Below are 66715 nucleotides of genomic sequence, written 5' to 3'. Positions count from 1 at the left end.
GCTGAGGGCGTCGCTGCTGCTGCTCACCTTGGCGCTGCCCCAAGTCCTCTTGATGGTCACCCGAAATTCGGGTGGCTTTTTGCTCCGGCTGCTGCTGACGCTGCTGTCCTGAGCCACCGGGCTGTTTTGGGGGGGCTGCGTCTTGCCCCCGGTGCGGCGTCGGGGGGGCTCCGAGGTTTGGGCTTTGGCTTTGATGATTTTCCCCGTTTCGGGGGCGTCTTTTTGGGGTTTTTTGAGGACGCCGGCGTAGGGCAGGACGGAGCCTTCGTCGTCGTCGTCGTCGCTCTCCGCGTTCTTGCCGCCGGCCGGAGTTTCGCCCAGCCTGCTGAACACCCCTGTGGGCTGGGGGGGGGGACAAGGGGGGCGTAAGAACAAAATTTGGGTCCCCCCGCCCTCATTTTGGGTGCTGGCTTTGCCCTCACCCCGTTTGCGCAATAACAAAGGGACCCCCTCACGCGTTTCGGGGTGAAAATCACCAAAAAACGGCCAATAAAATAAAATTCTCTATTTTTTTCCAGCTTCCAGAGCACCAAAAAACCCAACTGCGTCCCAAATTGAAGGGTGAAAATCGAGGCACGGAAAGAGAATCCTCATTTTGGTGGTCGGGCTCCGTGATCCTGAAGGTTTTTCCAACCTAAATTCTACAACGACCGAAAAATGCCCCAAATTTCCTCCAGCGCGTTTCCAGTTTGGGCTTTTTCTCAGGGTTTTTCCCCCAAAACGCGTCCCTGCTGCGCTCACCTTGCCGGCCGCCGCGTCTGATTTTGTTTCAGCTCCCAAGCGGTCGAAAACCGATGTCCTCTGCAGACCTGGTGGGGTTTTTTGAGGAAGAAAACACAGTTTTGAGAACTTTAGGGGGGAAAGTGGAAGAGGATGGGGAGGCACCGCCAGTAAAAAAAACATGTAAAAAAACGCAGAAATCCCATTAAATAAGTGCTCCGAGAGTGCTTTCTGCTCCTCCTGGTGCCTGTTTTAATTCATAAAATTTAATTTATTCCCTTTTTTTAATTTATAAATATGGTTTTTAGAGAAATAAAAGCCAATTTTACGGGTTGCAGCAACTCGTTATCTTTATAAAACCACGTAATTAAGACGAGATTTTTAACGGCTCGGGATCGCCGCGGGACGGAGGCCACGGGGCTCATCCCCCCGGGGTTTTTGGGGTCCCCAAAACGCCCCCGGGGTGGTCCCGAGGGGCTTTGGGGTCGCTACCTTTGGCCGCCTGCTGCTCCAGGATCTTTTTGGTGCGCGGCGTGGTGCCTTTGGGCATGGTGATCACGTATTTGCCCTCCATCTCCGCCGTCACGCGGCGCCGCTTGGCCGGCACCGGCGCGGGGCTCCCGCTTTCCGCCTCACGCAGACCTCAGGAGGGGGGAAAAAAACAAGGAGAAGCTAAAACAGCAAGAATTAGCCCCAAAAGAGCACCTAGGGGGGAAAACCACCTCTTAAACCCCCACGGATTTGGGGAGAGGCGCGATTTGGGGCAAAAAGTCGCCCAGGGTGGCCGTGCGAGCGCTCCCTCTGTACTCAACGCTCTTCCTCCCCACCCAAACTCTTCCTCCTCGCCCGTGCTCTTCCTCCCTGCCCACCCTCTTCTTCCTCGCCCCTGCTCTTCCTCCCTACCCGCGCTCTTCGCCGCCAGCTTGTTGGAGACGGTGACGGAAATTTTGGAGGTGTCGGGCCGGCGGGTGGGGGTGGCGGGCGGCGAGTCCCGGCTCAAGCTGTTGGCGATCATGCGGGAGGCGGCTGGAAGCAGAGTTGGGGGCCCCACCGTGAATTAAAGCCCCCCCAAAGGATTTTTTTTGTAAAAAACGAGGATTTTGGGGGTTGTTGAGCCCGCACTCACCGCTGCTGGCGTTGCGGCGCAGCTCCGCCGGCGCGCTCGGGGGGCTCAGCGCCTCGGTGGCCGCCTTGCACATCTCCTGCGGGGGGTGCGAGCTCCATCAGCACCCCTAAAACCCCCCCCAAATACCCTTCCCAGTCCAAAAACCGGTTAATCCCAGTCCCAAACTGGTCGGGGAGGCTCCTACCTGCCTGTAAACCACTTTGGCGTGCTTGAGGATGGCGATGATGTCCCCCACGATGGTGATGCCCAGCTCGTTCATGATCTCCTTGTTGAGGTCCAGCAGCATGTTCTTCTGGATCCTGCGGGGACATCGGGAAGGAATCCTAATTACAAGCTTAATTAAAGCCCAGCGAGCCTAATTAAGCCCAGGATTAACCCAGCAGGAGCTGCGACGCGACGCAGCGGTGCCAATAACGAAGCTCAACCCAGGTTAATTTAAAAAAAATAATGAAACGAGAGGAAAATTGGAGATATTGTTGAGATATTGTTGGGTTCTGCTCTTCCTTGCACAGTTTTGGGTCAAAAAGAGGAGTTTAGAGGCACAGAAGGTAAGAAAAACGAAGTTTGGCGCAGATTAATTAGCAAAATGAGCAGAAAATGGGGCAGGCTGCTGGGTTTTGCTCTTCCTCGCCCAGTTTTGGGTCAAAAAGAGGAGTGTGGAGGCCGGTGTTGATAATGAAAACGGAGCTCGGCCCCGGTTAATTAAAAAAATTAATGAAACGAGAGAAAAAATGGAAGGGCGCAGAGAATAAATTGTGAATTTTTATTAATTTGGCTCTTCCTCCCAAAGTTTTGGGTCAAAAAAAGGAGTTTAGAGGCGTGGGAGAGAACAAAACCAAAGCTCGGCCCAGATTAATTAACAAAATGAGCAGAAAATGGGGCAGGCTGCTGGGTTTTGCTCTTCCTTGGGCATTTTCAGGTGAAAAACGACGGATTTGGGGGCTCTCCCCACCTGTTATCCACGAACATCACGGCGTAGTTGACGGCGGGGCCGGGGGGGATCCCGGCTTCCTTGAAGAACTGGATCCACTCCGACGTCGCTGCCGAAAGAGCATGCCAAAAAGGACCAAAAATGAGTCAAATTAATAAAAATTCGCAATTTATTCCCCGCGCCCACCCCCCGCGGATCCCGTGGGGTTTGGGTTTTTTTTTTGGGGTGGTTTTGCAGGGTTTTGGAGCTCCCCAGCCCTTGTTTTTATTTTTTTTTAGGGTTTTAGGACACTCACCCATCGTCACCGACACCATCACCGGGCCCCCCCTCCCCCTGCCCGGGGGGGGGCTCCGCGCGTGGGGCTCAGCCCTCGCCGCCTGCCTGGAATGGGGCAAAGGGGGGGGGTGAAACACCCCCCAACACACCCCCAGACCCCAAATCCCCCCCCAAACCCCCTCATTCCCCCCCCCAGGCCCCCAAATACCCCCTCCAAACCCCCCTTCTGTCCCCCCCGGCCCCCAAATACCCCCCTCAGCCCCCTTCTGCCCCCCCCCAGGCCCTCTTCTGCCCCCCAAAGCTCCACCCAGCCCCCAAATACCCCCCCCCAAACCTTCTTCTGCCCCCCCCAGCCCCCCTTCTGCCCCCCCCAAGGCCCCTTCTGCCCCTCCCAGGGCCCCAAATACCCCCCTCAGCCCCCTTCTGCACCCCCAAAACCCCCCCAGGCCCCCAAAGCCCCCCTTCTGCCCCTCCCAGGCCCCCTTCTGCCCCACCCAAGGCCCCCCCAGGCCCCCAATGCCCCCCTGTGACCCCCCCCAGCCCCCCTTCTGCCCCTCCCAGGCCCCCAAATACCCCCAAATACCCCCCTCAGCCCCTTTCTGCCCCCCCCGGCCCTCTTCTGCCCCCCCAAGTCCCCCTCAGGCCCCAATGCCCCCCTCCTACCCCCCCCCAGGCCCCCAAATATGCCCCTCAGCCCCCTTCTGCCCCCCCCCAGGCCCCCAATACCCCCCTCCGCCCCCCCCCAGGCCCCCAAATAACCCCCTCAGCTCCCTTCTGCCCCCCCGAACCTCCCCCAGGCCCCCAAATAATCCCCAAATACCCCCTCCGACCCTCTTCTGCCCCTCCCAGGCCCCCAAATGCCCCCCTCAGCCCCTTTCTGCCCCCCCCCAGGCCCCCAATGCCCCCCTTCTGCCCCCCCCAAGGCCCCCCCAGGCCCCCAGTGCCCCCCCCAGCCCCCCTTCTGCCCCTCCCAGACCCCAAATACCCCCAAATACCCCCCCTCAGCCTCCTTCTGCCCCCCCCAACCCTTTTCTGCCCCCCCCAACCCTCTTCTGCCTCACCCAAAGCCCCCCCAGGACCCCAAATCCCCCCCTCAGCCCCTTTCTGCCCCCCCCCAGGCCCCCTCAGGCCCCCAATGCCCCCCCCCCAACCCCCCTTCTACCCACCCCCGGACCCCAAATCCCCCCCTCACCCCCTCCTTCCCCACCCTTCCACCCCCCCCAGCCCCTTTTTTGCCCCCCAGACCCCCCCCGGCCCCCCCCTCACCTCCCGGCCCCCGCCGCGCCCCATCCCTGCCGGCTCCAGGCCTCACCGGAAGTAGCCACCACCGAGATGCCGGAAGCGGCCCCGGGCGCCGCTCTAACCCCACGCACGCGCCGTGGCCGCTCTAGGCAGCGGCGGCCCCGTTGGGAGCAAAGGGCGCGGCGACCATAGAGACGAGCGCTGGAGGACCCGGGGCCTCCCGCCCCCCCCCCCGGGACCTCCGGTATGGGGTGGGGGGGGGGGGGAACCAGGCCCCGGCCCTAAAATAAGGCCCTAAAAAGGGTCCTGGCCCTAAAACAGTGCCTGATCCTAAAGCTGCACCCCCAGGCGTGCCCTAAATCACGTCCCGGCCCCAAATCTGCCCAAATTTTGTCCTGGATTTTGGGTTTTTTTAGTCCTGGCCCCAAATGTGGCCCCGGTCCCAAATAACGGCCTGGTCCTGGCCCTAAACCCAGTTCTGGACCTAAATCCACTTCTGAGCCTAAATCCAATTCCTAAACCCCTAAACCCAGATCCCAAACCCCTAAAACCAGTTCCTAAATCCGTAAACCCAGTTCCTAAACCCAGATCCTAAACCCTAAACCCAAATCCTAAACCCCTAAACCCTGATCCTAAACCCAGTTCTGACCCTAAGCCCAGTTCCTAAACCCCTAAACCCAATTCCTAAACCCTAAACCCAAATCCTAAACCCTAAACCCAAATCCTAAACCCCTAAACCCTGATCCTAAACCCAGTTCTGACCTTAAGCCCAGTTCCTAAACCCCTAAACCCAGATCCTAAACCCCTAAACCCAAATCCTAAAACCCTAAACCCTGATCCTAAACCCCTAAACCCAATTCCTAAACCCAGTTCTGACCCTAAGCCCAATTCCTAACCCCCTAAACCCGCCCCTAATCGTGGCTCTGGCCCTAAATGTGCCCCAAACGCTGTCCTAACCCTAGCCCTAAACGTGTCCTCGATGTCATCCCGGTCTTGGCCCTAAACTGGGCTCTGACCCCAAAAAGGGCCCTGCAGCTGTTCCCGATCCTAAACATGTCCCAAATGTTGTAGGAAGCCTGGTCCTGGCTTTAATGCCTGCCCTAAACACGTTCCTGGCCCTAAACATCCTCCAAATACTGTCCTAATCCTGTCCCTAAACATGTTCCTGATCCCAAACCCCTCTCCGACCCTAAATTACGGCTGGGAGAGGGCCAAACCCCAAATAAACCCAAATCACCCCCACCCACGGCCCCATCCCAACCCCTCTACTGCCCCCGGGCAGGGTTTTGGGGCACCCTAAAATCCCCCGGAGAGGGTTTTTGGGAACCCTAAAAGCCCTTTTTTGGGGCGGGAGGGAAATAGGGGCAGGGCCGAGTTCCCCTCCCCGTCCCCAGGGCACGTGAGCGCGTCGGCCCCGTGAGTCAGCGCGGGGCCCCAAAAACCACCGAAATCCCGATTTGGGTTTTTTTTCCCACAGCCTCGGCCCCCGGAGACCCGCGACGATGAAGCCTTGTGGGGTCTACGAGCAGGTAGGGCGCTGGCGGCACCCCAAAAATCCCAAATTTGGGGGGTCCCGGAGCTCCCTGCCCCTTGCTAGCACCCAAAAAATCCCAAATCGGGGCATCCTGAAGCTCCCTGCTGCCTCCTACCATCCCAAAATCCCAAATTGGGGTGTCCCTGAGCTCCCAGCCCCCTCCTAGCACCCCAAAAATCCCAAATTGGGGCGTCCCAAATCTCCCTGCACCCTGCTAGCACCCCAAAACCCCAAATTGGGGTGTCCCAAATCTCCCTGCCTCCTTCTAGCACCCAAAATCCCACATAGGGGTGTCCCTGAGCTCCCTGCACCCTGCTAGCACCCCAAAAATCCCAAATTGGGGCATCCCGAAGCTCCCTTCCCCCTCCTACTACCCCAAAAATCCCAAATTGGGGAGTCCCAAACCTCCCTGCTCCCTCCTAGCACCCCAAAAATCCCAAATTAGGGTGTCCCAAAGCTCCCAGCCTCTTCCTAGCACCCCAAAAATCCCAAATCGGGGCGTCCCGAAGCTCTCAGCCCCCTCCTAGCACCCCAAAAATCCCAAATTGGGGTGTCCCAAAGCTCCCAGCCCCCTCCTAGCACCCCAAAACCCCAAACTGGGGTGTCCCAAATCTCCCTGCCTCCTCCTAGCACCCCAAAAATCCCAAATTGGGGAGTCCCAAACCTCCCTGCTCCCTCCTAGCACCCCAAAAATCCCAAATTGGGGCATCCCAAAGCTCTCAGCCCCATGCTAGCACCCCAAAAATCCCAAATTGGGGCATCCCGAAGCTCTTAGCCCCATGCTAGCACCCCAAAAATCCCAAATTGGGGCATCCCGAAGCTCCCTTCCCCCTCCTACCATCCCAAAACCCCAAATTGGGGTGTCCTGAAGCTCCCAACCCCATGCCAGCACCCCAAAATCAGCTTCATGACCATTTTTGGGGGGATTCACCCCAAAAAAACCCTGCAGCTGGAGCCTCCCGAGGAGCCCCCGGCGCATCCCGGCCGATTCGCACCCAAGGTAAACCCCCCCCCGAAAAAAAAAAAAAAAAAAAAAAAAACAAAAAACGGGCCGAAAACCCCAATTTTTGGGGCTGGCTTCCCCTTTTTCGTCCTCCCCGCAGCCCGCCCTGCTGGCCGCCGTCCTGCTCGCCCTCCTCTTCCTCTTCTTCCTCCACTTCTTCCAAATCTGCTCCAGCTCCGCGCTTCGACGCCGCGACGAACCCTGCTCCGACCCGTGCCGGTGCGTGTTTTTTTTCCCCAAATCTCCTTTTTTTCACCTTTTTTTTCCCAAAATCTCCTTTTTTCACCTTTTTTTTCCCCAAATCTCCTTTTTTTCACCTTTTTTTTTTCCCCAAATCACCTTTTTTTCCCCAAATCTCCTTTTTTTCACCTTTTTTTTCCCCCAAATCTCCTTTTTTTCACCTTTTTTTTCCCAAATCTCCTTTTTTTCACATTTTTGTTTTTTTCCCCAAATCTCCTTTTTTTCACCTTTTTTTTTTCCCAAATCTCCTTTTTTTACCTTTTTTTTCCCCAAATCTCCTTTTTTCCCCCTTTTTTTTTCACCTTTTTTTTTCCCCAAATCTCATTTATTTCACCTTTTTTTTTTCACCTTTATTTTTTTCACTTTTTTTTTTCACCTTTTTTTTCCCCAAATCTCCTTTTTTTCACCTTTTTTTCCCCCAAATCTCCTTTTTTTCACCTTTTTTTCCCCCAAATCTCCCTTTTTTCACTTTTTTTTTTCCCAAATCTCCTTTTTTTCACTTTTTTTCCCAAATCTCCTTTTTTTCACCTTTTTTTTCCCAAATCTCCTTTTTTTCACATTTTTGTTTTTTTCCCCAAATCTCCTTTTCTTCACCTTTTTTTCCCCAAATCTCCTTTTTTTCACTTTTTTTTCCCAAATCTCATTTTTTTCACCTTTTTTTTTCCCCAAATCTCCTTTTCTTCACCTTTTTTTTCCCCAAATCTTCTTTTTTTCACTTTTTTTTCCCAAATCTCCTTTTTTTCACTTTTTTTCCCAAATCTCCTTTTTTTCACCTTTTTTTTTCACCTTTTTTTTCCCCAAATCTCCTTTTTTTCACCTTTTTTTTTCACCTTTTTTTTTCCCCAAATCTCCTTTTTTTCACCTTTTTTTTTCACCTTTTTTTTCCCCAAATCTCCTTTTTTTCACCTTTTTTTCCCACCTTTTTTTTTTTCCCCAAATCTCCTTTTTTTCACCTTTTTTTTTCACCTTTTTTTTTTTTCCCCAATCTCCTTTTTTTCACCTTTTTTTTTTTTCACTTTTGTTTTTTTTTCCCAAATCTCCTTTTTTCACCTTTTTTTTTTTCACCTTTTTTTTTTTTTCCAAATCTCCTTTTTTTCACCTTATTTTTTTTAGGATCGTTCTGGTCGAGAGCATCCCGGAGGGGATGAGCTACGGGGGCCCCGGGAGCCCCTCCACGTTCGACGCGTGGCTGAACCTTGTCGGCAGCGCCCGGCGCAGCCTCGACGTTGCCGCCTTCTACTGGACCATGACCAACGAGGACACGCACACCCAGGAGCCTTCGGCCTCGCAGGTCAGCGGGGCGAGGAATTATCGCGATAAACCCCACTGATGGGGAACCAGATCCCATTTTTGCCGGGAATTATCGCGATAAACCACCAGTGTGGGAGCCAGATCCCTTTTTGCCATGAATTATCGCGATAAACCAATGGTGGGGAGCCGGATCCCCTGCTGCCGGATCCCTTTTTGCCGTGAATTATCGCGATAAACCACACTGATCGGGAGCCAGATCCCCCTCTGCCATGAATTATCGTGATAAACCACCAGGGTGGGAGCCGGATCGCTTTTTGCCATGAATTATCGCGATAAACCACTGGTGTGGGAGCTGGATTCCTTTTTTGCCATGAATTATCGCGATAAACCACTGGCGGGGAGCCGGATCCCCTGCTGCCGGATCCCTTTTGCCGTGAATTATCGCGATAAACCACACTGATCGGGAGCCAGACACCCCTCTGCCATGAATTATCTCGATAAACCACTGACGGGGAGGCAGATCTCTTGTTGCCGTGAATTATCGTGATAAACCACTGGTGTGGGAGCCAGATCCCCTGGTGCCTGATCCCTGACTGCTGTGAATTATCGCGATAAACCACCGGGGTGGGAGCTGGATCCCTTTTTGCCGTGAATTATCGCAATAAACCACACTGATGGGGAACCAGATCCCCCTCTGCCATGAATTATCGCGATAAACCACCAATGGGGAGCCATATCCCTTGTTGCTGTGAATTATCGCGATAAACCACACTGAGAAACCACACCAGATCTCTTACTGCCATGAATTATCGCGATAAACCACTGGGGTGGGAGCTGGATCCCTTTTTGCCAGGAATTATCACGATAAACCACACTGATGGGGAACCAGATCCCCCTCTGCGTTAAATTATCGCGATAAACCACCAACGGGGAGACAGATCTCTTGTTGCCGTGAATTATCGCGATAAACCACACCGATGGGGAACCAGATCCCCTGCTGCTGTGAATTATCGCGATAAACCACTGGCAGGGAGCCAGATCCCATTTTTGCCATGAATTATCGCGATAAACCACACCGGTGGGGAGCCATATCCTTTGTTGCTGTGAATTATCGCGATAAACCACACTGAGAAACCACACCAGATCCCCCTCTGCCATAAATTATCGTGATAAACCACGCTGATGGGGAACCAGATCCACCTCTGCCATGAATTATCGCGATAAGCCACCAATGGGGAGACAGATCTCTTGTTGCCGTGAATTATCGCGATAAACCACTGGTGTGGGAGCTGGATCCCTTTTTGCCGTGAATTATCGCAATAAACCACACTGATGGGGAACCAGATCCCCCTCTGCGATAAATTATCGCGATAAACCACACTGATAAACCACACCAGATCCCCCTCTGCCATAAATTATCGTGATAAACCACGCTGATGGGGAACCAGATCCACCTCTGCCATGAATTATCGCGATAAGCCACCAATGGGGAGACAGATCTCTTGTTGCCGTGAATTATCGCGATAAACCACCGGTGTGGGAGCTGGATCCCTTTTTGCCGTGAATTATCGCAATAAACCACACTGATGGGGAACCAGATCCCCCTCTGCGATAAATTATCGCGATAAACCACACTGATAAACCACACCAGATCCCCTTCTGCCATGAATTATCACGATAAACCACCAATAGGGAGACAGATCTCTTGTTGCTGTGAATTATCGCGATAAACCACACTGATAAACCACACCAGATCCCCCTCTGCCATGAATTATCGCGATAAACCACCAATGGGGAGACAGATCTCTTGTTGCTGTGAATTATCGCGATAAACCACACTGAGAAACCACACCAGATCCCCCTCTGCCATAAATTATCGCGATAAACCACACTGATAAACCACACCAGATCCCCCTCTGCCATGAATTATCGCGATAAACCACCAATGGGGAGACAGATCTCTTGTTGCTGTGAATTATCGCGATAAACCACACTGAGAAACCACACCAGATCCCCCTCTGCCATAAATTATCGCAATAAACCACCGTCGAGGAGCCGGCTCGCACCCGTCGCAGCTCACTGCGCGTGTCCGCTCAAGCGTTGGGTGTTTTTTTTTTGTTTTTTTTTGTTTTTTTTTTTTTGTTCATTTTTTTTGCGTTTTCCGGTGGTTTTTGACCACTTCTCTCTTTTTTCCCCCCAAATCTCGGAGCAGGGTGAGCAGATCCTGGAGGAGCTCCTCAAGCTGCCGGCCCGCGGCGTCTCCGTCCGGGTGGCCGTCAACACCCCCACCTCCAAATTCCCCCGAAACGACCTGGAGGCGCTCGAGCGCAGCGGTGAGCGAACCCCCAAAATTGGGACGGCCTCGATGGGGGGTGGGGGTGACCCCGAGGGAGACCCCAACCCCGTTTTTTCCCCCCCCCTCCCCGTAGGCGCCGCGGTGCGGACGGTCGACATGCCCCGGCTCACCCGGGGGGTGCTGCACACCAAATTTTGGATCGTGGACGGCGCCCACCTCTACATCGGCAGCGCCAACATGGACTGGCGCTCCCTCACCCAGGTGAGCCCCAAATTTCCCAAATTTCACGCGAAATTCCGCAATTGCAACCAACGCGCCCAACCGCGCTCCTCTCCCTGCCCCAAAACACAACCCGTTGTGTATTTTGGGGGTCAAACGCCCCCCAAAATCCCCCTCGCTGGTGATGGGACGGGGTCGGTGACTTCGTTGGCGCCCCAAATTTAACGTGAAATTTCACAATTTCAACCAACGCGCCCAACCGCGCTCCTCTCCCCGCCCCAAAACACAACCCGTTGTGTATTTTGGGGGTCAAACGCCCCCCAAAATCCCCCTCGCTGGTGATGGGACGGGGTTGGTGACTTCGTTGGCGCAGGTGAAGGAATTGGGAGCTCCCTCACCCAGGTGAGCCCCAAATTTCCCAAATTTAAACACAAAATTTCGCAATTTCAACCAAGGCGCCCAACCGCGCTCCTCTCCCTGCCCCAAAACACAACCTGTTGTGTTTTTGGGGGGTCAAACGCTCCCCAAAATCCCCCTCGCTGGTGATGGGACGGGGTCGGTGAATTCGTTGGCGCCCCAAATTTAACGTGAAATTTTTCAATTTCAACCAACGCGCCCAACTGCGCTCCTCTCCCTGCCCCAAAACACAACCGGTTGTGTTTTTTGGGGGTCAAACGCCCCCCAAAATCCCCCTCGCTGGTGATGGGACGGGGTCGGTGACTTCGTTGGCGCAGGTGAAGGATTTGGGAGCTCCCTCACCCAGGCGAGCCCCAAATTTAACACGAAATTTCGCAATTTCAACGCGCCCAACCGCGCTCCTCTCCCTGCCCCAAAACACAACCGGTTGTGTTTTTTGGGGGTCAAACGCCCCCCAAAATCCCCCCCGCTGGTGATGGGACGGGGTCGGTGAATTCGTTGGCGCCCCAAATTTAACGTGAAATTTTTCAATTTCAACCAATGCGCCCAACCGCGCTCCTCTCCCCGCCCCAAAACACAACCCGTTGTGTTTTTTGGGGGGCAAACGCCCCCCAAAATCCTCCCCGCTGGTGATGGGACGAGGTCGGTGAATTCGTTGGCGCAGGTGAAGGATTTGGGAGCTCCCTCACCCAGGTGAGCCCCAAATTTCCCAAATTTCACATGAAATTTCAAAATTTCAAGCAACGCGCCCAACCGCGCTCCTCTCCCTGCCCCAAAACACAACCCGTTGTGTTTTTTGGGGGGCAAACGCCCCCCAAAATCCCCCTCGCTGGTGTTGGGACGGGGTCAGTGACTTCGTTGGCGTAGGTGAAGGAATTGGGAGCTCCCTCACGCAGGTGAGCCCCAAATTTCCCAAATTTCACGCGAAATTCCGCAATTGCAACCAACGCGCCCAACCGCGCTCCTCTCCCTGCCCCAAAACACAACCCGTTGTGTTTTTTGGGGGTCAAACGCCCCCCAAAATCCTCCCCGCTGGTGATGGGACGGGGTCGGTGACTTCGTTGGCGCAGGTGAAGGAATTGGGAGCTCCCTCACCCAGGTGAGCCCCAAATTTCCCAAATTTCACGCGAAATTTCGCAATTGCAACCAACGCGCCCAACCGCGCTCCTCTCCCTGCCCCAAAACACAACCCGTTGTGTTTTTTGGGGGCTAAACGGCCCCCAAAATCCCCCTCGCTCGTGGTGGGACGGGGTCGGTGAATTCGTTGGCGCCCCAAATTTAACGTGAAATTTTTCAATTTCAACCAACGCGCCCAACCGCGCTCCTCTCCCCACCCCAAAACACAACCCGTTGTGTTTTTTTGGGGGCAAACGCCCCCCAAAATCCCCCTCGCTGGTGATGGGACGGGGTCGGTGACTTCGTTGGTGCAGGAATTGGGAGCTCCCTCACCCAGGTGAGCCCCAAATTTCCCAAATTTAAACACGAAATTTCGCAATTGCAACCAACGCGCCCAACCGCGCTCCTCTCCCTGCCCCAAAACACAACCCGTTGTGTTTTTTTGGGGGCAAACGCCCCCAAAATCCTCCCCGCTGGTGATGGGACGGGGTCGGTGTCTCCGTTGACGCAGGTGAAGGAATTGGGCGCGGCCGTCTACAACTGCAGCTGCCTGGCGCGGGACCTGGCCAAGGTTTTCGAAGCCTACTGGATTTTGGGGTTGCCCAACGCCTCCATCCCCGCGCCGTGGCCGGCGTCGTTCTCCACCTCCTTCAACATGGAGACGCCGTTGGAGCTCAACCTCAACGACACGCCGGCCGCTGTCTACTTTTCGGTGAGTGCCGGGGCGGGTTTGGGTTTTGGATTATTTTTGATTTTTGATTTTTTTTTTTTTTGGTTTTTGATTTTTTTTTGATTTTTGATTTTTTTTATTTTTGTTTTTTTTTTTTTTATTTTTGATTTTTTTTATTTTTTATTTTTTATTTTTGATTTTTTGATTTTTTTATTTTTTATTTTTGATTTTTTTATTTTTGATTTTTTTTATTTTTGATTTTTTTGATTTTTGTTATTTTTTGATTTTTGATTTTTTTATTTTGTTTTTTTTTTGATTTTTGATTTTTTGATTTTTGATTTTTTGATTTTTGATTTTTATTTTTGATTTTTTTGATTTTTGATTTTTTGTTTTTGTTTTTTTTATTTTTGATTTTTTGATTTTTGATTTTTGATTTTTTTATTTTCGATTTTTTGATTTTTGATTTTTTTTGATTTTTGATTTTTTATTTTTGATTTTTTTGATTTTTGTTTTTTTTAATTTTTTTAATTTTTGATTTTTTTATTTTTGATTTTTTTTTTATTTTTGATTTTTTTGTTTTTGATTTTTGATTTTTTTATTTTTTATTTTTGATTTTTGATTTTTTTTATTTTTTATTTTTTATTTTTGATTTTTTTATTTTTGATTTTTTTGATTTTTTTATTTTTTGATTTTTGATTTTTTTTTATTTTATTTTTTGATTTTTGATTTTTTTATTTTTTATTTTTGATTTTTGATTTTTTTGATTTTTGATTTTTGTTTTTGTTTTTTTATTTTTGATTTTTTGATTTTTGATTTTTTATTTTTTTTATTTTTTTTATTTTTTATTTTTTTTTATTTTTGATTTTTTTTTAATTTTTGATTTTTTTTTTTATTTTTGATTTTTTTTTTGGGGGGGGTGTACTCGGTGTGCTGATGCCCCCTCCCCGCCCCGCAGAGCGCCCCGCCGTCCCTTTGCGCCCCGGGGCGCACCGAGGATCTCCGCGCCCTTCTCAGCATCATCGACGGCGCCGAGGACTTCGTGCACGTGGCGGTGATGAGCTACTTACCCACCATGGAGTTCTCCTACCCCAAAAGGTGCGTGAAACCCCAAAACACCCAAATGTGTTGGCAAGGCTCAAAAATAACGTTTTTTAACCCAAAAAAGATTTTGGCCGGCCATCGATAACCATCTCCGGAAGGCGGTCTTCGAGCGCCGGGTGAAAATTCGGCTCCTGGTGGGCTGCTGGCCGCACTCCAAGGCGGAGATGTTCCCCTTCCTCAAATCCTTGGCCGCCGTGGGTGACAACCGGACCCGTTACAGCGTGGAGGTGGTGGGTACCGGGGGGGGTGGTGACCCCCCGGGGTGTCCCCAACGCCGTCCCGGTGACGTTTTTTTTCCGTAGAGGCTCTTCATGGTGCCGTCGAGCGAGGCTCAAGCGCGGATCCCCTACGCCCGGGTCAACCACAACAAGTACATGGTGACGGAGAAGGCGGCCTACATCGGTGAGCCCCCCCCCCGGCGCCGAAAAATGGTGGTGGTGCTGGTGGGGTCGGATCGTGGGGTGCCCTGCTCCCCTTCCTCTTTTCCTGCTCCTCTTCCTCTTCCTCTGGTTCCTTCCTCTTCCCCATTTCTCCCCTTCCTCTTTTCCTAGCCCCTTTCCTCATCCCCTGCTCCTCTTCCTCTTTCTCTCGTCCCCTTCCTCATCCCCTGACCCCCTTCCTCTTCCCCTTTTTCTCTTCCCCATGTCCCCTTCCTCTTCCCCTGTCCCCTTCCTCATCCTCTGGTCCCTTCCTCTTCCCCTGCTCCTCTTCCTCTCCCCCTGCTCCCCTTCCTCATCCCCATTTCCCCTTCCTCATCCCCATTTCCCCTTCCTCTTCCCCTGCTCCTCTTCCTCTACCCTTGGTCCCCTTCTCCTGCTCCCCTTCCTCTTCCCCTGCCCCCATTCCTCTCTCCCTGGCCCCTTCCTCTCCCCCATTTCCTCTTCCTCTCCCCATTTCCCCTTCCCCATCCCCATTTCCCCTTCCTCTCCCCCATTTCCCCTTCCTCTTTTCCTGCTCCTCTTCCTCTTCCCTGCTCCCCTTCCTCATCCTCTGGCCCCATTCCTCTTCCCCTGCCCCCATTCCTCTCTCCCTGTCCCCTTCCTCATCCCCATTTCCCCTTCCTCTCCCCCATTTCCTCTCCCCCATTTCCCCTTCCTCATCCCCATTTCCCCTTCCCCATTTCCCCTTCCTCTTCCCCTGCTCCTCTTCCTCTACCCTTGGTCCCCTTCTCCTGCTCCCCTTCCTCTTCCCCTGCCCCCATTCCTCTCTCCCTGGCCCCTTCCTCTCCCCCATTTCCTCTTCCTCTCCCCATTTCCCCTTCCCCATCCCCATTTCCCCTTCCCCATCCCCATTTCCCCTTCCTCTTCCCCTGCCCCCATTCCTCTCTCCCTGGCCCCTTCCTCTCCCCCATTTCCTCTTCCTCTCCCCATTTCCCCTTCCCCATCCCCATTTCCCCTTCCTCTTTTCCTTTTCCTCTTCCTCTTCCCCTGGTCCCCTTCCTCTTCCCTGCTCCCCTTCCTCATCCTCTGGCCCCATTCCTCTTCCCCGGTCCCCTTCCTCATCCCCTGCTCCTCTTCCTCTTCCTCTGTCCCCTTCCTCCTCCCCATTTCCCCTTCCTCCCCCCCATTTCCCCTTCCTCTCCCCCATTTCCCCTTCCCCATTTCCCCTTCCTCTCCCCCATTTCCCCTTCCCCATCCCCATTTCCCCTTCCTCACCCCCATTTCCCCTTCCCCATCCCCATTTCCTCATCCCCACTTCCCCTTCCTCCCCCCCATTTCCTCTCTCCCATTTCCCCTTCCTCTCCCCCACTTCCCCTTCCTCTCCCCCATTTCCTCTCCCCCATTTCCCCTTCCTCATCCCCATTTCCCCTTCCTCCCCCCCATTTCCCCTTCCTCCCCCCCATTTCCCCTTCCCCATCCCCATTTCCCCTTCCTCTCCCCCATTTCCCCTTCTTCTCCCCCATTTCCCCTTCCTCATCCCCATTTCCCCTTCCTCTTCCCCATTTCCCCTTCCTCTTCCTCTCATCCCCTTCCTCTTCCCCTGTCCCCTTCCTCATCCCCTGCTCCTCTTCCTCTGTCCCCTTCCTCTCCCCCTGGCCCCTTCCTTCCCCCCACTTCCCCTTCCTCCTCCCCACTTCCCCTTCCTCCCCCCCATTTCCTCACCCCCATTTCCTCCCCGCAGGGACCTCCAACTGGTCCGGGGACTACTTCGTGCAGACGGCGGGCTCGGCGCTGGTGGTGCAGCAGTCGGGGGGCGGCGCGGGGGCCCCGGTGCCGGAGCAGCTGCGGGCGGTGTTCGAGCGGGACTGGAGCTCCCAGTACAGCGCCGACATCGGCGACGCCGCGCGCTGGGAGCGGCTCTGCGGGTCCCGCTAGGCGACGAGGGGCTCCGGGTGGTTTTTTTTTGGGAAAAAAGCTTTTTTTGGGGGGTTTTGTTGAAATTAAAGGTGGGTGATGGACCGTCGGGGGGTGTGTGTGTGCCAGTTCTGGGGCACCCCATAATCCCAGGACACCCCATAATCCCGGGACACCCCATGATCCAGGGATACCCCATAATCCCGGGACATCCCATAATCCTGGGACACCCCATAAACCCGGGACACCCCATAATCCCGGGACACCCCATAATTGTGGGACACCCCGTAATCCTAGGACACTCCGTGATCCCAGGACATCCCACAATCCTGGGACACCCCATAATCCTGGGACACCCCATAATTGTGGGACACCCCATAATCCTGGGACACCCCATGATCCCGGGACACCCCGCAGTGCTAGGGCACCCCATAATCCTGGGACACCCCATAATCCCGGGAAACCCCATAATCCCGGGACACCCTGCAGTCCTGGGGCACCCCATAATCCCGGGACACCCCATGATCCTGGGACACCCCATAATCCTGGGACACCCCATAATTCTGGGACACCCCATGATCCCGGGACACCCCATAATTCTGGGACATCCCACAATCCTGGGACATCCCATAATCCAGGGGCACCCCATGATCCCGGGACACCCCATAATCCCGGGACACCCCACAATCCTGGGACACCCCATAATTCTGGGACACCCCACAGTCCTGGGACACCCCATGATCCCGGGACACCCCATAATTCTGGGACACCCCATGATCCCGGGACACCCCATAATCCCAGGACACCCCATAATTCTGGGACACCCCATAAACCCGGGACATCCCACAATCCTGGGATACCCCATAATCCTGGGACACCCCATAATTCTGGGACACCCCACAATCCTGGGACACCCCATAATTCTGGGACACCCCATAATCCAGGGACACCCCGTAATTCTGGGACACTCCACAATCCTGGGACACCCCATGATCCTGGGACACCCCATAATCCTGGGACACCCCACAATCCCAGGACACCCCATGATCCCAGGACACCCCATAAACCCGGGACATCCCACAATCCTGGGACACCCCATAATTCTGGGACACCCCACAATCCTGGGACACCCCATGATCCCGGGACACCCCGCAGTCCTGGGACACCCCATAATCCCAGGACACCCCATAATCCTGGGACACCCAAAAAGCAGGGACCCCAAAAGCCGTGATGTGGGGGTGATGGGGACTTGAAGAACCCGGTTCTTCAAGTATGGGTGTATTGGGATATAGGGACAGGGATATAGGGATATGGGGTTATTGGGGACGGGGGGATATTGGGATGGGGGATATCGGGATATGGGGACAGGGGGATATGGGATAAAAAGGTAGATATAGGGACAGGGGGATATGGGGATAAAGGGATATGGGTGTATTGGGATATAGGGATATCGGGATATGGGATTATTGGGATATAGGGGTATGGGGTTATTGGGATATGGGGTTATTGGGATGGGGGATATTGGGATATGGGGACAGGGGGATGTAGGGACATGAGTGTATTGGGATATAGGGATACAGGGTTATTGGGGATGGGGATATCGGGATATGGGTGTATTGGGATATAGGGACAGGGATATCGGGATATGGGGTTATTGGGATATGGGGTTTTTGGGATATTGGGAGTTTTGGGACATTGGGGGACATGGGAATATTTAGAGACATTGGGGGCCGATATGGGTTGGTGCCTAGCCGGACGAGGCGACAGACAGCTCATCCTGTCCCCTTTTGTCCCACTTTATCCCCCTTTGTCCCCAACTAACCCCAGCAGTGGGCCCCACCTCCCCCCCGCCTCGCCCTTTTAACACCGCCCTCGCCCTTTTAACACGCGTCCACCCGCCCCTACCACGTGACCGGAAGCGGAAGCCGCTCCGAAGGCGGGACGAGGCGGAGCCGGCAGCGGACGCCCGGGGGTTGCGCTGCGGGGGGGGGGGGCCGGGCGGCCCCGCCATGGTGAGGGGGGGGCGGGGGGGTCCTGGGGGGGTCTGGGGGGGTCCGGGACAGGCCTGGGGGGGGTCTGGGGTTGGGTTTTGGGGTCTGGGGGGGGGCCCAGAGGGGGCCTGGGGGGGCTCCGGGCTGGGCCTCAGGGCCTGGGGGGGGCCTGGGGGGGGGCCTGGGGCTGGGTTTTGGGGTCTGGGGTCTTGGGGGGGGGGCAGAGGGGGCCTGGGGGGGTCCAAAGGGGCCTGGGGGGGTCTGGGAAAGGCCGGGGGGGGGGGTGGGGGTCTAGGGGGGGGTCTGGGACAGGCCTGGGGGGACTTGGGGGCTGGGGGGGTCCAGAAAGGGCCTGGGGGGGTCTGGGAAAGGCCGGGGGGGCTTTGGGGTTCGGTTTTGGGGCCTGGGGGGGTCCAGAAGGGGCGTGGGGGGGTTGGGATAGGCTTAGGGGGCTTTTGGGCCTGGGGGGGGGGCAGAAGGGGTCTGGGGGGGGCTCTGGGGTTCGGTTTTGGGGCCTGGGGGGGTCCAGAAGGGGCCTGGGAGGGTTTTTGGGGTCTGGGGGGGTCTGGGACAGGTCTGGGGGGGGGCTCTGGGGTCTGGGGGGGTCCAGAAGGGGCTTGGGGAGCTCCATTTGGGTCTGGGGGGCTCCAGGGCTCGGCTTTTGGGTCTGGGGGGGGCCCTTTTGGGTCTGGGGGGGGCCCTTTAGGCTCTGGGGGGGCTATGGGGCTCAGCTTTTGAGTCTGGGGGGCCCCTTTTGGGTCTGGGGGGGCCTCTTTTGGTCTCGGGGGGCTCTGGGGCTCAGCTTTTGGGTCTGGGGGGGTCCATTTGGGTCTGGGGGGGTCCATTTGGGTCTGGGGGGGCTCCAGCCTGTGCAGGGGGGGCTCCGTCCCCATTTATCCTTTTTTTTCTTTTTTTTCTTTTTTTTATCTTTTTTTATCTTTTTTTATCTTTTTTTTTCTTTTTTTTTCTTTTTTTTCTTTTTTTTTCTTTTTTTTTCTTTTTTTTTTTTCTTCTTTTTTTCTTTTTTTTTCTTTTTTTTTCTTTTTTTTTTTTTTTTCTTTTTTTTTCTTTTTTTTTCTTTTTTTTTTCTTTTTTTTCTTTTTTTTCTTTTTTTCCTTTTTTTTCCTTTTTTTCTTTTTTTTCTTTTTTTTTTTAAATTAATTTTGGGGATTTTTTTTTTTAATTAATTTTTTTTTTTAATTAATTTTGGGGATTTTTTTTGCCCCCCCCCAGGCGGCGGCGCTGGACCTGCGGTCGAAGGAGGAGAAGGACGCGGAGCTGGACAAGCGCATCGAGGCCCTGCGCAAGAAGAACGAGGCCCTCATCCGACGCTACCAGGTCCGGACCCCCCCAAAAAAACCCGAGACCCCCCCCCAAATCCTCCCCACCCCTCCCCAAGCCCCCCCCCGTCCTTTAATCCCACCGGATTAACGCCACGAGGCCGCTTAATCCGGGATTAAGCCCCTATAAAACCTTTTAGGGGCTTTATGGCTTGGGGGGGGGCTTTATTTTGGGGTGGGGGGGCTGCTGATGCCCCCTCCCCTTTTTTTGCCCCCCCCCAGGAGATTGAGGAGGACCGGAGGCGAGCGGAGCAGGAGGGGGTGGCGGTGACGGCGCCGCGGCACCGGCGCCCCCCCGAGCCCGAGAGGCGCAAGGAGGGGGGGCTTGGGGTGAGGGGGGGGTCCTGGGGGGTCCTGGAGGGATTTGGGGGGGTCTTGAGGGGAATATGGGGGGTTTGGGGGCTTTGGGGGGGGGTCCTGAGAGGTTTGGGGTGGTCCTGAGGGGTTTGGGGGGGAATATGGAAGATTTGGGGGGGGGTCTGAGGGGTTTGGGGGGGGGTCTGAGGGGTTTGGGGGGGGGTCCTGGGGGATTTGGGGGGGGTCTCGGGGTGAGGGGGGTCCTGGGGTGAGTGGGGGGGGGTCCTGGGGGGTTCTGAGGGGGTTGGGGGGCTGGGGGATTTTTGGGGGGGGGTCTTGGGGTGAATGGGGAGTTTGGGGGGGTTCTGAGGGGGTCCTGGAGAGATTTGGGGGGGGGTCCTATTTTTTGGGGGGGGATTTGGGGGGATTTGGGGGTTTTGGGGGGCTTTTTGGGGTCATTTCTGGGGTCAGACAGCAGGGAAGGCTCTTTTATTTTGGGGGGGGGGGACACTTTTGGGGTATGGGGGGGCATTTTGGGGCGCTGTCCCCCCTCACCCTTTTCCCCCCCCCCATAGGAGAAGCCCGGCCGGACCGAGCGGAAGCCCCCCGCCGCCCCCAGACCCCCCCACGGCGCCGCCCCCCGCCCCTCCGGCCGCCCCCCCCGGGGGGAGCCCCCCCCAGCCCCGAGGGAGCGCGGTGCCCGCGGGCGGCGCTCGGGGGGCCGGGGCGGGGGGGGGGCGGCTCTTGGGGGGTCAGGGGGCGACGCCGGCCCCGACCGCAAATCCCAGGTGGGTTCGAGGGGTTTTTTGGGGTGGGGGGGTGGGGCTTAAAGGGTTTGGGACCCCCCCCCACTAAATTTCCCCCCCCCTTTAAGGAATGGGAGGAGCGGCGGCGGCAAAACATCGAGAGAATGAACGAGGAGATGGAGAAAATCGCCGAGTACGAGCGCAACCAGCGGGTGAGGGGGGGTCCCCGTCGCGATAGGGCCCCCTTCTGTCGCGATAGGGCTCTTCTGGTCACGACGGAGCCCCCCGTGGTCATGACAAGGCCCTTGGGGTTGTGACAGGACCCCCCTCTATCACGACGTGACCCCCTCCCATCGTGATAAACCTACTCCTGTCGCGACAGGACCTCCCTTGTTCGCAATACGGCCCCCTCCCGTCGTGATATGGTCCTGTCTGTCATGACACAGACCCCTCCTGTCGCAATAAGCTCGCTCCCATCACAGACAGGACCCCCCTTGTTCGCAATACAGTCGCCTCCCATCACAATACGGCCCCCTCCCTTTGCGATATGGCATCTCCTGTCATGATATGGCCCCCTCTGTCACGACACGGCCCACTCCCATCGTGATAAACCTACTCCTGTCGCGACAGGGCCCCCCTTGTTCGTGATACGGCCCCCTCCCTTTGCAATAAGTCCGCTCCTGTCGTCATATGCCCCCCACTATCACGACACAGCTCTCTCCAATCGCGATATGCCCCCTTCTATCACGACACTCCCCCTCCTGTCACGATAATCCCACCCCCATCGCAACAGGAGCCCCCTTGTTCACAATACAACCCCCTCCCTTTACAACAACTCCCCTCCAGTCGCGATATGCCCCCTTCTATCACGACATGACCTTCTCCTGTCGCGATAGCCCCCCTATTTCCCCCCCCCAGGACGGGCTGCAGGACCGCAACCCCGTGCGGAGCTTCCTGGACGACCCCCGGCGCCGCGGCCCCGCTCAGGACGAGCGCCACGGGGGGAGCCGCCGGCACGGCCGCAACTGGGGGGGCACCGACTTCGAGGGGGTCCGGGCCGGCTTGGAACAGCGCGTGAGTCCCCCGCGAGGCTTTACGGGACAAAAAAAAGTCAGATTTGGGTTTTTTAACTTTTTTTGGGGGTCGTTTTAGGGTCGTCGCCGCGCCGCCCCCACCATGACCGGCCGCGAGCGCGCCGAGTACGCCCGCTGGAAGCAGGAGCGCGACGAGATCGACCGGCAGCGCCTCGCCCGCCACCGCCAGCCCACCGGGCAGTGGCGCCGCGAGTGGGACGCCGACAAGACCGACGGCATGTGGGTGCCCCCCCCGGACCCCAAAATCCCCCAAAATCCCCCAAAATCCCCCAAAATCCCCCCAATTTACCCCCCCCTAATTTATCCCCCCCCTCAGGTTCAACGACGCGCCCGACGCCGAGCACGGTGCGATATGACCTCAATTCACTTATATTTTTGGGGTGCCCCCCCCTTTTTTTTTTTTAAAGGGGGGGCACCCCAAAGCTCTAAGCGAGGCTCGCCCCCCCCCCAGAACCCCAAAAACGCCCCCCCAAGCCCCCCACTTTCGGCGAGTTCCTGCCCGCGCCGCGCAGGAAGCGGCAGAGCCGCGGGCGCAACCCCGGCACCAAACCCTACAGGTGAGCTTGGGGGGGGTCCCCCCCCCCTTTTTATTGCCCCCCCCTCAAATTTCTGCCCCCGAGGGGCTCTGATATCGCCCCCCACCCCCAAATTTTGCCCCCCCCCCCCAGCATGCACGACGACCGCTGGGAGGAGGAGAAGGAGCCGGCGGCGCAGCCCGGTGGCACCGATGGGAAGGGGGCGCAGGAGGTGAGCCTGAGCCCCCCCCCCCCAAAAAAAAGCCCCCCCCCCTTTTGTGGGGGTCCCCCCCCCCGTAGAAAGATGCCCCCGGTTGGTGTGCTCCCCCTCCCCCTGATAAATCTGGCTCTGGTTTTTGGGGGGGCACCCATCTACCCCCAAAAGCTCGCCCTTTTTAGGGACCCCCCCCCAAAACTGCCCACTTTTAGGGCCCCCCCCCAGAGCTCTCCACTTTTAGGGCCCCCCCCAAAAAACTCTCCCCTTTTAGGAACCCCCCCCCCCACAAAAGCTGCCCCCTTTCAGTGACCCCCCCCCAAAGCTCTCCTCTTTTAGAGACCCCCCCCCAAAGCTCTCCCCTTTTGGGGACCCCCCCAAAACCCCCCCAAAGCTGCCCGCTTTTGGGACCCCCCCCAAAAGGTGACCCCTTTCAGTGACCCCCCCACCCCAAAGCTGCCCTCCTTTTTAGGGACCCCCCCCAAAGCTCTCCCCTTCTAGGGCCCCCCCCCTCAAAAGCTGCCCCCTCTTAGGGCCCCCCCCAAAAGCTCTCCCCTTTTAAGCCCCCCCCCACCCCCCCCAAAAAAAAACTGCCCCCTTTTTGAACCCCCCCCCCCCAAAAAAAAAAGCTTCCCCCTTTTTTGAGCCCCCCTTTTTTGAGCCCCCATTTTTGACCTCCCCCCCGAAGCCTCCCCCTTTTTTTCAAACCCCAATTTTTTGGGACCCCCCCCCCTTTTTTTTTTTTTTTTTGTCCCCCCCCCAGCTTGAAGCAGCTCCCAGCGGGACCCCCCTGCAGCCCCCCCCTGACCCCGAGGAGGATGAGGATGAGGACGAGTGGGAGGACGTCAGCGAGGAAGAGGAGGAGGACGACGAGGAAGAGGAGGACGAGGAGGAAGACGACGAAGGCAGCAGCCCCCCCTCCCCCGCCAAGGCCGACCCCCCCCTCCTCAGTGCGTCCCCCCCCGATCCGCCCCCCCCAGGCTTGGCGGGGGGGGGCTGCCCCCCCCTCAGCCCCCTGTTCCCCCCCGAAGGCCCCCGACCCGTCCGCGACTGGGGCGAGGAGATGGACCTGGCCCCCCCCCCCCATGGCGGCCTGAGGGGTGCCCCCCCCGCGACCCCCCCCCCGGCAGAACCTGCAGGTAAAATTTGAGGCGGGGGGGTCACAAATTAAATGTTTACCCCCCCCCCCTTCTTCAGCACACGCTGATTTGTGGGATTTATTTTTTTTTTGGGGGGGGGGAACCCCCTGATTTGTGCCCCCCCCCTCACATTCAGGGCTGAGCCCCACGGAGCAGCTGGACCCCCCCGGGGGGCTTCCAGCCCCCCCCCAGGACACCCCCCAGCACCCGACACAAGGTGGGAACAGCAATAATATTTGGGGGGGGGGGGGTCAAACACCACAATGCCACCTCCCCCAATTTAACGGGGGGGGCTCTAACGACCCCATATTTATTTTTTTTTTTATCCCCCCCCCTTACAGAAACTCTACAGCAGGACCCCGAGGGCCCCCCCCCCGGCACGGTGGAGATCACCGACTTCCAGCGGGTGCGTTTCCGTAAGCGCTCGCCCCCCCCCGCCGCCAGCTGACCGCCCCCCCGGCCGTCCTCCTGCATGCCGCCTCGGACGGACCCTCTCTTTCTTTTTTTTTTTTTGGGGGGGGGGCTTCTGGCTTTATTTTTCGCCGGGGGGGGGGCTTGCTGTATGGCTGTCCGTCTCTCTGTCTGTCCCGCATTAAAATTTTTGCCTCCCCCCACACAGCCCTGAGGTCGCCGCCGCAGCTCCTGTTTCCCGTCGTGTGTCCCCCCCCCTAAAAAATTTTTATTTGGGGGGGGCTCCCCAAAATGTGTCCCCCCCCCCTAATTTTTTTTTTTTTTTTTGGGGGGGGGGCTCCCCAAAATCTGGTGCCTGGTTTTAGGGTCCTCGTGTTCCTTTTGAGGTCTCTGCTCCCCCCCCCCAGCTTCAAGGCCATGGAGATGGGGGGGGGGAGCAGGTGATGTTCCACCCCCCCCCCCCAAGATTGCCCAATTTTGGTGTTTTTTTTGGGGGGGGGGGGGATTTGTAAAATAAATCTCAAAAAAGCCGCTGCGCCTGGTCCCTGGTGCTGGGTCCCCCCCCCCAATGAAATTAGGGGGGTCCTGGACCCCGTGGGGGGGTCCGTGTCCATCGAGGAGGAGGAGAAATGAGAAGATTTGGGGCGAAATGAGAAGATTTGGGGCGGAATGAGAAGATTTGGGGCGGAATGAGAAGATTTTGGGGTCCTGGGGAGATTTGGGACGAAATGAGAAGATTTTGGGGTCCTGGGGAGGTTTGGGGCTGAAATGAGAAGATTTTGGGGTCCTGGGGAGATTTGGGGCTGAAATGAGAAGATTTGGAATCCTGGGAGTGGATCTGGGGTGAATTGAGAAGGTTTTGGGGCTCTGGGGGGAGGATTTGGGGGTGAACTGAGAAGATTTGGGGTCTCAGGTGGAGATTTGGGGGTGAAATCAGAAGATTTGTGTCCCCAGGGGGAGGTTTGGGGTGGGGGGTGAAATGAGATTTTTGGCGCCCTCGAGGGAATTTGGGGGTGAAACAAGGAGATTTGGGGCTTGGGATGGGGTGAGAGGAGGAGAGCTAGGATGAGATTTTGGGGTGAAAGGAGGAGAATTGGGGTCTGGGGGGGTGCTCGGGGAGGGCAGCGGCTGGGCGCAGTGCCCCCCGGCGATGGGCCGCGGCCGGGACCGGGATGCTCAGGGCACCACCTTGGAAATCCCATAAATAAATAAATAAAAAATTTTTAAAAAAAGCCCAGAATTTGGGGTTTCACCACCCCCCATTTCCTCCCATTTCGGGTCGCCACCCCACCCAGCCCCGGCGGCCCCGCCACCGCTTCCTCTTCGCCGCCGGCATAAAAGCGCGCTGCCCCGCGGCCCCCGTCCTTCGTCCTCGGCGCCGGGAGAGCGGCCGCAGCCCGCGGGGACCAGGTGAGCCCCCAAAATCCCCACCCCGACCCCGGTGGGCTCCGAGGTTTCCCCCCGGGTGGGCTCCGACCCCCTCGGTGCGCGCCGGGGGCTCCCGGTGGAGCCCCTTGGTTGCGTTGCGATGCTCGGAGGCACCAAAATTTATCTCCATGGGGTCCAAATCCCCTCCCTATGGGTCCCAAATCCCCTATGGGTCCCAAATCCCCTATGGGTCCCAAATCCCCTATAGGCACCCAATCCCCTATAGGCACCCAATCTCTCCGTGCTTGCGTTGAGCTCAACCCAACTCTTCCCCATGCTCTCCTCCTCCGCATCGCGCCCTCCTCCTCGCCCTGGGGTCCCATCCCCGGCTCCGAAAGCCCTAAATCCCCCCCCCACACCCCATTAGCCCCCCCCCCCCCCGGTGAAGGTGCCCCGGTGTTTCCTCACCCGGCCGCTTGCACAAGGCAGGAGGAAGGAGAAGGGCTCGCCAAGGAAGTGGGGAAATTGCGGGTTCCTTGGTGACGGCGAGGGCGGAGGGGATGGCGAGCGGGAGGAGGCTCTTGTGCAACGCCGGCTCCTTGGGGGGCCGCTGGCCCCGTGGAAGAGCGGCTCTGTAGGGGCGGACGGAGAAAGGTGGCTCTGTAGGGTTGGAAGGGGAAGGGTATTTCTATAGGGTTGGATTGAGGAGAACATCTCTGTAGGGTTGGGTGGGGAAGGGTATTTTTGTAGGGTTGGATGGGGGAGGACAGCTCTATAGGATTGGAAGGGGAAGGGCATCTCTGTAGGGTTGGATTGAGAAGGACATCTCTGTAGGGTTGGGTGGGGAAGGGTATTTTTGTAGGGTTGGATGGGGAAGGGCGTCTCTGTAGGGTTGGATTGAGGAGGACATTTCCATAGGGTTGGGTGGGGAAGGGCAGCTCCATAGGATTGGGTGGGGAAGGGCATCTTTGTAGGGTTGGAAGGGGTAGGGCATCTCTGTAGGGTTGGGTTGAGGAGGACATCTCTGTAGGGTTGGGTGGGGAAGGGTATTTTTGTAGGGTTGGATGGGGGAGGACAGCTCTATAGGATTGGAAGGGGAAGGGCATCTCTGTAGGGTTGGGTTGAGGAGGACATCTCTGTAGGGTTGGGTGGGGAAGGGTATTTTTGTAGGGTTGGAAGGGGAAGGGCATCTCTTTAGGGTTGGATGGGGAAGGGCTGCTCCATAGGATTGAAAGGGGAAGGGTATTTCTATAGGGTTGGATTGAGGAGAACATCTCTGTAGGGTTGGATGGGGAAGGGCATCTCCGTAGGGTTGGATGGGGGAGGACAGCTCTATAGGATTGGAAGGGGAAGGGCATCTCTGTAGGGTTGGAAGGGGAAGGGCATCTCTGTAGGGTTGGGTGGGGAAGGGTATTTTTGTAGGGTTGGATGGGGAAGGGCGTCTCTGTAGGGTTGGATTGGGGAGGACATTTCCATAGGGTTGGTTGGGGAAGGGCAGCTCCATAGGATTGGGTGGGGAAGGGTATTTTTGTAGGGTTGGAAGGGGTAGGGCATCTCCATAGGGTTGGATGGGGGAGCACAGCTCTATAGGATTGGAAGGGGAAGGGTATTTCTATAGGGTTGGATTGAGGAGAACATCTCTGTAGGGTTGGGTGGGGAAGGGCGTCTCTGTAGGGTTGGGTTGAGGAGGACATCTCTAGGGTTGGGTGGGGAAGGGTATTTCTGTAGGGTTGGAAGGGGAAGGGCATCTCCATAGGGTTGGATGGGGGAGGACATTTCCATAGGGTTGGATGAGGAAGGGCAGTTCTGTAGGATTGGAAGGGGAAGGGCATCTCTGTAGGGTTGGGTTGAGGAGGACATCTCTGTAGGGTTGGGTGGGGAAGGGTATTTTTGTAGGGTTGGATGGGGAAGGGCGTCTCTGTAGGGTTGGATTGAGGAGGACAGCTCTATAGGATTGGAAGGGGAAGGGTATTTCTGCAGGGTGGGGAAGGGCAACTCCGTAGGGTTGGAAGAGCATCTTTGTAGGGTTGGAAGGGCATCTTTATAGGGTTGGATTGGGGAGGACATCTCTGTAGGGTTGGGTGGGGAAGGCCGTCTCTGTAGGGTTGGGTTGAGGAGGATATCTCTAGAGTTGGGTGGGGAAGGGTATTTCTGTAGGATTGGAAGGGCATCTTTATAGGGTTGGGTGGGGAAGGGCATCTTTGTAGGGTTGGAAGGGGAAGGGCAGCTCCTGGGTCCTCCCCGCATGGGTGGAGAGGTCCCTTGGTTGGAGGAGGGCGTGAAGATGGGGGTTGGGGTTGGGGTTGGGGTGGGGTGAGGTGGGGGTGGGGTTGGTTTGGGGTTGGTTTGGGGTTGGGGTTGGGATGGGGTTGGTTTGGGGTGGGGTTGGTTTGGGGTTGGTTTGGGGTTGGTTTGGGGTTGGTTTGGGGTTGGGGTTGGTTTGGGGTTGGTTTGGGGTTGGGTTGGGGTTGGGGTTGGTTTGGGGTTGGGTTGGTTTGGGGTTGGGGTTGGGGTTGGGGTTGGGTTGGGTTGGGGTTGGGTTGGGGTTGGGTTGGGGTTGGGTTGGTTTGGGATTGGGTTGGGTTTGGGTTGGGGTTGGGTTGGTTTGGGGTTGGCTTGGGGTTGGTTTGGGGTTGGGTTGGGGTTGGGGTTGGTTTGGGGGTTGGGTTGGGGTTGGGTTGGGGTTGGTTTGGGGTTGGGGTGGGGTTGGGGTTGGTTTGGGGTTGGGGTGGGGTTGGGTTGGGGTTGGTTTGGGGTTGGGGTTGGTTGGGGGTTGGTTTAGGGTTGGTTTGGGGTTGGGTTGGTTTGGGATTGGGGTTGGTTTGGGGTTGGTTTGGGGTTGGGTTGGGGTTGGGTTGGGGTTGGTTTGGGGTTGGGGTGGGGTTGGGGTTGGGTTTGGGGTTGGGTTGGGGTTGGTTTGGGGTTGGGGTTGGTTGGGGGTTGGTTTAGGGTTGGTTTGGGGTTGGGTTGGTTTGGGATTGGGGTTGTTTTGGGGTTGGGTTGGGGTTGGGTTGGGGTTGGGGTTGGGTTGGTTTGGGTTTTGGGTTGGGTTGGTTTGGGTTTGGGGTTGGGTTGGGGTTGGGTGGGGTTGGTTTGGGGTTGGGTTGGTTTGGGGTTGGGTTGGGGTTGGGTTGGGGTTGGGTGGGGTTGGTTTGGGGTTGGGTTGGTTTGGGGTTGGGGTTGGGTTGGTTTGGGGTTGGGTTGGGGTTGGGGTTGGTTTGGGGTTGGGGTTGGTTTGGGGTTGGGTTTGGGGTTGGGTTGGTTTGGGTTGGGGTGGGGTTGGTTTGGGGTTGGGGTTGGGGTTGGTTTGGGGTTGGGTTGGTTTGGGGTTGGGGTGGGGTTGGGTTGGTTTGGGGTTGGGGTGGGGTTGGGTTGGTTTGGGGTTGGTTTGGGGTTGGGGTTGGGTTGGTTTGGGGTTGGTTTTGGGTTGGGGTTGTTTTTGGGTTGGTTTGGGGTTGGGTTGGGTTGGACGCGACCCTCGGAGATCGCCCCCCCCCTTCCACGATCAGATCGCGCTCCCCATCGGCCCCAAACCTCTCCTTTTTCAGCCTAAAACCTCACCTTGACCATCGCAGCCTCCTCCGAGTGGAGAATCACCTCTCCCAAACTCCCGGGACCCCATTCGATATCGGGGGGCCACCACGAGGTGTCCCCGCGCCCTGCTCGTGGTGGGGACACATCCTATGGGGGGGGGGGGGACACCCCGAGGGCGAAATCCTCGTCCCAGCGCCCCTTCCCCTATAACGGGGTTTGCTCCTAGGTGCACGATGGACTTCCAGGGCTACAACTACTCCAACTACTCCGGCGTGGAGGACTACATCTTCGACGACTTCGGCGACTACGAGGTCCCCGCCGGCCACCGCGCCATCCTGGCCCTCTACACCATCATCTTCCTCCTGGGCGTTTTGGGCAACGGCGCCGTCATCTGGGTGAGCGGCTTCGAGCTGCGGCGCACGGTCAACGGCGTCTGGTTCCTCAACCTGGCGCTGGCCGACCTCCTCTGCTGCTTGGCCTTGCCCTTCTTGGCCCTCCCGTTGACCCAAGACCACCACTGGCCCTTGGGGGGCTTCGCCTGCAAGCTCCTGCCCTCCCTCACCATCCTCAACATGTTCGCCAGCGTCTTGCTCCTGACGGCCATCAGCGCCGACCGCTGCGCCCTGGTGATGCGCCCGGTGTGGTGCCAAAACCACCGGACCCTGGCGGTGGCCCGGGGGGCTTGTGTGGCCGCGTGGCTGCTGGCCTTCCTCCTCACCCTCCCCTCCATCATCTTCCGCGGTTTACGACGGGACGCCATCTCCGAGAAGGCGACGTGCGTTTTGGAATACTCCACGGTTGGGCGGCACCAGCGCCTCACCGAGCTCCTCACCTCCGTGTCCCGGTTCATCTTCGGCTTCCTCGCGCCCTTCGTGGTCATCTCCGTGTGCTACGGGCTGCTGCTGGCCCGCGTCCACAGCAAGCGCTTCGCCCGCTCCAAGAAGGCCACCAGGCTCGTCCTGGTGGTCATCGTCAGCTTCTTCGCCTGCTGGTTGCCCTTCCACGTGGTGGGGCTCATCCTGGCCTCCAGCTCGCCCACCAGCTCCTTGTTCAAGAGCGCGGTGGCGGTGGACCCGGTGGTCACCGGGGTGGCCTACATCAACAGCTGCATCAACCCCGTCATCTACGTGGTGATGGGCCAGGACTTCAAGGACAAGTGCCGGCGCTCCTGGCGCGCCGTGCTGCGCGGCGTGATGAGCGAGGACCTCTCCGGGAGCACCTTGGGCGACAGCCGCGCCAAGACCAAGGCCACCGCCGACGACCACAGCGTCAGCACCAACGTCTGACCTCCTGCTTGAGGCCACCGCCTTCTCCTCCTCTCTTTTTTTTGGGGAGGGTTTGGATGGGACCCGAATTTACGAGGGGATGCGTTCGTTGTCCTCTATCCTTTTTTTTGCCAGAGTGGGGAAATTGGAGGGTCAAATTAACCGATGTCTTGGCCTCGTGGACCTCCTTGGAGGCTCTTTGGAGGCCACCACGCTCCAGCCTCCTGGGGCTGCCTCCTCCTCCTCCTCCGAGCCTGGACCCCGTGCCCCACTCCCAGCCCCATAAAAACCACCTGAAGCCCTCCCCGCCCCACATCCCCGTGGGGCAGCGAGCTCTGAGGTGAGGCTGAGCCTCCTCCAGTTGGGCGAAATCCACCCCAAAATCCACCCCAAAGTGCCGGGGTGTGGCATGCCCCACCAAAAAGGGGTCACCCCCCACTTCGCCCCCGCCACCTCAGCCCCGTGCCTTCGCCGTAGCCGCGTCCGACGTCGCCAATAAATCGCCGAGCCGCTGTGGGTGTTGTGTGTCCTCGAGGTGTTCCTTGGGTTGCTCTCCTTGGGGTTGCTTTTTGGGGTTCTTCTTGGGGGTCTTCTTCAAGGGGTTGTCCGTGGGTTGTTCTTTGAGCTGCTTTTTGGGGTTCCTGGGATCCTCCAGGGGTTGCCCCTTGGGGTTGCTCCTTGAGCTGGTTCTTGGGGTTCTTCTTGGGGTTCTTCTTCAAGGGGTTGTCCATGGGTTGCTCCTTGGGGTTGCTCCTTAAGCTGCTTTTTGGGGTTCTTGGGATTCTCCAGGGGTTGGTCCTTGGGGTTCTCCTTGGGGTTCACCTTGGGGTTCTCCTTGGGGTTGTTCCTTGAGCTGCTTTTTGGGGTTCTTGGGATTCTCCAGGGGTTTCCCCTTGGGGTTGCTCCTTGGGGTTGCTCCTTAAGCTGCTTTTTGGGTTTTTTGGGATTCTCCAGGGGTTGCCCCTTGGGGTTGCTCCTTGAACTGCTTTTTGGGGTTCACCTTGGGGTTCTCCTTGGGGTTGCTCCTTAAGCTGCTTTTTGGGTTTTTTGGGATTCTCCAGGGGTTGCCCCTTGGGGTTGCTCCTTGAGCTGGTTCTTGGGGTTCTTCTTGGGGTTCTTCTTCAAGGGGTTGTCCATGGGTTGCTCTTCGGGGTTGCTCCTTAAGCTGCTTTTTGGGGTTCTTGGGGTTGCTGTTTGGGGTTCTCCTTGGGGTTGCTCCTTGAACTGGTTTTTGGGGTTCTTCTTGGGGTTCTTCTTCAAGGGGTTGTCCATGGGTTGCTCCTTGGGGTTGCTCCTTAAGCTGCTTTTTGGGGTTCTTGGGATTCTCCAGGGGTTGGTCCTTGGGGTTCTCCTTGGGGTTCACCTTGGGGTTCTCCTTGGGGTTGCTCCTTAAGCTGCTTTTTGGGGTTTTTGGGATTCTCGAGGGGTTTCCCCTTGGGGTTGCTCCTTGAACTGCTTTTTGGGGTTCACCTTGGGGTTCTCCTTGGGGTTGCTCCTTAAGCTGCTTTTTGTTTTTTTTTGGGATTCTCCAGGGGTTGCCCCTTGGGGTTGCTCCTTGAACTGCTTTTTGGGGTTCACCTTGGGGTTCTCCTTGGGGTTGCTCCTTGAGCTGCTTTTTGGGGTTTTTGGGATTCTCCAGGGGTTTCCCCTTAGGGTTGCTCCTTGAACTGCTTTTTGGGGTTCACCTTGGGGTTCTCCTTGGGGTTGCTCCTTAAGCTGCTTTTTGGGGTTCTTGGGATTCTCCAGGGGTTGATCTTTGGGGTTCTCCTTGGGGTTGCTCTTTGAGCTGCTCTTTTTTGGGGTTCACCTTGGGGGTCTCCTTGGGGTTGTTCCTTGAGCTGCTTTTTGGGGTTCTTGGGATTCTCCAGGGGTTGATCTTTGGGGTTCTCCTTGGGGTTGCTCTTTGAGCTGCTCTTTTTTGGGGTTCACCTTGGGGGTCTCCTTGGGGTTGTTCCTTGAGCTGCTTTTTGGGGTTCTTGCAATTTTCCAGGGGTTGCCCCTTGGGGGTTGATCCTGGGGGTTGCCCCTCGGGGTTCTCCTTGGGGTTGCCCCTTGGGGTTTCTCCTTGAGCTGCTCGTTGGGGTTTCCCCCCCCGGGGAGGGCGATGCAGCCCTGGGGCTCCTCCACCCCATCGAGGCTCCTCCACCCCATCGAGGCTCCTCCACCCCTGGGTGACTCAGGGCACGTGTGGGTGCGGCGGGGAGGGACACAGCTTGTGGGATCCCGCCGGGAACGTTGTGAGCTCTGGGAGCGTCCTTGGGGGGTAAGTTGGCACCCAAAATCTCAAAAATTCAAATTTTTTTTTAAAAAAAAGGAAAGAAAAATAAAATCGGGGGGGACGGGGGGGGTGTTCTGGCTCCTATAAAGTGTTGAGCAAGACCTGCTCCCGAAGTTCTCCTTTTTGGGAGAATTTTTGCTGCTGGGGCAATTTTTTGGGGCCGGGTGACGCAAAGGTCCCATCCCACTGCCCGGAGGTTGCTCAAACTTCTCGTTCCGGAGGGGACGGATCCTGCCCTGTGGTCAGAAAGGTCCTCGTCGTGGTGGCAGCGGTGGAGACGTCTCCGAGCCCCCCCAAACTCCACTTGGGGTGACTCCGGCGGGGGAGGATGACGCCTTCGTGGGACCTCGGCACCGACTACGCCGACCTCGAGCTCAACTTCACCTCCCCGAATTTCGAGGAGCCCTCAGGGCTGCCCCCGGGTCTGGGGGCAGCTTTGGGGCTGGACGTTTTGGCTTTTCTCCTGGGGGTCCCGGGCAACGTCGCCGTCATCTGGGTGAGCGGCGTCACCCTCCGGCGCACGGTCAACGGCGTCTGGTTCCTCAACCTGGCGCTGGCCGACCTCTTCTCCTGCTTGGCCTTGCCCTTCTTGGCCCTCCCGTTGGCCCAAGACCACCACTGGCCCTTGGGGGGCTTCTCCTGCAAGCTCCTGCCCTCCCTCACCATCCTCACCATGTTCACCAGCGTCTTCCTCCTGACGGCCATCAGCGCCGACCGCTGCGCCGTGGCCACGCGCCGGTGGCACCGGACCCCGGCGGTGGCCCGGGGGGCTTGCGTGGCCGCGTGGCTGCTGGCCTTCCTCCTCAGCCTCCCCTCCTTCCTCCTCCGCACCCTGCGCCGCGACCCCTTCTCCGAGAAGACCACGTGCGGCCTGGACTACGCCGCGCTAGGCCGCGGCGCCGAGCTCGGCCTGGCCGCCCTCCGCCTCTTCGCCGGCTTCCTCGGCCCGGTGGTGGCCATGGTGGGCTTCTACGGGTGGCTACTGGCCCGCGGCCACCCCGCCACCCGCCCGGTGACCACCGTGGTGGTCTTGGTGGGCTGCTTCGTGGGTTGTTGGTTGCCCTACCACGCCGTCATGGTGGCCTTGGCGCTCTACGCGCCCGGCGCGGCGCCCTACAAGCGGGCCTTGGGCGCCCAACCGTTGGCCATCGCCTTCGCCCACCTCAACGGCGCCCTCAACCCCCTCCTCTACGTGCTGTTGGGCCGGGGGCGCGCCCCCTCCCTTGGGGGGCGCCTGGCGTGGGTGCTGCGGGGCGGGGACCCCCCCGGTGACCCCAGTCCTTGTACCACCGAGGATGTGGTGTAGAGGGCAATAAAAGGGTGGTTGTGAGCTGGGGGGGGTGTTCCTGATGGGTGGGGGGGTTGGGGATGGGGTGGGGGGGTTGGTTGGGGACAGTGGGGGACAATGGGGACAGTTGGGGACACTGGGGGTCAATGGGGATGGGTGGGGACAGTGGGGATGGTTGGGGACACTGGGGGTCAATGGGGATGGATGGGGACAGTGGGGGTGGATGGGGACAGTGGGGGGGACTGGGGACGGTTGGGGACACTGGGGGGCAATGGGGGTGGATGGGGATAATGGGGGACACTGGGGACTGTTGGGGACACTGGGGGTCAATGGGGATGGATGGGGGCAATGGGTATGGGGGGGACACTGAGGGATAGTGGGGGACAGTGGGGGACAATGGGGATTGATGGGGACAATGGGGATGGTTGGAGATGATTGGGGACGATGGGGGACACTGGGGGTCAATGGGGATGGATGGGGATAATGGGGGACACTGGGGACAGTTGGGACAATGGGGATGGATGGGGACAGTGGGGGTGAATGGGGACAGTGGGGGGCACTGGGGATGGTTGGGGACACTGGGGGGCAATGGGGGTGGATGGGGATAATGGGGGACACTGGGGACAGTTGGGACAATGGGGATGGATGGGGACAGTGGGGGACAATGGGGATGGATGGGGACAGTGGGGGACAATGGGGATGGGTGGGGATGCTGGGGGGCACTGGAGATGGGTGGGGACAATGGGGATGGTTGGGGACAGTGGGGGGGACTGGGGACGGTTGGGGACACTGGGGGTCAATGGGGATTGACGGGGACAATGGGGATGGGTGGAGATGATTGGGGACGATGGGGGACACTGGGGGTCAATGGGGATGGATGGGGACAATGGGGACAGTTGGGGACAATGAGGACATAGGGGGTCAAGGGGGGCAGAAGGGGGAAATTGGGGTGGCTGGGGACACTGGGGTTGATTGGGGACAACTGGGGACAATGGGGACGTTTGGGGATATTTGGGAACATTTGGGGAATGGGGGTGGTTGGGGGACGATGGGGACATTTGGGGACAATGGGGGTGGTTGGGGACAATTGAGGACAATGGGGACATTTGAGGGTATTTGGGATATTTGGGGACATTTGGGGAATGGGGGTGGTTGGGGACAATGGGGACAACTGGGGACAATGGGAACATTTGGGAACATTTGGGAACATTTGGGGAATGGGGGTGGCTGGGGGACAATGGGGACATTTGGGGATAATGGGGATATTTGGGGGCATTTGGGGACATTTGGGGACATTTGGGGATATTTGGGGACATTTGGGGACATTTTGGGAATGGGGGTGGTTTGGGGACAATTGGGGACATTTGAGGATATTTGGGGACATTTGGGGACATTTGGGGAATGGGGGTGGTTTGGGGACAATTGGGGACATTTGAGGATATTTGGGGACATTTGGGGACATTTGGGGACGTTTGGGGACATTTGGGGATATTTGGGGAATGGGGGTGGTTTGGGGACGATTGGGGACATTTGAGGACATTTGGGGACATTTGGGGACATTTGGGGATATTTGGGGACGTTTGGGGACATTTGGGGATATTTGGGGAATGGGGGTGGTTTGGGGACATTTGGGGACATTTGAGGACATTTGAGGACATTTGGGGATATTTGGGGACATTTGGGGACATTTGGGGACATTTGGGGATATTTGGGGAATGGGGGTGGTTTGGGGACAATTGGGGACATTTGAGGACATTTGAGGACATTTGGGGACGTTGGGGGACGTTTGGGGATATTAGGGGATATTTGGGGAATGGGGGTGGTTGGGGGACAATGGGGACATTTGGGGATAATGGGGATATTTGGGGACATTTGGGGACATTTGGGGACATTTGGGGATATTTGGGGACATTTGGGGACATTTGGGGAATGGGGGTGGCTGGGGGACAATGGGGACAGTTGGGGACAACTGGGGACAATGGGGACATTTGGGGATATTTGGGGATATTTGGGGACATTTGGGGAATGGGGGTGGTTTGGGGACAATGGGGACATTTGAGGATATTTGGGGACATTTGGGGACATTTGGGGACATTTGGGGACATTTGGGGACATTTGGGGACAGCGCCGCTCTCGCTGCCACCCGCGGCCGAGAAGCCCCGCCCCCTCCCTCCTCGCCCCGCCCCCTCCCTCATCGCCCCGCCCCTTTCCCACATGACCACGCCCCCTCTCCAATAACCACGCCCCCCTCCTCCAAGCCACGCCCCCCGCTCGTGGCCACGCCCCCTTCCTCCCTCCGCGGCGGGGCTCGGGCGCCCCCGTGCGGCCTGGAGGGGCCGGGACCGGAACCGGAACCGGAACCGGAACCGGAACCGGGACCGGAACCGGAACCGGGACCGGGAGCGGGGCCTGGGGGGGCCGAGACGGGGCCTGGAGGGGCTGGGAGCGGGAGCGGGGCTGGGAGCGGGGCCTGGTGGAGCCGGGACCGGGGCCTGGGGCCTGTGGGTGCCGGTACCGGGACCCAGCGGGGCAGGGACCGGGGCCTGAGGCCTTGGGGGGGGGGGGGCCGGGAGCGGGGCCTGGAGGGGAAGGGACCGGGGCCTGGGGGAGCTGGGACCGGGACTGGGACCGGGAGCGGGGCCTTGGGGTGCCGGGAGCGGGGCCTGGAGGGGCTGGGACCGGGACCGGGACCGGGACCGGGAGCGAGGCCTTGGGGGTGCCGGGACCGGGCCCTGGCCTGGCTGAGGCCTCAGAGAACCAGGCCCAGGCCCTGAGGCCCGGAGGCTTCGGTCCCGGTGATGGAACCGGAGCCAGGCCCGGCTCCCGGTGGCGGAGCCCCGCGGTCGTCCCGGTGGGACTGGGCCTGCCCGGTGGCTCGGCGCAGGCTGGAGGAGCTCTGCTTCCCCCGCCGGGCCTGCCCCGAGGACACCCGCAGCTTCTGGGCCTTCTTCGAGCGCCTGCGCCGCTTCCAGAGCCGCCGCCCGGAGCGGGAACCATCACGGGAGGATGACGATGATGATGATGATGATGATGATGATGATGACGAGGACCGGCCGCCCTCCCGCCGCCTCGGTTTACCGCCCCGTTACCACCCCCGGCACCGCCTCAACCTGACGGTGCCCACCCCGGAGCCGTCCCCGAGCCCCCCCGGGGTGCCCCGGGAAGCGCTGCGGGAATTCCTCGACGCCTTCCTGCTCTACCTGGACTTCGAGCAGAAGCGGAGCTTCGCCAAGCTGGCCAAGCTGCAGCGGGAGCGCCGGGCGCTGCCCATCGCCGGGGCTCGCCGCCAGCTCCTTGAAGCCGTGGCCGGTCACCAGGTGGTGGTGGTGGCCGGGGACACCGGCTGCGGCAAGTCCACGCAGGTGCCGCAGTTCCTGCTGGCCGCCGGCTACCGCCGCGTGGCTTGCACCCAGCCCCGCCGCATCGCCTGCGTCTCGCTGGCCAAGAGGGTGGCCTACGAGAGCCTGCAGCAGTACGGCGACCAGGTGAGCTGGGGATGGTTTGGGAAAGAAAGGAGAAAAAGGTAAAAAAAAAAGGTTAAAAGGAGTGGTTTTGACACGGCAGAGCGCTTAGAAGGCAATGTGCAGCACTGCAATGTTCATATTTACCTAAACCGCTCAGCTTGGGAGCATCATTGGAGACAATTTGTAGAAAAAGTAGGAAAAAAAAGTGATAAAAAAACGATTTGTAAAAAAAAAAAAGGAAAAAAGTTGAAAAAATAAGGTAAAATGAGCGGTTTTGGCACAGCAGAGCGCTTAGTAGGCGATGTGCGGCGCTGCTGGGTTAATATTTACCTAAAACACTCGGCCTGGGAGCATCATCGGAGACAATTTTTTTTTTTTTTAAAAAAAAGGAAAAAATGAAAAAAGGTAAAAATAGAATGTAAAAGGTTAAACAAAAAAAAAAAGAAAGAAAAAAGGTAAAATGAGTGGTTCTGGCACAGCAGAGTGCTTAGAAGGTGATGTGCAGCGCGGCTGGGTTAATATTTACCTAAACCGCTCAGCTTGGGAGCATCATCGGAGACAATTTGTAGAAAAAGTAGAAAAAAAATGTAATAAAGAAATGACTTGTAAAAAAAAAAAAGGAAAAGGTTAAAAAAAAAAAAGGTTAAAAGGAGCGGTTTTGGCACGGCAGAGCGCTTAGAAGGTGATGTGCAGTGCCGCAGCGTTAATGTTTGCCTAAACCACTCAGCCTGGCTGCATCATTTGTAGAAAAAGTAGAAAAAAAAGGTGATAAAAAAACGATTTGTAAAAAAAAAGGAAAAAAGATGAAAAAATGAGGTAAAATGAGTGGTTTTGGCACAGCAGAGCGCTTAGAAGGTGACGTGCGGTGCTGCTGGGTTAATATTTACCTAAAACACTCGGCCTGGGAGCATCATCGGAGACAATTTGCTTTTTTTTTTTAAAAAAAAGGAAAAAATGAAAAAAGAAAAAAGGTAAAAATAGAATGTAAAAGGTTAAACAAAAATAAAAGGAAGGAAAAAGGTAAAAGTGAGCGGTTCTGGCACAGCAGAGCACTTAGAAGGCAACGTGCAGCACTGCAATGTTCATATTTACCTAAACCGCTCAGCTTGGGAGCATCATTGGAGACAATTTGTAGAAAAAGTAGGAAAAAAAAGGTGATAAAAAAATGATTTCTAAAAAAAAAAAGGAAAAAAGTTGAAAAAATAAGGTAAAATCAGTGGTTTTGGCACAGCAGAGTGCTTAGTAGGCGACGTGCGGCGCTGCTGGGTTAATATTTACCTAAACCGCTTAGCTTGGGAGCATCATCGGAGACAATTTGTAGAAAAAGTAGAAAAAAAATGTAATAAAGAAATGACTTGTAAAAAAAAAAAAAGGAAAAGGTTAAAAAAAAAAAGGTTAAAAGGAGCGGTTTTGGCACGGCAGAGTGCCTAGAAGGCGATGTGCAATGCCGCAGCGTTAATGTTTGCCTAAACCACTCAGCCTGGCTGCATCATTTGTAGAAAAAGTAGGAAAAAAAGGTGATAAAAAAAACGATTTGTAAAAAAAAAAAAGGAAAAAAGTTGAAAAAATGAGGTAAAATGAGTGGTTTTGGCACAAAAGAGTGCTTAGAAGGTGATGTGCGGTGCTGCTGGGTTAATATTTACCTAAAACCCTCAGCCTGGGAGCATCATTGGAGACAATTTGTAGAAAAAGCACAAAGTAAAAGGTAAAAAAGAAACGATTTAAAAAAAGAAAAAAGAAAAAGGATAAAAAGAAAAAGGATAAAAAGAAAAATGATGAAAAATGATAAAAAGAAAAATGGTAAAAAGAAAAATGATGAAAAATGATAAAAAGAAAAATGGTAAAAAGAAAAAGGATGAAAAAGGATAAAATGAAAAATGGTAAAAAGAAAAAGGATGAAAAAGGATAAAACGAAAAATGGTAAAAAGGATGAAAAAGGATAAAACGAAAAATGGTAAAAAGAAAAAGGATGAAAAAGGATAAAACGAAAAATGGTAAAAAGAAAAAGGATGAAAAAGGATAAAACGAAAAATGGTAAAAAGAAAAAGGATGAAAAAGGATAAAAAGAAAAATGGTAAAAAGAAAAAGGATGAAATGATAAAAAGAAAAATGGTAAAAAGAAAAAGGATGAAAAAGGATAAAAAGAAAAATGGTAAAAAGAAAAAGGATGAAAAAGGATAAAAAGAAAAATGGTAAAAAGAAAAAGGATGAAAAGGGATAAAAAGAAAAATGGTAAAAAGAAAAAGGATGAAAAAGGATAAAAAGAAAAATGGTAAAAAGAAAAAGGATGAAAAGGGATAAAAAGAAAAATGATGAAAAATGATAAAAAGAAAAAGGATGAAAAATGATGAAAAAGGATAAAAAGAAAACTGATAAAAAGAAAAATGATGAAAAAGGATAAAAAGAAAAATGGTAAAAAGAAAAATGATGAAAAAGGATAAAAAGAAAAATGATGAAAAAGGATAAAAAGAAAAATGGTAAAAAGAAAAAGGATGAAAAAGGATAAAACGAAAAATGGTAAAAAGAAAAAGGATGAAAAATGGTAAAAAGAAAAATGGTAAAAAGAAAGGATGAAAAGAAAAACGATAAAAAGAAAAATGACGAAAAATGATGAAAAATTGTGAAAAATGATGAAAAATGATGAAAAATGATAAAAAGAAAAGGTAAAAGCAGAAAGTTAAAAGTAAAACAAAAGGTCAAAGTGAGCAGTTGTGGCACAGTAGAGAATTAAAATTCCTCTTGGTGTCTTAAAATTGCTTTTATTTTTTAACCCTGCTTTTTTTAGTGCCTTAAAGCTCCTTTTAGCACAAAAAATCAAGGAATAATTAAGGAAGAAATAAGGAAGAAATAAGGAAGAAATAAGGAAGAAATAAGGAATAAATAAGGAAGAAATAAGGAAGAAATAAGGAAGAAATAAGGAATAAATAAGGAATAAATAAGGAATAAATAAGGAATAAATAAGGAATAAATAAGGAATAATAATTCTTGGATGCAGGACGCTTGAGCATCAACCACCCCCATCACGCTACCCATGGACCGGGATGCTTTGCAAGCACCGTAAATCCCATTTTTTCTCTTTTTGCCCCATTTTTCCTCTCCCCCCCCCAGGTGGGCTACCAGATCCGCTTCGAGAGCAGCCGCTCGGCCGCCACCAGCGTGGTTTTCCTGACCGAGGGGCTGCTGCTGCGGCAGGCGCAGCGGGAGCCGGCGCTGCCCTCCTACGGGGTGATCGTCGCCGACGAGGTCCACGAGCGGCACCTCCACGGGGATTTCCTCCTGGGGGTCCTGCGGCGCCTGCTGCCCGCCCGGCCCGACCTGAAGCTGGTGCTGATGTCGGCCACCATCAACATCCGCCTCTTCTCCCAATATTTCGGGGGGGCCCCCGTGCTGCAGGTGCCCGGGAGGATCTTCCCCATTTCGGTGAGGGGGGTTTTGGGGCTGGAGAGTGTGGTTTTGGGGCTGGATCGGGTGCCCAGGAGGATCTTCTCCATCTTTATGGGTGCTGAGCAAGATTTTGGGGCTGGAGAGTGCAGTTTTGGGGCTGGAGAGTGTGGTTTTGGGGCTGGATCAGGTGCCCAGGAAGATCTTTCCCGTCTTTATGGGTGCTGAGCATGATTTTGGGGCTGGAGAGAGCGGTTTTGGGGCTGGATCGGGTGCCTGGGAAGATCTTCCCCATCTCAGGGAGCACCAAGTGTGATTTTGGGGCTGGAGAGTGTGGTTTTGGGGCTGGATCGGGTGCCCAGGAGGATATTTCCCGTCTTTATGGGTGCTGAGCATGATTTTGGGGCTGGAGAGTGTGGTTTTGGGGCTGGAGAGTGTGGTTTTTGGGCTGGATCAGATGCCCAGGAGGATCTTCCCTGTCTCAGGGAGCACCAAGCATGATTTTGGGGCTGGAGAGTGCAGTTTTGGGGCTGGATCGGGTGCCCAGGAGGATCTTCCCCATCTTTATGGGTGCTGAGCGTGGTTTTGGGGCTGGAGAGCACGGTTTTGGGGCTGGATCAGGTGTCCAGGAGGATCTTCCCCATCTTGGTGAGCCCTGAGCATGATTTTGGGGCTGGAAAGTGTGGTTTTGGGGCTGGATTAGATGCCCAGGAGGATCTTCCCCATTTCAATGAGAGAGGTTTTGGGGCTGGAGAGCGCGGTTTTGGGGCTGGATCAGGTGCCCAGGAGGATCCTCCCCATTTTGGTGAGCCCTGAGCATGATTTTGGGGCTGGAAAGTGTGGTTTTGGGGCTGGATCAGGTGCTGGGGAGGATCTTTCCCGTCTTTATGGGTGCTGAGCATGATTTTGGGGCTGGAGAGTGTGGTTTTGGGTCTGGAGAGTGTGGTTTTGGGACTGGATCGGGTGCCCAGGAGGATCTTCCCCATCTTTATGGGTGCTGAGCATGATTTTGGGGCTGGAGAGTGTGGTTTTGGGGCTGGATCAGGTGCCCAGGAGGATCTTCCCCATCTCACGGAGCGCTCAGCGTGATTTTGGGGCTGGAGAGCAAGATTTTGGGTCTGGATCAGGTGCCCAGGAGGATCTTCCCCATCTCGGTGGGTGCTGAGTGTGATTTTGGGGCTGGAGAGCGTGGTTTTGGGGCTGGATCGGGTGCCTGGGAAGATCTTCCCCATCTCAGGGAGCACCAAGTGTGATTTTGGGGCTGGATAGTACAGTTTTGGGGTTGGATCGGGTGCTGGGGAGGATCCTCTCAATCTCGGTGAGCCCCGAGTGTGATTTTGGGGTGGGAGAGCAAGATTTTGGGGCTGGATCAGGTGCCCAGGAGGATCTTCCCCATCTTTATGGGTGCTGAGCGTGGTTTTGGGGTTGGAGAGCGCGGTTTTGGGGCTGGATCGGGTGCCCAGGAGGATCTTCCCCATCTTTATGGGTGCTGAGCATGATTTTGGGGCTGGATCAGATACGTGGGAAGATCTTCTCCATCTTGCTGAGCCCCAAGTGTGATTTTGGGGCTGGATAGTACGGTTTTGGGGTTGGATCGGGTGCTGGGGAGGATCCTCTCAATCTCGGTGAGCCCCAAGTGTGATTTTGGGGTGGGAGAGCAAGATTTTGGGGCTGGATCCGGTGCCCAGGAGGATCTTCCCCATCTTGGTGAGCCCTGAGCATGATTTTGGGGCTGGAGAGCACGGTTTTGGGGCTGGATCAGGTGCCCAGGAGGATCTTCCTCATCTCATGGAGCACTCAGCATGATTTTGGGGCTGGAGAGTGCATTTTTGGGGCTGAAGAGCACGGTTTTGGGTCTGGATCGGGTGCCCAGGAGGATCTTCCCCATCTCGGTGGGTGCTGAATGTGATTTTGGGGCTGGAGAGTACAATTTTGGGGCTGAATCAGGTGCCCAGGAGGATCTTTCCCATCTCACAGAGTGCTCAGCATGATTTTGGGGCTGGAGAGTGTGGTTTTGGGGCTGGATCAGGTGCCCAGGAGGATCTTCTCCATCTCAGGGAGCACCAAGTGTGATTTTGGGGCTGGATAGTACGGTTTTGGGGCTGGATCGGGTGCTGGGGAGGATCCTCTCAATCTCGGTGAACCCCGAGTGTGATTTTGGGGCGGGAGAGCAAGATTTTGGGGCTGGATCAGGTGCCCAGGAGGATCTTCCCCATCTCGGTGGGTGCTGAGTGTGATTTTGGGGCTGGAGAGTGTGGTTTTGGGGCTGGATCAGGTGCCTGGGAAGATCTTCTCCATCTTGGTGAGCCTCAAGTGTGATTTTGGGGCTGGAGAGCGCGGTTTTGGGGCTGGATCAGGTGCCCAGGAGGATCCTACCCATCTTGGTGAGCCCTGAGCATGATTTTGGGGCTGGAGAGTGCAATTTTGGGGCTGGATCAGGTGCTGGGGAGGATCTTCCCCATCTTGGTGAACCCCAAGTGTGATTTTGGGGCTGGAGAGCACGGTTTTGGGGCTGGATCAGGTGCCCAGGAGGATCCTTCCCATTTTGGTGAGCCCTGAGCATGATTTTGGGGCTGGAAAGTGTGGTTTTGGGGCTGGATCAGGTGTCCAGGAGGATCTTTCCCGTCTTTGTGGGTGCTGAGCACAATTTTGGGGCTGGAGAGCACGGTTTTGGGGCTGGATCGGGTGCCCAGGAGGATCTTCCCCATCTTGGTGAGCCCTGAGCATGATTTTGGGGCTGGAGAGTGTGGTTTTGGGGCTGGATCGGGTGCCTGGGAAGATCTTCCCCATCTCAGGGAGCACCAAGTGTGATTTTGGGGCTGGATAGTACGGTTTTGGGGTTGGATCGGGTGCTGGGGAGGATCCTCTCAATCTCGGTGAGCCCCAAGTGTGATTTTGGGGTGGGAGAGCAAGATTTTGGGGCTGGATCCGGTGCCCAGGAGGATCTTCCCCATCTTGGTGAGCCCTGAGCATGATTTTGGGGCTGGAAAGTGTGGTTTTGGGGCTGGATTAGATGCCCAGGAGGATCTTCCCCATTTCAATGAGAGAGGTTTTGGGGCTGGAGAGCGCGGTTTTGGGGCTGGATCGGGTGCCCAGGAGGATCTTTCCCGTCTTTATGGGTGCTGAGCATGATTTTGGGGCTAGAGGGTGTGGTTTTGGGGCTGGATCAGGTGCCCAGGAGGATCTTCCTCATCTCATGGAGCGCTCAGCATGATTTTGGGGCTGGAGAGTGTGGTTTTGGGTCTGGAGAGTGTGGTTTTGGGACTGGATCGGGTGCCCAGGAGGATCTTCCCCATCTTTATGGGTGCTGAGCATGATTTTGGGGCTGGAGAGTGTGGTTTTGGGGCTGGATCGGGTGCCTGGGAAGATCTTCCCCATCTCAGGGAGCACCAAGTGTGATTTTGGGGCTGGAGAGTACGGTTTTGGGGCTGGATCAGGTGCCCAGGAGGATCTTTCCCATCTCACGGAGCGCTCAGCATGATTTTGGGGCTGGAGAGCAAGATTTTGGGGCTGGATGAGGTGCCCAGGAGGATCTTCCTCATTTTGGTGAGCCCTGAGCATGATTTTGGGGCTGGAGAGTGCAGTTTTGGGGCTGGAGAGTGTGGTTTTGGGGCTGGATCAGGTGCCCAGAAGGATCCTCCCCATCTTGGTGAGCCCTGAGCATGATTTTGGGGCTGGAGAGTACAATTTTGGGGCTGGATCAGGTGCCCAAGAGGATTTTCCTCATCTCACGGAGCGCTCGGCATGATTTTGGGGCTGGAGAGTGTGGTTTTGGGGCTGGATCAGGTGCCCAGGAGGATCTTCCCCATCTCACAGAGCACTCAGCATGATTTTGGGGCTGGAAAGTGTGGTTTTGGGGCTGGAGAGCATGGTTTTGGGGCTGGATCAGGTGCCCAGGAGGATCTTCCCCATCTCACAGAGCACTCAGCATGATTTTGGGGCTGGAAAGTGTGGTTTTGGGGCTGGAGAGCATGGTTTTGGGGCTGGATCAGGTGTCCAGGAGGATCTTCCCCATCTTGGTGAGCCCTGAGCATGATTTTGGGGCTGGAGAGCATGGTTTTGGGGCTGGATCAGATGCCCAGGAGGATCTTCCCCATTTCAATGAGAGAGGTTTTGGGGCTGGAGAGCGCGGTTTTGGGGCTGGATCGGGTGCCCAGGAGGATCTTTCCCATCTTTATGGGTGCTGAGCATGATTTTAGGGCTGGAGAGTGTGGTTTTGGGGCTGGATCAGATGCCCAGGAGGATCTTCCCTGTCTCAGGGAGCACCAAGCATGATTTTGGGGCTGGAGAGTGCAGTTTTGGGGCTGGAGAGTGTGGTTTTGGGGCTGGATCAGGTGCCCAGGAGGATCTTCCCCATCTTTATGGGTGCTGAGCAAGATTTTGGGGCTGGAGAGTGTGGTTTTGGGGCTGGATCGGGTGCCCAGGAGGATCTTTCCCATCTCGGTGGGTGCTGAGCGTGATTTTGGGGCTGGAGAGTGTGGTTTTGGGGCTGGATCGGGTGCCTGGGAAGATCTTCCCCATCTCAGGGAGCACCAAGTGTGATTTTGGGGCTGGAGAGCACGGTTTTGGGGCTGGATCAGGTGCCCAGGAGGATCCTCCCCATTTTGGTGAGCCCTGAGCATGATTTTGGGGCTGGAAAGTGTGGTTTTGGGGCTGGATCAGGTGCCCAGGAGGATCTTTCCCGTCTTTATGGGTGCTGAGCATGATTTTGGGGCTGGAGAGTGCAATTTTGGGGCTGGATGAGGTGCTGGGGAGGATCTTCTCCATCTTGGTGAACCCCAAGTGTGATTTTGGGGCTGGAGAGCGCGGTTTTGGGGCTGGATCAGGTGCCCAGGAGGATCCTCCCCATCTTTGTGAGCCCTGAGTATGATTTTGGGGCTGGAGAGTGCAATTTTGGGGCTGGATCAGGTGCTGGGGAGGATCTTCCCCATCTCGGGGAGCACCAAGCCCGATTTTAGGGCCGGATCCCATCTCAGGACCACCCCCCCACTCCTCACCTCCCCATTTTTTAACTTTTTGCCTCCCCCAGGTGATCTACGAGCCCATCCCCAAGGAGGAGGCGGCGGCGGCGGCGGGGAAACCGGAGCGCCTGGACCCCCGGCCCTACCTCCGGGTGCTGCAAGCCATCGACCACAAATATCCCCCGGAGGAACGCGGCGACCTCCTGGTTTTCCTCAGCGGGGTGGCCGAAATCGGCGCCGTGCAGGAGGCGGCGCAGGTTTACGCCACCCAAACCCAGCGCTGGATCGTGCTGCCCCTGCACAGCACCCTCTCCGTCAGCGAGCAGGATAAGGTGGGCGCCGCGAGGAGCTCGTTTCCCCATCCCTGATGGAGTTTTGCCAAACTCCTTCATCCTCCTGCCCAAATTTTGCCCCCACTCAGGTGTTCGATGTTCCCCCTCCCGGCGTCCGAAAATGCATCCTCGCCACCAACATCGCCGAGACCTCGGTGACCATCGACGGCGTGCGCTTCGTGCTGGATTCGGGTGAAGCCTCGCCGGCCTCAGGGGGGGGGAAACCTCCTGCTCCCCCCCTTTACCCTGCCCTCACCTTCTCCACCCCTCCAGGGAAGGTGAAGGAGATGAGCTACGACCCCCAGGGCAAGCTGCAGCGCCTGCAGGAATTTTGGATCAGCCGGGCGAGCGCCGAGCAGCGCAAGGGCCGCGCCGGCAGGACGGGACCGGGGGTCTGCTACCGGCTCTACGCCGAATCCGACTACGACTCCTTTCCCCCCTACCCCGTGCCGGAGATCCAGCGGGTCGCTCTCGATGCTCTGGTCCTGCAGGTAACGGGATTCCCTCCCCAATTTTTTAGGTTGAGGTCGGAGCCCCCCAAAAAATAGGTGCTCGGGATCTTGGCGGCCTAAATATCCGGGTTGTTTTCCTTCCACCAAGCTCTGCCCGCTTCTCTTCTCCCCCAGGTAAAAAGCATGGGGCTGGGAGACCCCCGCACCTTCCCCTTTTTGGAGCCCCCTCCCTCGGCCAGCCTGGAGACGGCCGTGCGCTACCTGCGGGAGCAGGGGGCCCTGGATGAAGCCGAGGAGCTGACCCCCATCGGGACGCTGCTGGCCCAGCTGCCTGTGGACGTGGTGGTGGGTGAGTAATGGCCAGGGGGTGCAAAAAAAACCCCAAAAACCTCCCTTTTAAGCCCTCGCCGCCCCCCTTTTCTCCATCCCGCAGGCAAAATGCTGGTGCTGGGGGCGCTTTTCGGGCTGGCCGAGCCCACGCTGACGGTGGCGGCGGCGCTGAGCGTGCAGTCGCCCTTCCTGCGCCTCTCCAACGCCAACCCCGACTGCGCCATGGCCCGGCGGCCCCTCGAGAGCCCCCACGGGGACCCCCTGACGCTGCTCAACGCCTTCAACGAGTGGGTGCAGGTGAGGGGGGCGAGGAGATGGGGGGATGGGGACGGGAAACGGCTCCGTTTTGGGGCCGGTACCGGAGCCCGCGGTGTCCCCGTGCAGGTGAAGTCGGAGCGCGGCGGCGGCTCGCGCAAATGGTGCCGGCGGCGGGGTTTGGAGGAGCATCGGCTCTACGAGGCTGCCAACCTGCGGAGGCAGTTCCAGGTGAGGGGAGCCAAATTCACCCGAAACCTCCCCGTTTTTTATTTATTTATTTATTTATTTATTTAACCTGCGGGTTCTCAGCGATGTTTCTTCCTCCTCCCCCCCAAAAAAAAAACCCAGGAGCTGCTCCGAGACCACCGGCTCCTGGAGGCGGCCCCCAACCGACCCAGCGACAGCTACAGCCGGCAGAGCCGGCACCGGGAGCGCCGCGAGCTGCACCGGCTCTGGCGCCACCACACCGAGACGCAGGGACGGAAGCGCAAAGTGCTGCGGCTCCACGATGGCACCGCCGGCTCCTCCGGTGAGGAAGAGGAAGGAGCAGGCTCCCGCGAGCCCGGTGAGCGCGGCATCGACATCCAGGTGAGCCTCAGCTCCTGTTCCTTCACTCAGGAGGCGAAATTGGGCCCCGAATGAGCTCTTGGCACCTTCTCTGTCCCCGCAGGATGTGAAATTTAAGCTCCGCCACGACGTGGATGAGCTTCAGGCCGTGTCTGGCTCGGTCCTGTCGCCCTCGCAGCTCGCCCTGCTCAAGCTGGTGCTGTGCAGGGGGCTCTACCCGCAGCTGGCCGTGCCCGACGCGCTCAACAACAGCCGCAAGGACTCGGATCAGGTGCGTGCCCCCATCCACGAGCCAACCCTCAGGTTTGGGGGGCTCCAGCCCCTTTATTTGGGGGCTCCGCGGCGCTCATCCTGCTCCCCCCGCAGATTTTCCACACCAGGAGCAAGCAGGGCGTCGTGCTTCACCCCTCCTGCGTCTTCGCCACCAGCCCGGAGCTGCTGAACGCCAAGGAGGGGAAGGAGCGCGGCGGGACCAAAGGTGGGCGACCCAAATCAGCTTTTTCCTCACCCGTTTTTGGATGGAGAGCCCCTCCTGCATCGGGATCCAGCCCCCCCCCAGTCGGTGGGGACGGGGAGAGGCTCAGGACCCCCCTGGTGTCCTTGCAGAGGAGGGGCTGAGCCGCCACCACCAGCTCCTCGCCTTCGTCTCGCTTCTGGAGACCACCAAACCCTACCTGGTCAACTGCCTCCGCGTGCCGGCGCTGCAGGTGGGCTCTCGCTGCTTCCTCCTCTCCTCCTCTTCCTCGCAGCTCCTCAAACCGTCCCTGCCTCGCTCCTCCAGGCCCTCCTGCTCTTCTCCCGCTCGCTGGACACCAACGGGGACTGCACGCGGCTGGTGGCCGACGGCTGGCTGGAGCTCACCCTGCCCGACGCCGCCGCCGCCCTGCGCTTCCTCGCCGCCGCCCTGCAGCTCCGAACCTCCTGGGAGAAGCTCCTGGACCAGCAGCTGGACCCCGGGGGCGAGGAGCCCAGCTCCAGGGACCTCTCCGCGCTCAAACGGGGGCTGCTGGAGTTCCTGGAGATGGAGGTGGGGGGCTGGAGGGGGGCGTTCGCGACGCGCGGGGTGGTTTTGGGTTTTTTTTTTGGGGTGAAAGCCAAGGGGAAACGCCACGGGGAGGTGGTGGCATCATGGAGCACTGGGCTGGTCCCAGTACCGCATACTGGATACGTATATCCCTAGTAGATATACTCCATATACAATTATATCTTACTGTATATACTGTATGCTTATATCCCTAGTAGATATACTATATATATATGATACCTTCCTATATATACGTATATAGTATATATTCCTATGTAGTATACGTATATCCCTAGTATATATACTATATATATAACGATATCTGACTGTATATGCTGTATTTATACATCCCTAGTATATATACTATAAATACAGTTCTATTTTACTGTCTATACAGTATACGTATATCCAAAGTAGATATACTATAAATAAATATCTTACTGTATACACAGTATATCCCTAATATATATACTACATATACAATTCTGCCTTACTGTATATGCAGTATACATATATCCCTATTATATATACTGCATATATAATGATATCCTCCTGTATACGCAGTATATTTATGTCCCTACTATATATACTACATATATAATACCTTACTGTATACACAGTATATGTATATCCCTAGTAGATATACTATATATACAATTATATCTTACTGTATATACTGTATGCTTATATCCCTAGTATATATACTATATATATAACGATATCTTACTGTATATGCTGTATTTATACATCCCTAGTATATATACTGCATATATAATAATATATAATAACAATATATAATAATATATAACACAGTATACGTATGCCCATAGTATGTATATTATATAGATGATATCTTACTGTATATACAGTATACGTATATCCCTAGTATATGTACTATATATATGATGATACCTTACTGTATATGTAGTATATATATATATTATATATAATATATATAATATATAGGATTCTATCTTCCTGTCTATACAGGATACGTATATCCCTAGTCGATATTCTATATTGACTAGGGATATACGATATATCGATATATTCTATATCTATATTCTATATTCTGTCTTCCTGTATATACTATATGCATATATCCCTAGTATATTTACTATATATACAGTGATATCTTACCGAGGAGGATCCACCCAAACACCACGACCATGTTTTAATTTGGGGGGCTCACAGAACACCCACATGGGCTCTGGCCTCCCCCCCGGGGTGCCTCCAGCCACGACCCCGCGGCGGTGCTTGGGTCACGCACCCCCCAGGGCTTTACGTCGGGATTAAGGCTGACCCCAGGAGATTTTTGGGGAGCTGAAATGAGATTTTGGGCATCTCCTCGTGTCCCCCCCAGGCGCCGTACCGCCTGCGCCAGCTGACGGGGCTGGAGAAGCAAACCCTCTACGTCGGCCCCCAGACCGTGCCCGCGGCCCCCCACCTCCCGGGGCTCTTCCAGGGCACGGAGCTGAAGCCTGACGAGGTGAAAGGCGGCCACAGGGTGACCGAATTCCTCACCTACAACTGCCTGGCCGTGAGTACCCCCCTCTCCCACCCTCTTTTACATCCTCCTGGGGGGGGGTGCGTCCCATTTATATCCTTGTGCCCCCACCCAGACGGACACCGACCTCTACAGCGAGTGCCTGCGGACCTTCTGGACGTGTCCCCACTGCGGTCTCCACATGCCCTTCACCCCCCTGGAGAGAATGTGCCACGAAAGCTCCTGCCAGCCCACCGAGGGTGAGCCCCCCGGGGCTGAGATTGGGGACATTTGGGGGCAAATTTCCCTGGGGGGGGCGCAGGGAGGGTTAATAAAGGGAGAGGGGTGGCGGTGCTCATCACCGTGCCCTGAAAACGTGGCACAAAATAAAGAGTTTTGGGATGGGGGTGGGATAAAAAGATTTTGGGGATGATCCTTAAAGGGTTTGGGGGCTGATTTTGCACTGTCTGCCCCCGCAGCCCCCCCAGAGGAAGAGGCTGGGGGCTCTTCCAAAACCTCCGCCCTGCACCGCCTCTACCACTGCGACATCTGCCAGCAGGACTTCACCCTCACGCCCACCGAAATCCTCCGGCACAAGAAGCAGCACCAGTGAGCTCTGGGAGGGTGGAGACCCCCAAAATTGGGGGAGCCCCCTGCTCTGCTGCCCTTGGTGTCCTTGGAGACATCAGCCGCATCCTCGAGGACATGGCGTGGGTCATCGCTGACACTGTCACGTTGCCTCAGGTTGGGAAAACTTGATTTAAGTTATTTTTTTTGGTGTTAAATATTAATAAATGTGGTTTTTTTTAATTTTTGAGAAGCTGGGTGCTGTCCTGGTGGCGGGGGCAGGGTTTTGGGGAAGTTTCCCCTGCCCCGTGCTGCTGTACGGCGCGGCTCAGCCAGTGTGTGGCAGTCCCACCCCGCATTTCATCCCCTGCCTCCTCCTCCTCTCGCTGCATCGCTGCAAAAGGCACCCACGGGGCCCTGCCACCACGGCCACGGCGTTCCCAAAACCTCGAGGAGCCTCAGGACCCAAAAACCAACCCCAAAACCCCGCGGCACCGCTGAGAGGTGACCCGAGCGCCCCCGCTGCCTTCCCCTGGGAGGTCTGCTTTCAAGCCGTGGCTGCAAAAACGCCGTTTTGGGGGCTGAAAGTGGCAATTAATTAAAAACGAAAAGCAATCTGGTGGTATTTTTAGCTCCGTGGCGTTTTTATTTGCCAGGAATTACAAAAAAATAACGCAGCTCGAGCGCCGTCGTGACACTTTGGTGTAACGAGCTGCTCCCAGAGCAAAGTTTCTTGGGATTTTAATTGTGTTTTTTTTTTAAGACCCGCAGCTTTTTGTGCAGATTTAAGTCTCGCAAGTCTCGTGGCCATAAAACGGGTGATAGAGGGGAAAAGGAAAAGCCTGGATTATTTTTTTTTAGCTCCAGCAGCCAGGCGTGGCGAGGGAGGATGCCGAGCGCTTCCTCATCCCCTTTTTTTCTTGGTAAATTGAATTTTTTTTCCCTTTTTTTTCACCTCCTTTCACCTCCTTCGCTCCTTTGCCACTTGCCGTTCGCCTTGCCTCCTTGCTCGGGCTTATCCGCAGTTAATTACCTGGCAGGAATTAATTAAGCGGGCGCTTCGCTAAGCAGCTTATTGGGGTTTACAGGCAGGGGGATGCTAATTCGGGTGGTGGAAGCGGCCTCCCCCCACGGTAAGCATCCTTCTTCCCCTCCCCACCACCGCTTGCTTCGCTCGGCTCCGATTTTGCTTCATTTATTTAATTTTTGGGTCTTTTTTCGCCTTCCAGCAGGGAGGGGGAGTCCCCGTTGCCGTGGCAGCGGGGCGGGATGGGAGATGCTCCTGCCATGGCAACGAGCATCACGGGGGAGCTTGCCGACAGGTTTTGCTTTATTTTTTGCTTTTTTGGGGGAAAAAATAAGCCCCGCTGCTTTGCTTAACCACCCCTCCCCGTCAGCCGCACGGCAGAGGGCGACGCGAGTTGGGCACCGAAAATATTCACTGGTTTGGGTTTGGAAAGAGGCAGCTTCACGTCGGGTCGTAGAAAAGCCAAAAAGGGACCCAAATTTGCCCAAACTTGCCCAAACTTGGGCCCCCAAGCCAACTGCACGGCCTCGCCTTGATGGAGAAAACCCAACAGGATTCGTCAGGGCTCCCAAAAAGCTCATGGCACGGAGGAAAAAGGAGGCGAGGGGATGGAGGAAATTGCCTCATTTCTTTAAAAATCAGCTAAAATAAATTAAAACTAATTTACCCAACCGAAAATTAATCAAGGCGGCCGTAACGAGGGGAGATTCGTTTGCTCGGAGCCCTGCTAACGAAAGCCACGAATCCAAACCCCGCGTGCTAAATCGCACGTGCTAAAATTGCTCTTTTTTTTTTTTTAACAAATTCCCAAATCCTCTGAATTCCCAGCCCTGTGGCGTGGGTCGTCCACCGGGGAACATCTTCCAGCCCCAAATCCTGCGGGAAAACACCCCGATATTTAACAAACCTCATTAAAACGCTTCCTCCGGGAGGATTTCCCGCGTCCTTGGGCCACATTTTCCAACGGAATGGGAAATTTGGGGTTGATTTCATGAAAAATAGAAGAGCTCCAAGCTCTTCCGCCCCGTTAATGACCTCGTTTTGTTCTTTGCAATCTTCTCATTATCACCCTCGTCAGCGTCGTGTAGGTCAAGGCAATCGCATTAACCTCGAATTGAACCCAAGGCCGTTGTTTGGGGATAATTAAGCCCCGTCGTTAACGAGGTCGAGGCCGAGGCAGAAAGCTCCCAGCTGAGCTCTGGCTTCCTGTTGGCCTTTTTTTATTTTTGAGGGATTTCTCTGAAATTTAACCACTTTCAGGGTGGCGAAGGGATGGAAATCATCGGCGGAGGGTGGGCTCAAAGGAGACGCGTGGTCTTCTTCCGTGCCTTTGTGGGCTGGAATTAGGGAGTAGGGGATGAAATTAGGGGATGGGAGGTGAATTTAGGGGGTGGGAGGTGAATTTAGGGGGTGGGAAGTGAGTTTAGGGGACGGGAGGTGAATTTAGGGGGACAGGAGATGAATTTAGGGGATAGGAAATGAATTTTGGGGACGGGAGGTGAATTTAGGGGACAGGAGATGAATTTTGGGGGTGGGAGGTGAATTCAGGGGATGGGAGGTGAATTTTGGGGATGGGAGATGAATTTTGGGGGTGGGAGATGAATTTAGGGGATGGGAGATGAATTTGGGGGATGGGAGATGAATTTTGGGGGTGGGAGATGAATTTAGGGGGTGGGAGATGAATTTAGGGGATGGGAGGTGAATTTAGGGGGTGGGAGGTGAATTTTGGGGGTGGGAGGTGAATTTAGGGCGTGGGAGATGAATTTAGGGGGTGGGAGGTGAATTTTGGGGATGGGAGGTGAATTTAGGGGATGGGAGATGAATTTGGGGGATGGGAGATGAATTTAGGGGATGGGAGGTGAATTTAGGGGATGGGAGGTGAATTTGGGGGATGGGAGATGAATTTGGGGGATGGGAGGTGAATTTAGGGGATGGGAGGTGAATTTAGGGGGTGGGAGATGAATTTAGGGGATAGGAGGTAAATTTAGAAGGTGGGAAGTGAATTTAGGGAACAGGAGATGAATTTGGGGGATGGGAGATGAATTTTGGGGGATGGGAGATGAATTTGGGGGATGGGAGATGAATTTTGGGGGTGGGAGGTGAATTCAGGGGATGGGAGGTGAATTTAGGGGGTGGGAGGTGAATTTAGGGGACGGGAGGTGAATTTAGGGGACAGGAGATGAATTTAGGGGGACGGGAGGTGAATTTTGGGGGTGGGAGGTGAATTTAGGGGATGGGAGATGAATTTGGGGGATGGGAGATGAATTTGGGGGATGGGAGATGAATTTTGGGGGTGGGAGGTGAATTTAGGGGACGGGAGGTGAATTTAGGGAACAGGAGATGAATTTGGGGGATGGGAGATGAATTTTGGGGTTGGGAGATGAATTTTGGGGTTGGGAGATGAATTTAGGGGATGGGAGATGAATTTAGGGAACAGGAGATGAATTTAGGGGATAGGACATGAATTTTGGGGGTGGGAGGTGAATTTTGAGGATGGGTTGGGCTGAGCTTGCCCAGAGGAGAGCAAATGGAGTTTTTTTGGGGATGCTCTCTGCTCCAAAATTGATTTTTTTTTTTGGAGATGCCACCACCACCCCGTTCCTCTTCCCAGCGCCACCCTTGTGGGATGTTCCAGCTGCTTTTGCTCTTTTTTTTAAAAAACCAAAAACAAAAAAAAAAACAAACAAACAAACAAAAAACAACCAAACAAAACACTCATTTTATCCCAAAACCCCCTTTTGACTAAGTCGGATTAATTCAGCCTAAAAGACTAAAAATACGGGACTTTGCGTTGACAAAGTGCAATAAAAATACTCTTTTTTTTTTTTTTAGGAACTTCCATTTGCTCACCTATCCGAAAAAATGAGAAGAGCCAGGCATCATCACCGCTGGCAGGAGAGCGCTGTTAAAAATTAGGAATCAGCACAAATCTCGCTGCTCTTTCATCATTAACAACGGTTCTGAATAAAATAAATAACGAAAATAAACCCCACACCTCTTCATCCTGTTTTACTGCTCTATTTGTCCATAAAAAGACCTTTTAAGCATAAAAAAAGCTGCGCTGTGCCGTAGCAGCCCTGGGTGGAGAAGCCCCACGAGGCTCCACGTCGTTTTGGGTGGAAATCCTGCGGGATAGGGGATGGAGAGCATCCATCAGGCTCAATTTTTTTGTTGCCCATGGGTTCTGAGGGCAGTGAAAAGAGGAGCTGGCTGGGAAAGAAGAAAATAATTCAAAAAAAAACAAAAAAAATGAAGAAAAGGTGGGGAAATGCTAGAAATAATTTCTGCGATGTTCTGAGATAACCCTGGGTTTTCCCCAGAATTTCGTCATGGAAAGCTCTCTCCCAGCACAAGACTCTCTTAGTAGTTTTTTTTTGTTGTTTTCTCCCCAAAATGCCTTTCTGGTGGCGATGCACAAGCCCAAAGCGTGCAGCAGATGCGATCAGGTTAAACCTGCGGCAAGCAAGCACGGGGGAAGGAGAGGCTGAAACGAGATTACGCGGATAATTCGATTAAAATTTCCCTCCTCGTGCAGAGGGTGCTTGATGGGCGGCTCGAAGGACGGCTTAATTACGGTTTTTCAACCCGTGCGGAACCGGAGATTTACTGTGCTGCTCCAGTTATTAACTCGGATTTCGGAGGAGCAAGTGATAAAAAAGATGCTGTGGGCTTGCTGGTGCATTTCTGGGGGAAAAAAAATGAGAATCTGAGAGAAATCAGGTTCTGACAGCAGATCTCTCTTGGTTGGGTGGATAGAAGTGGAAGAAGATCCAGCTGTTGGAAGCACAAAGCAGATGCACCGTGAGCAAGGTGACAAAGAGGTGGTAACAATAATAATAAATAAATAACAAAAAAAAAATAATAAAAATAATTAAATAAAAATAATTAAATAAAAAAAAAAAATCACAGATAAATCTCGAAGAGCTGGGTACAAGCAGAGCTGCCAGGGCATGAAGTGTCGCCATGAGACGACAAAAACTGATGTTTCTGCATCGTTTTTGGTGGTTGTCCTGAGCAGGGCATCTCCCATCACTCGTTGGTTCGTACCCAAAACTGGCATCTCCCATCACTCGTTGGTTCATACCCAAAATTGGCATCTCCCATCACTCGTTGGTTCGTCCCCAAAATTGGCATCTCCCATCACTCATTGGTTCGTACCCAAAATTGGCATCTCCCATCGCTCGTTGGTTCATACCCAAAATTGGCATCTCCCATCACTCGTTGGTTCATACCCAAAATTGGCATCTCCCATCACTTGTTGGTTCATACCCAAAATTGGCATCTCCCATCACTCGTTGGTTCATACCCAACGTTGACGTCTCCCATCGCTTGTTGGTTCATACCCAAAATTGGCATCTCCCATCGCTCGTTGGTTCGTACCCAACGTTGACGTCTCCCATCGCTCGTACCCAACCCCAGCCCCACCAGCTCTCAGGCCCCACGTTTTGGTGGCGTTTTGCTCATCGTTTCTTCATCCCGTGATTTTTCTCCAGCCTCCCATTAAGGTGTGGGTGCGTTTGTCACCATCCCCTCATCGATTTTCCCCGGGGAAGACGCTGGCAGGCGCCAGCCCGTGATGGATCTGCCCACTTTAGCGCATCGATGCCGCCGAAGCCATCGCCGCTCTCTCCGCTGTTTTTTATTCCACGTCTTGAACGATTCGGCCAATTCATCTGGGAGGTGAAGAGAGAGAAATAGCACGGGACAGACACCTGCAAAAGCCTGGAGGAGGCAGCCGAACCCTCGCCACCCTCCCCGATGGAGCAGGCGGGAGCGGTGATTTATTACCGGTCAGCTCGACGTGGCAGCTTGCAGCTAAATGGGAGCCCCATTAAGGCGAGACAGGACGCGGGTGGAGGACCTGCCACCGACAGCTCTCGGGGCTGCAAAGCATTGCTCCACCCTTGCATTTAAAAAAAAAAAAAAAAGTGATTTTTTTTTGGGGAAAAAAAAAATGTTTTCAGTGTTTTCGGAGTTTTTGGGGCAGGCTGCCCTATGCCATGTTTTTATGATTAAAACCACAGCGCGAGGACTTTTTGCCCAAGTTCTTCTGCTTTTTGTGCCGCTGAGAGCTTCCCGAAATCGCTCTGCTGCGGGAACGGCGCGGCTCGTTAGGGGGAAAATCAGCCACATGCAATTACGAGCAGCGCAAAGCGCTGAATGCTGCGGAGCACGTATCAGCAAAAGCTTCTCAGAGGGATTTGTTCCTCCCCTCTCTTACCCGAGAAAGGAAAAGTCAAGGAAAAACCTTATTTACGTGCTGCTTTTGGGGGCGGGAGGTCAAGGAGAGCTGCCCAAGATAAGAGAAATGTTGTTCCAGCTCGTTAAGGCGCCGTGAGCAATCACTGCTGCAGTGTGCAAATTGGAGCACAATGCAAGGCTTCAAATCCAGGCTTTTTTTGCAGTTTTTGCTTGCAGGCAAGGCGTGAGCTGAGGCTCGAGCCGAGGGGAAAGAAATGATCGGTTTTGGGAAAAAAACGAGGGAATTTTGCAGGAGGGTTAAGTAGGGTTGCGGCAGCAGAGGGCACGTGGAGCCTGCCGGATCCTCCTTGGAGGTGCTGGGGTGGCTTCAGGAGAAAGCTCCCAAGCCCCAGCCAAAAAAAAATTAAAGGAAAAAAAAAATACCAGAAATACATAAAACTCACAAAATTGTTCAGCAATCCCAGCTGGGAGGGGTGATGGGGGGGTGCCACCTCCAAAATTTTGCTCGGTGTCCTGCTGCGCGCGGCTCTACCCCAGCCCTAAATTCATCTTCTGGCCCTAAAACATGTAGGATGGATGGGGAGGATGAATGGATGGATGGGGATAATCTTGAAAACAAACAAAATTGGGAACGTGCTGCAAAGACATGAATCCACTCCCTGCTCCTTTGCTTGACAGCTACGCATAGCCCTGAGCCTACACCGAGTAAATCTGTCCTAAAGGACAATATTTAATATTTATTTAGGACAATATTTATTGTCCTAAAGGACAATATTTTTTAATAAAAACCTAAAAAAGAAGAAGCTTTGTCTGGATGTTGCCTGCAGTGCTTGGATCTCGTTACCCATCGCCCGCCATCCAAAGTGCCCAACTCATCCCTCCTAATCCCCGCGTTTATAAAACCCATCTGCATCCCGGGGATTATTTTCCATTATGCATCATTAGTCCCGGTATTTACAGAAGAGCCGAAGCGACAATGAGGATCGTTGTTTGGAGCACCCAAAATCCTTCACGTCGCGTGTTTGCTCCTGGGATATCCGCGGGAATTGAAATGTGGGCTGGAAGCAGGAAAAAAAAACAGGGGGGAACGCAGCTCCTTGGTTTTTGGAGAGGGTGAAAATGGCAGCCCCAAATCTGGAGCATCCCTTTTTGGGGAACAAGCACGAGATGAAGTCCACCAGGGCCAGGTTTGGAGGGAGGAGCATCCCTCGGGGAAGAAGCCCACCACTCCCATCCCCATCATCTTCCCCACGGCACAGGGGAGATCTGCTGAGAAAATCCAATTTTTTAGGAGGAATTTTTATAATTTTTTATAGGAGGAACCAACCCCTCCCTTGCACCCCCCCTTCCATTTTCCCACCCCAAGGAGCCGCTTCCACGCACGCCGCGGGCTGGCAGCCACCCAGCGGCACTCATTAACCAGGAGCTTTCACGAAAAGCTGCCCCTGTTAAAGATTTTTTTTTTTAATATTTTTTTTTTTTAATATTTTTTTTTTTAATATTTTTTTTTTTAATTTTTTTTTTTTTTTTATTTTTATTTTTCAGCGTCATCAAAACGCAGCTCGCCGAGAGGCTCTGTTGGCGGCGAACACGGCGGATGAGCTGCAAAGCCACGGGTGTTGCTCTTTCTTCCCAGCTGTGCAAGCACCTTTGGAGCAAAACCGTGCCCCAAATTTCCACGAGCTTCCCCTGCAAGCAGGGGAGGAAATGAGGCAACACATCGCAGCACGGAAATCCAGGGATTTTGCCCCGTTTCGTGCCGGAGCTCCAGGGGACACGCAGGAGCAGTTGTTACAGGTCTGAGCAGCGTGCCAGCAGTCGCAAATATTGCTTTTCCTCCCCAAAACCCAGCTCTTCGGAGCAGCTTTTGGCACGGCGAGGTGTTTCGTGCCGTGTGTGCACACAGAGTGCTTCTGCTCGGGGCGAAGCAGCCCCAGCATCTGCTCCAAAAAAAAAAAAGAAAAAAAAAAAAATGCTGCTCAAGGGGTGCAAAAAATGCAGGAATTGGGAAAAAAATCTCGACTGCAGAGGTTTGAGGAGCAGTGACCGTGGTCCGTGCTGAGGTTTTGTGCTTGGGCGTTGGGATGAGGGGGCTCGAGGTCTTCTGAAGTGATGCAGAGCATCCTCCGGTCTCTGGCATGGACGTGGAAATCCTCCAGGAACAGCAGGGAGAGGAGGGGATGGCTCCAAAAAAATACCACGCAGGTCCAGCACGGCGCAAAATGCAGCTCGGGGGCTGGCTCAGATCTCCAGGGCTGCTCCACACCGGCAGCCCCTGCAGAGGCTTCAGGATTGCAAAAATTAAAAAAAATTAAAGCGCTCAGCCCAAAATTTCACCATTTCCTTCTCCCCAGGGAGCAGCCGGGCGATGCTGCTGAATTAGCAAAGGCGTTTTTTTCCTTTTTTCCCCGCGGATGTGGATCTTCTCACAAGTCCTGCCACCTCCTCCAGACAGGACAAAGCTGCTGAAGGATGAACCGGAGCTGAGGATTCGCAGTCAAGCAAACAGAAAAGCTTCCAAAAAAAAAAATGCAAAGGATGCCAGCTCCTCGGCGCCGCAGCTCCAGCCAGCATCTTGCTCTCCCTGCTGCCAGATGGTTTTGGCCACAGCGGCACCGCGCCGCCCCACTCCCTGCTCTCATCTGCATCCTGCTGGCAAGGTGCTTGCCAGACAAAAAGAATAAATTAAAAAAAAAAAAAAAAAAAAAGGCAAGTTGTTTGAGCCAAATTTCTTGGAGAACACCTGGAAGCTGGCAGGTTCTTCTTCCCACACAGCTGGTGGAGGTGATGGTTTTTCAGGCATTCCTCTTCCCTCTCTGTAAGCCGAATTTTTAATCCTAGAGCATCGGCACAGGAATGGGACAGGAGGGTCCAGCCCTTTAACACCAAGGAATAAATAAAATACCAGGGCAGAGATATTGGTTGTTGCTATTAAGATAGCAAGATCCCGTGGGGCTGTTTTCCACCTCCCTTCAAGCACATGGAACTGTGGAAGAGTGGAATTATAAAATCTGAGAATCGTGGAACTGTGGAATCTTAGAATCACAAAATCATAGATTTATGGGATCTTGGAATTATGGAATTGTGGAATTTTAGAATCACAAAATCATAGAATTATGGGATCTTGGAATTATGGAATTGTGGAATCTTAGAATTACAAAATCATAGAATTATGGAATCTTGGAATTATGGAATTGTGGAATCTTAGAATCACAAAATCATAGAATTATAGAATCTTGGAACTATGGAATTGTGGAATCTTAGAATCACAAAATCACAGAATTATGGAATCTTGGAATTATGGAATTATGGAATCTTAGAACCACAGAATCATAGAATTATGGAATCTTGGAATTATGGAATTGTGGAATCTTAGAATTACAAAATCATAGAATTATGGAATCTTGGAATTAAGGAATCTTAGAATCACAAGATCATAGATTTATGGGATCTTGGAATTATGGAATTGTGGAATCTTAGAATCACAAAATCATAGAATTATGGAATCTTGGAATTATGGAATCTTAGAATCACAAAATCATAGATTTATGGGATCTTGGAATTATGGAATCTTGGAATCACAGAATCATAGAATTATGGAATCTTGGAATTATAGAATTGTGGAATCTTAGAATCACAGAATTGTGGAATCAGAATCTTGGAATCACAGAATTATGGAATCTTAAAACCACAGAATTACAGAATTACAGAACTGTGGAATTACTGAATCACAGAATCTTAAAACCACAGAATTACAGAATTGTGGAGTTACTGAATCACGGAATCTTAAAATCACAGAATCACAAAACTGTGGAATTAGAGAATCACAGAAAAAGGGCACCTTGGAACCACAGAACCATGGAATTGTGGAATCTTAAAACCACCGAATCACAGAATTGTGGAATCAGAGAATCACAGAATTGTAGAATCAACAAGGATGCTGAGACACCAGGGCTCAGCTAGCGAAGGCTGAATTGTCACTCGCATGCACCCTGATAAAAAAGAACACAAATAGCGCAGAAACAAACCAGATCGCTTATGGGATGGAAAATTCACAGGGCAGTGCTTCCGTTTACGTTTTCAATTTAGGATTTAATTTGCTCCTCGTACACGGGAGCAGCAAATTAGTTGCCGCGATGGAAAATTTGCTTACAGCAACAAACCGCGGCGTTATTTCCTCCTAAATATCTTGCTGAAAGGGGTGATGGACTCGGACATTTCTCTGGCTGCACCCGAGTCCCCTTCAGACACCTCGGGAGGGGGGCTGAATTTCGAGTAGATATATTCCATGGGGGGATGAGGTTGGAAGAGATATATTGCTTTCTATTAAACAACGTTCCTCCAAAGGTCTGCTCTCCAAAATATCCATTGTATGCTTAAAAAGACTGTCCATAAAACTCTTATCACCCATGGGAAGTCTTCTGCAGCACAGCTTCCTCAAGCCAATATCAAAAAATTCATTAAAAGCCCTCTCCATCCTCCTTTTGTGCTGTGTCAAATCCTTTCAGAAGCCTTCTTCTGACAACGGTTAAAAATTCTTAATTTTTAACCGTAATTCTTAATTTTTTGCAATTTTTAGCAAGAGACCCCCAAAACATCTAAAACATCTCCCCAAGATCCTCATCAGCCCTTGGCACGGCTTTCAACATCTCCATCCCCTTCCATGCCACGAGAGGGAAGAAAACGGAGGAGTCCTTGCATGCTTGTGTACAGCAGCTGTTAATTGCTCAGGTGCTTCGTTAAATGCAAGCAAAACCACAATTAAAACTCCCGTTCCTCCTGCAGGCTGGCCCTTGAATCCGTAACAACCTGTCAGGTTTCAAAACGAAATCCTGGATTTTTTTTTTTTCCTAATACCAAATAACATTTCATTATTTCTCTAAAAAGGTTTTAATTTCTTAGAATAATTGCTCCAGCGATTCAGCCAAGAATTTTTTTTTCCCCTTTTTCTGTAACCTGAGCTGATGGAAAATTGCTTTCATTTAATTTAATTACAGCTGTGGAATAATGCATTAAATATGCGCTCCCTTTGTGTTTACTCTTATATTCGAGAGCTGGAATTAATTAGTCCTTAACTTTGAAAAATATCTGCAGCTAGCCACTATGTAAACAGCGCAAACACTTCAGCAACTGCGTGTTGAGGGCTCAACCAGCCACAATTTTTCCTCCCCCTGACTCCAAGGGAGAAAAATAATATTGTCAAAGCATCCTGCCTTATAGCAGCAACCGCATCCAACGTGGGCAGCACGGGGCCACGGATGCTTCCCTCCAGCCCACTGCAAAAACGGATCACAAAGAAATAAGAAGTCATTAGCTGGATGCAGGGAAAGGAGAATTTCTGGCTCCCCGAGCAGGTTTTTGGGTTATCAGAGAGGATGGAGGGTTTTGCCTTGAGTAATGCTGGGAAGAGGTAAGAATCCCGTATGGTGCATCATGTAAAAAACACTCCAAAAACGTCCACCTAAAGCTTGCAATGGGAAGGTTGGGTCCCAGAACATGTTCCAAAAAAAAAGCCAAAAGTGTCCTACAACGTGTCCAACGCCACACTTGGGTGCTTAATTGGGTGCACAATTTGGCAACGCCGCAAGACCACCCCAAAGGCAGCCTCGCACCAAAACTCTCCAAGACCTCAACCCACCATCAGCACCGTGGCAATTAGGTTAATTAATCCAGCCTCCCATACAAAACGAGTTTTCTTTGTTTTATGTGAGCTGCCCTGCCTTTTCAGTGCTTCTTCCTCGCGTCGCTTCCAATTTTTCAGAATCCTTCGAAAAACCCCGTTTTGGTGCCAAAAGCAGTGTTCCGTGCCGGGGCTGTGAAGCCACCTTCCCCTCCTCTATCACAGCGCTCGTTTCGGAGGTTTTTGGCATCGTCCTTCGGCTTTCCTCCACGCAGGAGGAGGAAGGAGGCAACGATGGGCTAGAAAAAGCTGATTTCAGTAGAAACGAGCACAAAAAGGCTTCAAATACTCACTCTACCTTAGCACACGCCAGGAACACGGAGCACAGCCGTACATTATCGCTTAATTGCTGACAAATGTCTGTAGACACTTTCTATTAACTCGCTCCGTGCAATTTAGCCGAAGGCAATGGGGTTTACAAGGAAGGCAAGGTGCTTACCTCCTCCAATTAAAACCGAATTTCGTGCCCTCTAACAAATCCCAAATAACTTCGTCATTTGGACCTTGCCCCGCTATTGCCACGTACAACCCACGGGTCACTAGAAGAGGGAGGAAAGATAATGCTTTTATTTATTTATTTATGCATTTATTTATTTTAATTCAGGCTGAATTCATAGAGCCCTTGGCCTCATTTTTTTTTCCTCCCTTTGCCAACAATTTGCAGATGAAACAGCAGCTAGCAGGGGGTTTATTGCATGAGAGCTGTATCGGCAGCTTCTCATTAATCTCAGTCAAAAAAAGGAAACAGCAAAATACCTACTCGAACACATCCTGCAACCTGAAATAGCCCAACGAGACAAATAGCCCCAAGAGGCCAAATGCACCGAAATAACTCCATCATGCTCAAAGTCCCCTTGGGTTCGTTGCTCCAAGTCACTGGAAGCCAACCTCTCCTCCTCCCCTTTGTCCAGGTGATGTAATTATCTGTGCTTCTAATTGCTGCTTTGCAGAGGCTGATAATTTGGTTTTAATTTAGCTCTAAAAACATATTTTTCCTTTTTTTTTTGAACCCTTTCTACCCAAAGACCGTGTGTCTTGCCCAAAGACCGCGGATCCTGACCAAAGACTGGGTCCTGCCCAAAGACTGTGGGTCTTCCTCAAAGACCATGGATCCTGCTCAAAGACCATGGGACCTATCCACAGACCATGGGTCCTGCTCAAAAACTGTGGGTTCTACCCAAAACCATGAGCCACACCCAAAGACCTTGAGTTTTGACCCAAAGACCATGGATCCTGCCCAAAGACCATGAGTTTCACCCAAAGACCATGGATCCTGCCCAAAGACCATGAGTTTCACCCAAAGACCATGAGTTCTACCCAAAGACCGTGCGTCCTGCTCAAAGCCCCTGGGTCCTGACCAAATACCATGAGTTTTGACCCAAAGACCTGTCCAAAGACTGCGTCCTGCCTACCTGCAGGGCACCCTGCAAGTTCTGCGGCTTTTCAGCCCCCAACCTGAAGGTCTGGTGCTTCGTGTGGCTTCGGCGGCATATAATTAGCCCACTTGGAAGAAGTTCAGTGGGGAGGATGAGATGCTGAAGGATGAAATTAATTGCTTCAAGATCAAACAGAAAGGAGCCGGGCTGGGAAGGCGTCAGGCGCATCCCAATGAGCTGGAGGTTAGCAGCGCGCGCACCCCGGAGAGCCGCGTGCTTGCCGAGGAAAGCTTTGCGAGCCAAGAACAAACGCCGAGCCATCCTCCACCTCCTGCTGTCCCAGGGGACAGGAGCCTCAGCACCGCCTCCAGCTCTCATCCGCATCGGGAAAGCGGAGGAAAGAGCCTGGTGGATGCCATCTCCTGTCTCAAAGCATCCCAGTTCGCGGAGAGGATGGGCCACCAGGTCACCACCACGGTGAGCTTTGAGCCCAAAGGGTTGGGCTTCGCTCTGCTTTTTGGTTGGGGAGAAAGAACTTGGCAAAGCCAAGGAGGAGAAAAATCAGCGCTCTGTTGCAGGGATGCTCCCAGCTCCAAGTCCTCCCTCGCTTGCAAGAAGCAGGATTTGCCCCAAATCCACGTCAAAGCTCTTGGCGTCTTGTTCCCAAGGCTGGTGCACCCCAGGGACCTCAACCAAACCAAGAGGTGTCCAAAGAGGATGGGAGAAGGAAGCCCACCAAGCAGGAGATCGCTTTGCTCATAACACCCTCATCACCGATGCTCAGCATCCTCAGCACCATTGGCTTTCCGGAGGGGATGTTGAGTTTCACACCCAGAATTCCATCACAAGTGTGAAAAAGGCTTAAAATTGAGTGTTTGTTCCTTGGGCCGCCTTTGCAAGGAAGAAGCTGCAAACACGCATCCGTGCCAGGGCTTTCCAGCCAAAGCACAGCTTCGATCTAAAGTGTCCCAGAAGAAAATCTCCCTCGTGCCATCGTGTCTTTTGGGCAGGAAATTCTGATTGCGCACCGGTGCTGGTGGAGATGAAGCTCGCGCCGGAGCAAGCCTGGAAATGTGGAGATGGAGGAGTGATAAATGCTGGGGAATATAAATATTTAGAATATAAATATTTAGAATAGAACATAAATATTTAGAATAAAAATAGAATAAAATAGTTAAAATAAAAATAGTTAAAACATAGTTAAAACATAGTTAAAATATAGTTAAAATATGAATAGTTAAAATATAAATAGTTACAATATAAATAGTTACAATATAAATAGTTACAATATAAATATTCCGAATGCAAATAGAACATTTAGCCATTTAAAGGTAATTAAGAACACCTTAATTAAGAGAAGGTTCATGCCAGAGGCTCCAGCCCTTGGTGTGCCTTCATCCATGGTCCCCAAGCATCTTGAGGACATCTGGGACCAGAACAAGAGGCTCGTCCCCCAGCCACTTCCCTGTGTCCCCAAACACATGGACCAATTCCACTTCCAGCTGAAGCTGGAATACCTATTTCTGGCCAATTTCAGGAGGAAAGGTAACTTCTGAGAAAAAAAAAAAATCAGTCGATGAGGGCCAGTACAAGAAACCGCAGGAGGTGCCTGGGGCAGCGCTGCTGCTCCGGAGCAAATTAAGTGAGATTGGATCTTTTCCTTACCCGATTGACACCTACTTAGTGGTGCCATAGGGCAACAAACTGATTTATTTTCGGTGGCTGGAGCAGCAAGATGGCAAAAAAGGCTTCTTTTTTCCAAGGGAAAACTGAGCGCCACCCTTGTCCCTTGTCATCGCACGGCGCTCTCAGCATCCAGCACCGCCAACGGAGACGTGCGACACGAGCTACGCTTGTGCAAGCAGATCTAATTTTACACCTTTTCATGCAAAAACGCCTTGCGGCTTCCTCCAAAAAAATCAAAACGCAGCCTGTGGAAGGGAAAGCACTGCAAAGCTGCGCACGTGAGGTCTGCCGGGAGATGGTGTCACTGCCTGGTGTTGTCCTACCTGCACCAAAGCACCACCCAAAGACACAATTTGGAGAATTGGGTGAATTTGGAGAAGCAAGACTCCCAGTGCTTATTGAGCTGCTCTCTTGATAGCACCTTGCCCCGGGCAAGAATTGCACCATCCCTCTTCAAGGCCAGGTTGGATGGGGCTTTGGTGGTTGACCTAGCGGGAATTTCCAACCCAAACCATTCTACAATTCTGTGATTCTAAAATTCTACAGTTCTACGATTCTAAAATTCTACAATTCTATCATTCTAAAATTCTACAACTCTATCATTCTAAAATTCTACAATTCTGTGATTATAAAATCCTACAATTCTATGATTCTAAAATTCTACAATTCTATGATTCTAAAATTCTACAATTCTATGATTCTAAAATTCTACAATTCTATGATTCTAAAATTCTACAATTCTATGATTCTAAAATTCTACAATTCTGTGATTATAAAATCCTACAATTCTATGATTCTAAAATCCTACAATTCTATGATTCTAAAATTCTACAATTCTATGATTCTAAAATTCTACAATTCTGTGATTATAAAATTCTACAATTCTATGATTCTAAAATTCTACAATTCTATGATTCCACAATTCTGCAATTCTATGCTTCTAAAATTCCATGATTCTACAATTCCATGATTCTGCGGTTCTATAAATTTAAGAATCCCCAGGCTC

At 53.8% G+C, this 66715-nt stretch overlaps 5 protein-coding genes across 11 annotated transcripts in view; 4 read left to right on the top strand and 1 right to left on the bottom strand.

Annotated features, from left to right (window-relative positions):
* The window catches only part of C33H19orf47 (chromosome 33 C19orf47 homolog), a 6656-nt gene extending 2201 nt beyond the window's left edge, over nt 1–4455 (bottom strand). The window contains exons 1-9 of the mRNA XM_072030277.1: nt 4320–4455; nt 3073–3158; nt 2799–2886; nt 2031–2145; nt 1847–1922; nt 1624–1746; nt 1213–1362; nt 742–809; nt 1–342 (exon numbers count right to left, since the gene is read on the bottom strand). The exon at nt 1–342 is cut by the window's left edge and continues 2201 nt beyond it. Coding sequence (XP_071886378.1) covers nt 1–342; nt 742–809; nt 1213–1362; nt 1624–1746; nt 1847–1922; nt 2031–2145; nt 2799–2886; nt 3073–3091 — 981 coding nt within the window. The 5' untranslated portion in view covers nt 3092–3158; nt 4320–4455. The remainder of the gene's footprint in view (nt 343–741; nt 810–1212; nt 1363–1623; nt 1747–1846; nt 1923–2030; nt 2146–2798; nt 2887–3072; nt 3159–4319) is intronic.
* PLD3 (phospholipase D family member 3) lies at nt 4446–16545 on the top strand. The gene is made up of 12 exons (XM_072030276.1): nt 4446–4539; nt 5773–5824; nt 6779–6829; nt 6933–7051; nt 8186–8363; nt 10536–10656; nt 10753–10880; nt 12883–13083; nt 13997–14136; nt 14207–14372; nt 14445–14544; nt 16264–16545. Exons 2-12 carry the CDS (start codon nt 5798–5800, stop codon nt 16455–16457), a joined length of 1425 nt encoding a protein of 474 aa, XP_071886377.1. The 5' UTR covers nt 4446–4539; nt 5773–5797; the 3' UTR covers nt 16458–16545.
* A 1841-nt stretch (nt 16546–18386) lies between these two features.
* CCDC9 (coiled-coil domain containing 9) lies at nt 18387–30869 on the top strand. Of its 5 annotated transcripts, none has more exons than XM_072030268.1 (19): nt 18387–18448; nt 19661–19765; nt 19990–20097; nt 20640–20852; nt 20939–21022; nt 21729–21884; nt 21963–22123; nt 22221–22249; nt 22356–22461; nt 22573–22651; nt 23397–23538; nt 23665–23772; nt 23909–23989; nt 24114–24178; nt 25479–25593; nt 26037–26205; nt 29100–29219; nt 29312–29480; nt 29669–30869. In XM_072030268.1, the coding sequence occupies exons 1-19, from the start codon at nt 18446–18448 to the stop codon at nt 30692–30694; spliced, it is 3039 nt and encodes a 1012-aa protein (XP_071886369.1). In that variant the 5' UTR covers nt 18387–18445; the 3' UTR covers nt 30695–30869. The 5 variants fall into 5 exon arrangements, with proteins under 5 accessions (XP_071886369.1, XP_071886368.1, XP_071886371.1 ...); XM_072030267.1 differs by having other exon boundaries at nt 23397–23583; XM_072030270.1 differs by lacking the exon at nt 29100–29219 and having other exon boundaries at nt 18388–18448; nt 23397–23583.
* A 1818-nt stretch (nt 30870–32687) lies between these two features.
* On the top strand, nt 32688–33953 carry LOC140000400 (C5a anaphylatoxin chemotactic receptor 1-like). Its single transcript, XM_072030278.1, has one exon. It carries the CDS (start codon nt 32957–32959, stop codon nt 33932–33934), a length of 978 nt encoding a protein of 325 aa, XP_071886379.1. The 5' UTR covers nt 32688–32956; the 3' UTR covers nt 33935–33953.
* Nucleotides 33954–36286: 2333 nt separating this feature from the next.
* On the top strand, nt 36287–54767 carry DHX34 (DExH-box helicase 34). Of its 3 annotated transcripts, none has more exons than XM_072030100.1 (18): nt 36287–37401; nt 40489–40800; nt 45791–46054; nt 46144–46246; nt 46328–46545; nt 46681–46855; nt 46940–47133; nt 47221–47322; nt 47443–47682; nt 47765–47932; nt 48028–48139; nt 48268–48368; nt 48443–48688; nt 50049–50225; nt 50308–50431; nt 50651–50915; nt 51600–51661; nt 54598–54767. In XM_072030100.1, the coding sequence occupies exons 1-16, from the start codon at nt 36715–36717 to the stop codon at nt 50782–50784; spliced, it is 3357 nt and encodes a 1118-aa protein (XP_071886201.1). In that variant the 5' UTR covers nt 36287–36714; the 3' UTR covers nt 50785–50915; nt 51600–51661; nt 54598–54767. The 3 variants fall into 3 exon arrangements, with proteins under 3 accessions (XP_071886201.1, XP_071886202.1, XP_071886200.1); XM_072030101.1 differs by having other exon boundaries at nt 51502–51661; XM_072030099.1 differs by lacking the exon at nt 51600–51661.
* Nucleotides 54768–66715: the final 11948 nt, after the last annotated feature.

Source organism: Anas platyrhynchos, chromosome 33, assembly GCF_047663525.1.
Source record: "Anas platyrhynchos isolate ZD024472 breed Pekin duck chromosome 33, IASCAAS_PekinDuck_T2T, whole genome shotgun sequence".
Classification (NCBI taxonomy): Eukaryota; Metazoa; Chordata; class Aves; order Anseriformes; family Anatidae; genus Anas; species Anas platyrhynchos.
Note: the sequence above shows the minus strand (reverse complement) of the source record. Positions and strands in the feature narration are given on the sequence as shown.

Coding starts and splice junctions, on each gene's coding strand:
- PLD3 (XM_072030276.1), top strand. CDS start 5,798: ATGAAGCCTTGTGGGGTCTACGAGCAG. Junction 10,657..10,752: donor GGAGGCGCTCGAGCGCAGCG/GTGAGCGAACCC, acceptor CCCTCCCCGTAG/GCGCCGCGGTGCGGACGGTC. Junction 14,373..14,444: donor CCCGTTACAGCGTGGAGGTG/GTGGGTACCGGG, acceptor TTTTTTCCGTAG/AGGCTCTTCATGGTGCCGTC.
- CCDC9 (XM_072030267.1), top strand. Junction 20,853..20,938: donor GCCCCGACCGCAAATCCCAG/GTGGGTTCGAGG, acceptor CCCCCCTTTAAG/GAATGGGAGGAGCGGCGGCG. Junction 26,206..29,099: donor GTAGGGGCGGACGGAGAAAG/GTGGCTCTGTAG, acceptor CTCCTTTTTCAG/CCTAAAACCTCACCTTGACC.
- LOC140000400 (XM_072030278.1), top strand. CDS start 32,957: ATGACGCCTTCGTGGGACCTCGGCACCGACTACGCCGACCTCGAGCTC.
- DHX34 (XM_072030099.1), top strand. CDS start 36,715: ATGGAACCGGAGCCAGGCCCGGCTCCCGGTGGCGGAGCCCCGCGGTCG. Junction 46,856..46,939: donor GCCTGTGGACGTGGTGGTGG/GTGAGTAATGGC, acceptor TCCATCCCGCAG/GCAAAATGCTGGTGCTGGGG. Junction 48,140..48,267: donor GGAGCGCGGCGGGACCAAAG/GTGGGCGACCCA, acceptor GTGTCCTTGCAG/AGGAGGGGCTGAGCCGCCAC.